The sequence below is a fragment of the Castanea sativa genome, chromosome 5, assembly GCF_040712315.1.
Source record: "Castanea sativa cultivar Marrone di Chiusa Pesio chromosome 5, ASM4071231v1".
NCBI lineage: Eukaryota > Viridiplantae > Streptophyta > Magnoliopsida > Fagales > Fagaceae > Castanea > Castanea sativa.
In genome coordinates this window covers 4,967,611-5,039,699 of record NC_134017.1, presented here as the reverse complement: position 1 = coordinate 5,039,699, position 72,089 = coordinate 4,967,611, and the positions used below count along the sequence as shown (strand labels likewise).

General features: G+C 34.4%; 1 protein-coding gene and 1 long non-coding RNA gene across 2 annotated transcripts; both read left to right on the top strand.

The window, feature by feature from the left end:
• Window positions 1-27,027: 27,027 nt before the first annotated feature.
• On the top strand, window positions 27,028-31,863 carry LOC142633484 (uncharacterized). Its single transcript, XR_012843922.1, has 3 exons — window positions 27,028-27,120; window positions 28,338-28,387; window positions 31,662-31,863. It is a non-coding gene; the product is annotated as an uncharacterized LOC142633484 (long non-coding RNA).
• Window positions 31,864-43,020: 11,157 nt separating this feature from the next.
• Window positions 43,021-57,941, top strand: LOC142634599 (uncharacterized). Its single transcript, XM_075808897.1, has 3 exons — window positions 43,021-43,119; window positions 43,237-43,394; window positions 55,836-57,941. Exons 2-3 carry the CDS (start codon window positions 43,260-43,262, stop codon window positions 57,939-57,941), a joined length of 2,241 nt encoding a protein of 746 aa, XP_075665012.1. The 5' UTR covers window positions 43,021-43,119; window positions 43,237-43,259.
• The last annotated feature ends 14,148 nt before the right edge of the window (window positions 57,942-72,089 follow it).

The following is a 72,089-nucleotide window of genomic DNA, read 5'->3' as shown; positions in this document are numbered from 1 at the left end:
TCAAAATTCGTATGGAATTAAGAAATATAGAGTTAGGTTCAAATTACACTTGATATAACTCTAAAAAATGTTACACCAACCAATAACTTATTATTTAATTCATATTTTGAAAATCCGACCGTTGGATTACATGTTTTATATGTTCTTAACATGCATGCTAAGTTTTATGCCAATCGGGTGTAATTTACTGTATGATCTTTAAATTAATCTTTTATGCGTTATTTTAAACTACAAAAACTTAAATTTAAACAATTGATTGATGACATGGCTATTAATCTTTGATCACCTTGAAATTTTGTAAGCATGAAAAATATATGAAGATAATGTAATCTAACGGTAAATTTGTCAAAATTCACATCGAATTAAGAAATATAGGGTTGAGTTCAACTTACACTTGATGTAACTCTAAAAAATATTACATTAACCAATAACTTATTATTGAATTCATATTTTGAAAATCCAACCGTTGGATTATATGTTCTATATGTTTTTAACGTGCATGCCAATTTTCATGCCAATCGAATGTAATTTAAATTTATCTTTTATGCGTTATTTTAAACTACAAAAACTTGAATTTAAACAATTGATTGATAACATGACTATTAATCTTTGATCACCTTGAAATTTTGTAAGCATAAAAAATATTGAAGATAATGTAATCTAACGGTAGATTTGTCAAAATTCACATTGAATTAAGAAATATAGGGTTGGGTTCAAGTTACACTTGATGTAACTCTAAAAACTGTTACACCAACTAATAACTTATTATTGAATTCATATGTTAAAATCCAACCATTGGATCACATTTTCTATATGTTCTTAACATTCCTGCCAATTTTCATGCCAATCAAATGTAATTTACCATTTGATCTTTAAACTCATCTTTTATGCGTTATTTTGAAATACAAAAACTTGAATTTAAACAATTGATTGATAACATGACTATTAATCTTTGATCACCTTGAAATTTTGTAAGCATGAAAAATATAGGAAGATAATGTAATCTAACAGTAGATTTGTCAAAATTCGCATTGAATTAAGAAATATAGGGTTGGGTTCAAGTTATATCTAATGTAACTCTAAACAATGTTATACTAACCACTAACTTATTATTGAATTCATATTTGGAAAATTCAACCGTTGGATAGCATGTTCTATATGTTTTTAACGTGCATGTCAATTTTCATGCCAATCGGATGTAATTTAAACACATCTTTTATGCGTTATTTTAAACTACAAAAACTTTAATTTAAACAATTGATTGATGACATGTCTATTAATCTTTGATCACCTTGAAATTTTGTAAGCATGAAAAATATATGAAGATAATGTAATCTAACAGTAGATTTGTCAAAATTCATATCGAATTAAAAAATATAGGGTTGGGTTCAAGTTACACTTGATATAACTCTAAAAAATGTTACACCAACCAATAACTTATTTTTGAATTCATATTTTGAAAATCCAACCGTTGGATCATATTTTCTATATTTTCTTAATATGCATGCCAATTTTCATGCCAATCGGATGTAATTTACTATTTTATCTTAAACTCATCTTTTATGCGTTATTTTAAACTACAAAAAATGAATTTAAACAATTGATTAATGACATGGCTATTAATCTTTGATCACCTTGAAATTTTGTAAGCATGAAAAATATATGAAGATAATGTAATCTAACGGTAGATTTGTCAAAATTCACATTGAATTAAGAAATATAGTGTCGGGTTCATGTTATACTTGATGTAACTCTAAAAAATGTTACACCAACCAATAACTTATTATTGAATTCATATTTTGAAAATCCAACCGTTGGATTACACGTTCTATATGTTCTTAACATGCATACTAAGTTTCATGCCAATCAAGCGTAACTTACCATATAATCTTTAAATTCATCTTTTATGCGTTATTTTAAACTACAAAAACTTGAATTTAAACAATTGATTGATGACATGGCTATTAATCTTTGATTACCATGAAATTTTGTAAGCATAAAAATATATGAAGATAATGTAATCTAACGGTAGATTTGTCAAAATTCACATCAAATTAAGAAATATAGGGTTAGGTTCACGTTACACTTGATGTAACTCTAAAAAATGTTACACCAACCAATAACTTATTATTGAATTTATATTTTGAAAATTCAATCGTTGGATTACATGTTCTATATGTTTCTAACATGTATGCCAATTTTCATGCCAATCGAATGTAATTTAAACTTATCTTTTATGCGTTATTTTAAACTACAAAAACTTGAATTTAAACAATTGATTGATGACATGGCTATTAATCTTTGATCACCTTGAAATTGTTTAAGCATGAAAAATATATGAAGATAATGTAATCAAACGGTAAATTTGTCAAATGGGGTGATGAAATCCCCGAAGAGATGTGACTACGCTAGTAGTGCGGAGCCTAGGTTCAGCTCAAGAATGGTGTATATGTCATGCAATCCTTAATGAAGGGGAAAGACTTTTTCAAAGCACAACAGATATATATATATATATATATATATATATGTGTGTGTGTGTGTGTGTGTGTGTGTGTGTGTGTGTGAAAGCAGATAAAGGTGTAATGGAAATTAAATTTGCTACCCTATGTTTGCTTGCGAAGGAAAGCGGTAAAGCATGTGAGGAAAGCTGTAAAGCCCCATGAAAATATCTCATATCTCTTTTTGGAAAACGTTTTTGCTCTTTTGAAGCCTTTTTCAAAAAGGAAAGCCCCAAAGACTAATGCCAATTTCCATGTTTTTGAAAGCCAATGTCCAAAGATTATGGTTTCATCAAAAGCTCTAAAGGCTAAACTCTCATCGATCCCCAGTGGAGTCGCCAGTCTGTTGACGCTCAAGCCTCGAACGGCTAGAAAACTGCCCTCGGGCCTTCATTCGACCACCCACCGTGGTGACTCTCTCGCGCACGCAGGGCCCATTGGAGGCCCCTCTCGATAATTGTGCTATTCATGCGGTGCTTTGGGTGCTCTCTCTCTCTCTCTCTCTCTCTCTCTCTCTCTCTCTCTCTCTCTCTCTCTCTCTCTCTCTCGATGGAGGAAGGTAGGTCTACCTTTGGAGGTGTGCTAGGAATCTTGGCCAAATTTTAGGTGATTACCAAAGGTAAGTGAAGTCGCCACCAATCGTTGGGTTTTTCTAAGGTGTGATTGGTCACCTATTTCTAATTGATTTTATTACCAATCTTAGGCTAAAAAAAAGGGCATATTTCCTAATCTAATGTGGATGGCAAAAAATCTTGATTCTTGAGTCCGGAAGTTTGGTTACGTGTTAGGAAGGTGGTAGGCACCCCACAACGCTTGTCCAAGGACAGTCCTTTGTTTTCATAAAACTTTAATTTTCGGAGATTGACAGTAAAAAACATGATTTTGGCATTGGCTTTTGGGGCTTTGCATGCACAGGGGGCTTTGAGGTTTGGCTTTTGAATGGGTGTGGTCCCAAGCAAGCATAGATATGCAAATAGGATGATCCAAATCCTTTGATATGGGCCTTGGTGTATGGACGATGGCAAAAACTATAGGGTCTAGATCGAGTCCTAACCATTAGGCCAAAACACAAGAAAATCCAATAAAAGGAACAAAAGGGATGCAATAGCACATGACATGACAAACAAGGTCTAGACCTAAGCACATACACATGGCGTAAAGCACGCAAGCACATAGATGATTGTATAAAGCATGTAGAGAACATCGATCTAAGCATGTAAACACACTGATCTACACATATAAGCATGGAAATGCACATGTAAGCAAGTGGATATACATCTAAGCATGCAGATATAAACATAAAGGCATGGGAGAACGCAAACCCAAGCATACAAGCATGTGACTAGCATGGACAAAGGCATAGGAGCATATAACATGTATACAAACATGTAGATCTAAGCAAGGCATAGCCGAAGACATAATATCAAGCATGTGGGCATGTAGACCCAAACATCAACACATAAGAAAGAAGGACCTAAACATGGCATAAAGCATGAAGAAAAGGCAACTAGCACATGAACAATCATGGAAGCATATGGAAATAAACCAAAAACATGCTAGAAGCAAAATAAATCAAAGAGCATACTAGATAAAGTAATAAATCATGTTATTAAGGCAAGAGAAAGCAAGATGAAGGTTTAAAGAAAAAGGGGTATGGATAGTAGCTAAAAAGCTACATCCATACCCCTATACCTCAAATCCAAGGTATAGAACCAAGGAGAGGAAGATGGAGGGTATGAACACTACCTTGTGTTTTTTGGAGAAGAGAGAAGAATCAAGAAGTTTTAATGTGTTTTTGTGTTTTTTAGGAAAGAAATATGGTGAGAAAAGAGAGAAAAAAATGCCTAGAAAGATGCCCAAACAGCTCCCAAAACGTCCCCCCTTCAATCTGAGCTGCCAGGAGCCTTTTATAGGTCTTGGCATGCTTTTCGAGGCCCTTGTTTGTGCGCTGGGTCGGGCCCGGTTGGCGTCAGCAATTTCATCCTCATGCACTTTTTCAGTTTTGACTTCGGACGCACATTTGGAGGATTTTGACTTGGTTTGACCTTTGGTTAACCAAGGGTTGACCAACGGCATTTTGGTCATTTTGGTTGAAAAAGGCACTTTGAGCACTCCAATGTCCGAATGAGTTGCGCCACGCCATTCTGGATGTTCTCGTGGCCCCATGGAGAGAAAATAACATTTTTGGATTTTTCGAGGTCCGGCACGCAAATCGAGGGCAGACATAATATGACATCAACAAGATCGACAAGCACAATCCCACACAGGGCACAAAGTATGGCAAAACCTAGATCTAGACAGGCAAACATGGATATGAAGCATAGAAGTAAGCAAACAAACATAGACATGCATAAAAGAAATGATCCAAACCTTTTTATATAGGCCTAGGTGTATGGATATAGGCCTAGACCACAAGATCTAGATCTACACCCTACCTAAAGGGCCAAAACACAAGAAAGAAGGCATAATAAGAGGCAAAAGGGTTTTAAAAGCACATGACATAGTAACCAACATGTAGATCTAGATACATGAACATGGCATAGAGCACACAAAGATATAGATTTGAGCAAAAACATAGCAAGTAGCACAAAAAAATGAAGATCTAGGCACAAAGATGACATGGAGCACATAAGGATGTAGATCTAGGCACAAGAAATGGTGTTTGGACATATCCTCAGGCTAGGATATGCCTAAATACCATGCTTATTCTAGATCTACATCGCCCAAGCAATGAAAACATGGCAAAAAGCAAGTAGACATGCTAGGAAAGTTATAAAACATGCTAGGAAACAAGGTAAAGCAAAGAACATGCTAGGAAAAGCAATAAAGCATATTATGAACAAAGATAAAGCAAATTGTAGCTAAAAAGCTACATCTACACCCTTTAAACCTCAAACCTAAGGTCCTAAGACCAAGGAAAGGAAAAAGAGTGCAGGAACATTACCTCTTGATTGTTGAGAGAAGAGAGAAATCAAAGGTCTTTGATGTGTTTGGGAGAAAATTTAGAAAGGAAAAGAGAGAAAATCTACCCAGAAAAATGTTCCAAAAATGCCCAAAACCTTTTTTTAAAAAAACAAAATCTGAGGGGGGGGGGGGGGATTTAGGGGTGTTTATAATGAATTTTTGACTCTTCACCTCCAACGCCCATTTAGTGGCCGCTGGCCAAACTAAGTGGCTGGCGACTTGGAATGGCCTAATGAAGGCCTTCCAGGGCTTGGATTGGGTTGATCTTGGTGTCCCTGAAAAGGTCTAGTTATGTAGTTTTTGAAAAACTAAAGAACTTGGAAAGCCAATGGTTGGATCAAATGTTATGGCCTCGAGAAGCGAGCCGATACACTTTGCACTGTTTTCAAGATATCTTAACCGTAATGACTTCGATTTTGATTCATGAATAGTCGTTGGAAAAGGAATTCAATAATCTTTACAATGATGCTATCCTTAACCCATTCCAATGGTTGGATAAAAATTAAGGTTTTTTATGCTCTTGAGGGTCAACCTTGGGTCAAACTTGGTCAAAGTTGACGAAAACTACCGAACAGATTGGGTTTGACGTAGAATCATGAAAAATGTAGTTTTGAGATGATTTTGACTAATTTTGACTTTCAATCAAACTAGGGTTGGCTAGGGGCATTTTGGTCAATTTGACCTAAAATGACATTTTGAGTGCTCTGCAACCCGAATGGGTTGCGCCATGTCAATCTAGATGTTTCCATGGCACTGTGGAAGAAAGTTAATATTTTTAGATTTTTTGGGTTTGGCACTCGAATGGAGGGCGGACAAAATACAGTATTTATACTTGCAAATTTCCCAAAAGATCAAAAATCAACAGCTATGCTGTCAATCAATTTTTTAAATTTTAAGTTTTTGTAATCTAAAATTATGAATAAAAAAAAAAGTTAATGGATCATGTTAGGGTTTTAGATCCCAGTTAAGTCCGATTTAAACAAATTTTAAGCCAATTAATTAAATTGATTAATTAAGCAATAAATCAGATTTAAACAAACATCAAACAAGTATAGATCACATGAACACTAAGAATGATGACCCAGGAAAACTTTTGAAACTGTGGTTTCAAAGTAAAAAACTTGAAGAAGATTTAACTTAAACAATCCTCAAGGCAACATTTCACCAATAGAATGGAAGTTTATACAATATACATAATCCTAAATCTACTACTACCTTATGTAGTACTTACTCACGTGATCACATGAAGCTTTGAACTCACAAACTCTTCTATTGTGAAACTGTTGCACACAAACTCTCCTGTTTGTGACTTTGAGACTCTACTCAGAGGTTTAGATCATTAACTGTGGTTGATTTGATTGTAGCAACTTTCCTATATAGTCTGCTTTGTTACTTGCACAAGGTCTTCAGTTGTAGCTTCAAAAGGGTTTGGAAAACTCTATATTTGTGTACAAAATACACCCTCTTGAAATTGTAAAAACGTGCTCTAGGGTTTATATTTAAATATCTTTAAGATCCATTAAAACCCTAGATCCAATGGCTAAGACAGAAAGTGAGAATTCAGAGTTACAATTTGTTAATGGTTGCCAACCTAAAAATATGGACTTTACAGATCGAATAGTAAATAACATCTTATTGACTTAAAATTTGATATGCATGTTAAGATCATAAATGACGTGAAATTACTAGTTAGATTTTCAAAATATTTAGTTATGTTAATTTTTTTTAGTGAAAGTTGTAGTCACTGGCTATAACAAAGTTTGTAACTAAACTTTATCCATATTCTTTATGTTTTTAACATATATGTCAAATTTCGTGTCAATCAAATGTTATTTAATTTTGAATCCATAAACTTATTTTTCATACATAAAATTAAACTACAAAAAATTAAAATTTAACATTTGATTGATGACATAACTATTGTTGTTTGATCTTTTGAAAATTTTGCAAGTATGGAGGATATAAGAAAAATTTAATCTAGTAATAGATTTATAAAAATTCACTTCCAATAGAAAATATTAAATAGAGTTGTAGCCAAACTTTATCCTACTAGACAATGTTATATCGGAATTTATTCAAATGATAAGGATGCTTTAGTGAAACTGAATATAACTAGTACACTGCTCAAAAGTGATCACTACTGACTCACTAGAATGAATTGTGTGAAAAAAAGTACTATACCAAAAAAATCTTTTTATAAGCAATACCTTCTATATTTTACCCATCTAAAAAAAAAAAAAAAAAACCTTCTATATTTTGATTCTTCCTCCATTTTTACAAGTCATTCAAAAAGGCTCTTTTTCCGGAATCAGAAAGAAGCCATCATTAGCAAGCAGAAAAGGTGATGAGTGTCTCTGCTCTATGCTCTCTCCAGTCTACACAGCTTTGTTTGTAATACTGTTATATTTTGGGGTTTAACTTAAAATTCTTTAAATTATAAGGTTTCATTTTAAGCTAACTCTAAAATATAGTGTTTAAAATTAAATTTATAAAAGAAGTGCCTCGCCAAAAAATTATAAACAAGAACATATCCAAGTTATATATGTACTTTAGGCTGCGTTTGTTTGGACTGAAAACCCTTTCAGGAAATCATTTTACGTGTTTACGTGTGTTTGGCATCCACGGAAAATTCGATCAACGAAAAATCATTTACAGTTTGACCGGAAAATAAGTCCATTTCGACGGAAAATCATTTACAGTTTTATTTTACCTTCAAACAATTTCTGGAAACCACACCAGAGAGCTCGAGCTCACTCCTCACACGGTCCAAAACCCATCTCCAAACTATTTCCAAAAAAACCCATCTCCAAACCATTTCCAAAAAAACCCATCTCCAAACCATTTCCCACGGTCCAAAACCCATCTCCAGAAAAACCCATCTCTAAACCATTTCCCACGGTCCAAAACCCATCTCTAGAAAAACCCATCTCCAAACCATTACCTTCAAACCATTTCCAGGAAAAAAAAAAGGAAAAAAAAGGAAAAAAGAACCGAACCAAGATCGACTCCAACGCCGTGCAATCTCATCGTTCAGGCTGTGCCTCTCACCGCTGATCAAGCAAAGATCGATCCAACGCCACACGATCTCGAACCCAGTCGCCCCTGATCGCGCGATCTCGCCTCTGCCCCACGTTCTCGCTTTCGCCGTCCATCGCGCGATCTCGCCTCCACCGCGTGTCTCGCCTCCACTGTCGATCGTGCGATCGAAGCCTCCGCCGCGCGATCGAAGCTTTCACCTTCGATCGCACGATCTCTCCTCTCTCTCTCTTCCTTCTTCTCTCCCGATTTGATGATTTTTTTTTTTGGGTTTTGTTTGTTCTATGTTTTTCTGAGAAATGATTTTTATATATTCGATTGGAAGTTGAGAAAATGTGAGAAAATGTGAGCAATAAGGAGAAAATGTGTTTTTTATAATATTTTCAAGAACACAACCAAACACATGAAAATATTTTTCAAAGTATTTTTTTAAATGCTACCAAACACCTAAAAATATTTTCTTTTTCCGAAAATATTTTCACGTGAAATTATTTTATACCAGAAAATATTTTACACCCAAACAAACGCAGTCTCAATAAAAAAAGATGGCCATAAGGCGAAAGTATCCTATAAGCCACTCTCTCTAGGGCAGCACTCTTGTTGGTGGGACTAACCAATGGATGAATGACACGTGCAAAAATAAGCCAACTCAACATTACACTACCAATACAAGCTAAAATACTATCTTACCCCTCAAAATTTCAATTGCCCGCCAACTACTCAACATTTTTCCTCTTCCTCTATAATCTGAAAACACAATATCACTTTTCATCTCTCTCTCTCTCCACTTTCACTCTTCCATTTCATATTTTCAACCATTGTCTTTAGGGTGTTGACAACAAGCTTGCCCAGATTCGCTGGTCTATGCCACAAATGCCCACATTGGATTTCTTGCAGTCGCTTTTGAGTCGCCGACCGTGCCATCAACGTCAGGTTTTGCCGTTAAGTCCACCTCCACCCTCACCATAAACTATAAACATGTAACTTCCTCCCATTTCTTATTTCGTTTTGCTTCCTTTCATGATTCTTGTTGATTAATTGTGGAACGTTTTGAGATTTTGATAATGGGTACAAAACCCGGTGGAGTGTGGGTGTGGGTGTGTCGATGGCAGAGGATCGGCGGTTGGGTCAACGGATGCTAATGGTGGTGGGTGATTGGCGTTATTAGGGTTAAGGTATTATTTTTGTGTCTTACTCTGTCACGGGTTTAAAGGGAAGGAAAAAAAGGTGTTATCTTGCTAATGAGTAGTTGGCTGTTCTGAAATCAGACTATGGATAGTCCCTTTGAAGATTTTTAGTGGACAAATTAAAATCTTAATTACAAAACCCAGCGTCTCAATTCTTGACATATTTGGGTTTGTGGTTCGAAGATCTGAGCTTATTCTTAATAGTTCTAGTATAGGAGTTATTATCTATCATGCTTTCTTAAGTTCAGCTGTGAGGAATGTTCTCTTAAGGAATTATTGCTATTATAATGCCTATATTGTGGTAGAACATGAAGTTTTAGTAGGTTGGATTGGGAGATAATTTTTATACTACTATTTTCATTTTATTAAATGTTGCTTATTTATGGCATAATGATATATGCCTTTGCTTGCTCTAGTTTACTTGAAAGAATTGAAGCAGAGGTGTTAATAAGTTCATAGCATGCTTTTGTTTCCTCCATGGGATTTTGTTTCTTCCATTCTTTTGAAGTCAATAGATTGGATTTTCTTGCTGCTATTTTGATTGCGTTTATGATACTTTTCCTTTGCAGGGCCCCATTCAACAACAAAGGTCATGTTTCTCATATGATTTTCTCTTTGAAGTTCCCTTTGTTACAATATATCTTAAATTTTTGACAGTTGATGAACATGGGAGTGTAATATATTTAACCATGGGCATGCTATTTGCATTTCAGTTTTAGGCCTTATGATCAGTGGTTGTGGGGTTGGACACTATGATGAGGAAGCTAGTAATGATAAGAGGTTTGGAGTTGATTCCGCTAATGTTGTTGAGTCAAAACATGGTGTTGTTGCTATTGATGATGGCCTATTCAAAAATTGGCGCATCTTTGGAGGGCATGTTGGGATGGCTTCATGATTGTCCAGTCCTCAACTTCACATACCCAAGCTTTTGACAAGGGAAAAACTGACCCATTATTTGCTTCAAAGGATCACAATTGTCTCTTTCAGCTAAAGTTTTTGATTTAAGATTTAATAGATTCCTACCTATAAAATTACATTGGCATGTGCGACACAATCAGATTACTCTCTTCTACTAAGTATTAACAATTTTTTTTTTTTTTTGGTTTTTGTACAAAATGTGACATTACCTTTTAAGTAAGAGTAAATCTTAGCCTATAGTTGTGTACATTGCAATAAAACTCTTGTTATTTAGTCTTATAATAAAAATGTACATTTCAATAGAATTTTGTTCATTCTTGGAGCAAACTCTTTTCTTTTTTACGTCTCCTTTCTTGCATCACATTGTTATCGTAATGCAATATCAGAATTGTTAAACTCGAAGCTTTACAATAAATTAAGAAAAAAAATCAAATGATACATCAAAGTATGACTTTAGTAAAAGAAATTTTTATTATGTTAAGAATATATCAATGTTTAACTTTTAGCTATTCAAAACATACACATAAAAACCAAGTTGGAGTAGGTTCATAAGTCATAAGCGAACTACAAAACTATAAGTGTTACAAGATGTACATAAAGCTATCTAAAAAATTGCTATAAGGGGTTCATAAAGCTATTAAAAAGTTTTCCAATATGCTCTGCAAACTATCCAAGATACTTCAAAGTCTTGTATTATCCTCTAATGTGGTAGAATCTTGAAAAAGAAGAAGTCATAATCTTAGAAAAAGCAATAAATAAGAGCATATGATAAAGTTTAAGTTTTAAAAAGTACTTGACTCAATTATGGAAACACTCAAGTGAGTTTCATACCCATTATCAAAATATTATAATCTCCACAACAACTCCATCAGTAACCAAACTATTATTATTATTATTTTTAAATTCAATCAGCAACAAAGTGTTTACAAAATTTTATGATGACCTCTAGTGATTTGTAATTAAGACCAATATTATTCCTGTGTTATGCATGATGCAATGTAATTTTTTATAATACTATGTCCATGATAAGTATAATTTCTAGTAATTTCCAGTGAAAGCACAAGTACCAACACAACTTCATACATTGGCTTGGAAATTATACGAGTTAATAATTTTAAAAATTATAATAGCCCAACCTGGATTTCGGATGGATTTTTGTTTGTGTGCAACAGATGGCACTTTTTTTGTCAACAATCTGTGCCATTGACATCCAGGGTCTCACTAATTCAAGCTACTTGCTCCAATTTTAAGTTGCAGGACTAAAGAATTCATGTACTCCTTTTCGCAACAAGCAGAGTTCTCTCAATCCAACCTACTGAAACTTCATGTTATACCACAACATAGGCATTATAACAGCAATATTTCCTTAAGAGAACAGGCCTTACAGCTGAACTTAAGAAATCATGATAGATAATAACTCCTATACTAGAACTATTAAGAATAAGCTCAGATTTCTATCTTTAATCTCCAAAATATATATTTTTTTTAAAAAGCTCAGATCTTCAAACCACAAACCCAAGGATGTCAAGCACGCTGAAATCAACCCCTTATACTACATCTTCGTTTCACATAATTAAGATTTTAAGTCGTCCACTAAAAAATCTCCAAAGGGACTATCCATAGTCTAATTTCAGAACAGCTATTTACTAATTAGCAAGACAACACCTTTTTTTCCTTCCCTTTAAACCCATGACAGAGCAAGACACAAAAATAATACCGTGACCCTAATAATGCCAAACACCCACCACCATTAGCATCCACCGGTCCAAACTCACAAATCTAGCGAACATAAAGGAAGTAAGGCCACCGATCACCGCCGATCCTCAGCCATCGACACACCCACACCCAGACTTCACTGGGTTTTGTACCCATTATCAAAATCTCAAAACGTTCCACAATAAATCAATAAGAATCATGAAAGGAAGCAAAACGAAATAAAAAAAAGAGAGGAAGTTACTTGTTTATAGTTTACGGTGAGCGGTGGTGGACTTAACGGAAAAACCTAACGTCGATGGCATGGTCGGTGACTCAAAAGCGACAACAAGAAATCCAATGTGGGCATTTGTGCTGGAGACCAACGAATCTGGGCAACCTTGTTGTCAACACCCTAAAGACAATGGTTGAAAATCTGAAATGGAAGAGTGAAAGTGGAGAAAGAGAGATGAAGTGATATTGTGTTTTAAGATTACAGGGGAAGAGAAAAAAATGTTTTAGTTGGCGGGCAATTGAAATTTTGAGGGGTAAAATAGTAATTTAGCTTGTATTGGTAGTGTAATGTTGAGCTGGCTTATTTTACACGTGTCATTCACCCATTGGTTAGTCCCACCAAACAAGAGTGCTGACCTGGAGAGAGTGGCTCATAAAATACTTTCTCGACCATTAGATAGTCAAAAGTGATCGTTACTAAAACAAGGAGAACAGAAACATGGGAGCTCTCTTTAATTTGTTGGTATGCCAAGAGAAGCTATGCGGAACTCATTGACTTTGCACAGTTTGTTTAACGAAAAGACACAAGAGCACTACATGGTTCAAAAGTCATCTTTGAAGCATGTAGCACTCAAAACCAAGGACGGAGAGTATGTGTGGCCCCCCTAGAATTTATATTTGGTTAAATGATGTAATATATATATATATATATATATATAGAAAGAAGTAAGAAAATTTTATTGAACTAAATCTAATTAGAATACACTATCCAAATCACTAGATATGGATTTTATCCTGTTGGAGTTTATGCCCTAAAATTCAATCTATTGGCATGTCATAAATAATTAAATTGTTTAATTATATGAGACTATTTATAAATGAACTAATAGAACATTATCATAGTCCATGAGATGCATTGTATGTGAAGTATGTGATTTAGTCACAGAAGATGTAAATCACAAGTTCTTTGTAAACTCAAAATGTAGTTCATAGTCGGTGATGAAAGATTAAACCAGGTATTTAAGGATAAAATAGTTGTTTACAAAGTGACAGTTTATTATGACTTTGTTCACTATGGATATTTCATGGAGGAGTAAATGATATCATTAGAGTCTTTGGCATATAATATATTAATAAGGCCTAGAGTGTAATTATATTTATATAGTGGTATTAAATATAATTAATGGTAACTTTGGATTTGTCAAGAGTTGACAGAAAAGCCCAAGGCCCATTGGAGATAGAGTCTTATTTGTTTCCTTTGGTCCTATCTGTTAGAACATATGTGGTTCACTTGATATGAACATATGTCATTCTTTTATGTAATTGATCAATCCTTTGACAAAATATACTTTACTTGTATTTTGGTAAATATAGGATGCTTTTAATACTTCAAGAAATAAGGTTTCAAGATCAAGTGTTAAAGCCATGCAAGTCTGTCCAAGAAACAAGTTGAGAAGTGCTTATCATTAAAGCTCGACAACTACATCTATCGAGCTTTAAGAAGCTGTTCAAGTCCCGTGGCTCAACAACTGCTCGACAGCACCTCGACACCTCTAGCTGTCGAGATTTGAGGAAAACAGATTTTCAGTGCTGTTTTGATTCCAATCGGTGGATATGTCTTTGGACCTTCTTTTCTCATAACCCTAGACATATAAAAGAATTATTTTAAGGGCCGTCAAAGTAAGCACAAGTTGCACAAGCATTGAGCAAAGTCTGTTTAAGCAATTTGTGACCGGAGAAAAAGTTTGCCCTAGTTCATCTCTTTGTGAAGAAGTTGCTGTGTCTTTGCACCATAGGGTTTTGTAACCAAGCATCTTCTTGTTCTTCATTGTGAGGATGAACTGAAGAACTTTGCAACCAACATCTTTCTCAAGTTGGTGATTGAAGTCGCGTACTGGGATCTGCGCAATTGGTTAGTCACGTACTGAGAGCCATGCATTGAAAAGAAGAGATTGTCATTACAGAACAAGTCTAATTGGGTATTAGGGTAAGGGTTCAACTGTAGGTTGGTATAAGGTACTGGGATTCCTTTACTTGTAACTGCTTGTTGTGATAATAGTGGATTCTCGAGAGTGGTGACCTTAAAATCACCCGGTGGGGTTTTTGCCTTAAATGTTTTCCCCATTCGTAAATAAATCACCGTGTCAATTTATTTTCCGCTGCACTTTAATTTATTGATGGTTTGTTTGTGCTACCACGTGTTTGCGTGTTAAATTGATTAATTAATTAAACTTGGCTAATTAATCAATTAATCTATCACAAGGGGTCAATACGTTTTTGGCCTATCACAATTTCAAGCCATAAATTAAAGCCCAATTGGGTAGGCCCAAAAGGTTAATGCAATTAGATAATCAGTTATGTATAAGGAGAGAAACATACAGAATTTTCAATATATAGATGATAAAATGGTGTGTATGTGAGTGTAAGTCACTCTCTTATTCTCCCTTATACACATACATGTAAACTGATTAAGAGACCACACTTCTTGGGCACCATGTGGAATTGAGATGAAGATTAAAGGTATTTTTAAGTCTTAGTTTTAAATTTCACTGCATCAAGGTTCGCTTTCTATTCTTTATTCTAAAATTCAAGGTTACATGTTATCTCTCGTAAATGAAGTAGATCCGTGTTTATTGCTTCCGCTGTGTGTTTTGTATGAGATGTAAAACTAGTTTTTCCAACAATTAATATCAGAGCGGTCTTCAATATCATGCTTGTATAATATGTGATTGAGTTTTAAAATTAAAGAAAAACCTTTTACTTAGTGTTTGAGAATTTTTACAGTAATTTTTCTGCATAATTTTGTTTTAGATTAATGGTACCATGTCATATATATTTTTTTAATATTCATGCTTTAATGGTGCCGTATTCCTGGAGTTTGTATGCATCAAGGATTCAAATAACTTATTTCATATTGAATTGGTATATATATATTGATAATGTGGAATCCGTATGCCATAAGGATTGAAGTACCTTATATCTATTGAATCCGTATATTATAAATAAAAGGTTGATATGATTTATATGTTGATATTTGTTTCCTTGGCCATCTTATAAACATGTTTTAACTTTGATCCGTTTGTGATCAAGCGTTGGAATTAATATGCCATGATTTATAGTGACGGTGTCGTGGTATATGTTAGCCTAATGATATATATTTTTTTGATCAAATAGTATGCTAATGCTAGAATTAAAGTATTTTGGTCATTGGTTAAAATCCTTTAATGAAATTTATTCCTAATGAGATTAGGATTATGTTTTCAAGGTTTCTAGCATTATTATGGTTCTTGATCTTGATATTGAAAACCCTTATGTTTGGTCTGTAAATCTTCGTTGATAAATCAAAAGGTGCTTTTGATAGAAGAAAGCAATGAAGATGTCAAAAACGGTTTTGATAGAAGAAAGCAATGAAGATGTCAAAAACGGTTGTTGGAAAATTGTAAAAAAATTATGTAATGCGTGTTTCGATCGATCAAGAATTCCTTTTGATCGTTCGAATGTACTTTTTGATTGATCGAAGAGGAATCGAGAACCGATTGAGTCAGTTAGAAACTCTATGATGAAATTCTTCATTGTCTCGATCGATCAAGAATTCCTTTCGACCGATCGAATGTTAATTTCGATCGATCCAATAGGAATCGAGAATCAATCGAACGAGGTAGAAGCTTTGTGATGAATTTCTTCATTTTTTCGTTCGATCGAGAAAAGGTTCGACCGATCGTAGACACTGAATTTTGAATTTTCACTTGTTTTTGACTAAGTGTTAAAACTTTGATAAAAGGCAAAACTATGTGATTAATTTTATATTCCTTAAAAGTCAAGGACATTTATTAATCATCTAACTAAAAGACCTAATGAGATCAAAGATGTTAGTTAAATAGAACTCTTAGTCCTAAATTGTTTTATGATTAAAAGTCCTTAATTTATTTTAATTATAGGTTTTTAATGAGATTAAAAAATTCTAATTAAAGTTATATAGTTTCTAATGAGATTAGAATAATTTATCTAGTAAATTAAGGATAGAGTTCTATATAACTAATTTTTGATTCACTAGTGTTTAAGGAATCCTAAATAATTTAGGACTTCTATTTTAGTTAGTGATTCTAATGAGATTAGAGTCTTTATCAAGTGCAAGGTTATTAGTTGTAATGGGATCACAATTATTTTAGAAAAACCAAAATAACGAGTGGGAATGCTGAAATAACCCTTTTGTTAAGTTTATTGTAATGTGAATAGATACCTTGTCTTGACTTTGAGTCTTGCATTCCAAGCGGAGGGTATTTACTTCATTGATTATATGATTAAACTTCTTTGTGATTGCGTGAATGTTCGTTATACTATTGTGACGTGACTTAGTAACATCACATTAAATTTAAACAATTAAACACATTTGATGTGTAGGGTTAAAATTGTGATGAGATCACAATGATTTCAAGACAATCCACTTGTTTTAAAATTTCAAGTGGGAGAGAGATACAAGGGTTGGATCTCATGGGTTCCATTATCGGTTCATAGTAGTGTGGGTAAGCACCTCATCTTGGTGTATATGCCTCGCGATCTCAAAGGAGGGTGTTTACTTCATAGTACTACAAGATTGAACTTACCTGTTTAAAGTAGTGTGAATAAGTATCTCATCTTGGCGTATATGCCTCGTGATTCCAAAGGAGGGTCTTTTGTTTCATGGTACTATAAGTTTAAACACTAAAAGGGAGATGAAATGTGGCTACACATGATTCTAGATAACAGTGTACACTAGACTAAGTGTAATGTTAACCTCCCAAAGGAGCTATGTCATTATTACTTAGAAGCTGAAGGAAAAGCGGCAAATTATTTTTGTTCGGTAAGAGTTACCATGATAGCATTAATAATAAGAATATTTCTCACCTGATCATAGTGATTAGTATAAACTCGCTACTGAGGAATACTAATTGCGGGATTGGGTTTTCGTTATACCTAATATAATATGGTTTTAGGATTCCATATTATATGGTTATGGTTGCAAAATATAATGTCCTTGTAATTAAGTTCGTAGTCTCAAATTGACGTTGCCATAATTTTTTGTTCTCTAACTACTATTTTAATTGAATCACATTAACTAAGAAATAATTTTAGACATGGTGCTTAAAGGAGCTAAAGTAGATAAATATGTTTCAATTCAGCATTGTCATAATTTCCTATACATAATGCATTTATGGAAGATAGCTTATGACGTGATCATAGTTTCCATTGAAATGCTAAAATGTTACATTGACTTTTATCTCAATTGTGCTACAACATGAGATGCAAGAGTTAGTACTAGACTTAGATTTTATATTAAGTCTAAATGAGATGTTTGATATAAATCATATTGAGTGCTAAGAAAGGCTTAAGGAGTTCCAATCTAAATCGTTTTATGAAAATATTTTATTTTTAAATGAATTGGAATTCTTGTATGAAGAGATTAAATGTTAATCTCATATGGATATGATCCACAAGTCCTTGTTAGAATCATTTGATCAATTTAGATTGTTTTGAAAATAAATTCTTTTTATATTATCTGAGTTGATAAGTGAGTTTAAAGCAACGGAAGACATCCTAAAAGCTAAGGCTAGAATCAACATGATTTAATTCAAATTCTTAGCCTAAACTGAAAGGTAAGGGTAGTAAGAAGAGGAATTATAATACCAAACAATTGGACAAGCTAGTTGCCCTAGTAGTTGCCTAAGGAAAATTAGACTTAAAAGTATGACCAAAAGGAAAGTGTTTCCATTTTGGTAAAGCTAAGCATTGTCCATGATTGTCTTCTAGATGGAAATTTACATGTTTTATTTTTAAAGAGAAACTTTTCATCCTTTGTAATTGCATGTTTTGGCACTTATGTCTAGATCTTATTAATCTAAATGATATTCAAGATTGGTGAAAGATGGGCTTTTAGAACCATTATTTTATTATATTCCTAGTCTATGAATTCTATTTAGAGGATAATAAGATCTAGGGTTCCTTTTCATAAAGGAATGAAGTTCCAGTAACTTTTAGTCACTGCATACATAAAGGAGGAATATGGCTCTTTTAAAGGTAGAATGTTCTAGAAGAAAAATGTCAGAATTTATTGTAAGACAACTATAAAATACAATTAGAAATGAGATGGTTGTATTAGATACACCACAAGACATTATTTTGTAGATAACTATTATACCAGTACAATATCGTAGTGGGAGGATTATTAATTACCAAATAAATTCATACTTTTGGGATAAACTTTTGAAGTCATTCTACAAGGATATAAATTTGATCCTCGGTCCTATGTAAAGAGAATAGATGATATAAATATGGATTACTGGATCAAAGTTATGTGAATAGAATTAGATTCTATTTAAAGTCTAGAACTTGTAGAGGCGCCTAGTAGCATTAAACCTATTTTTTTCAAATAGGTCTACAAAAAAATAAGATTGATAGATTAGAAGGTGCAAACCTTCAAAGTCAAGACTAGTGGCGAAAAGATTTATTCAGAAAGAAATAGTTCGACTATGAAAAGATTTTTTCACCAATAGTCAAGTTTGGCTCTATCTAGATTCTCTTATTCATTATATTTCATTTGGATGAAATATGACAATGGATATCAAGAAAGCTTCTTTTAGTAGCAATCTTGAGGAAGACATCTATATGATGTAACTAGACTTGTTCATAGCAAAGAACTAGTAGTGTTTAGTATGCAACTTGTTTAAAGTCCATTTATGAACTAAAGCAAGCATCTAAATCATAGAATATCATCTTTGATCAAGCAATCAAATTGTTTGATTTTGATCAAGTATTTAAAAGCCTTATGTGTGTAAAAGCTATATAGAAAATAAATTTCTTAATATATGTTGATGACATTCTAATAATTTAGAATGATGTAAAGCCATTGTCATCAATGAAATTTTTTGTTGTCTAGTCCAGTTTGATATAAAGTACTTGGGAAAGACTAGTCACATCCTAAAAATTAAACTTTGTTAAAATTTAGAAATTAGGATGTTGGGTTTATCTCATACTACTTAAATAGATTAGATTCTAGCCAAGTATAGCATGTAATACTTCAAGAAAGGATTCTTTCCTTTTAAGTTTGAAGTTCCTTTATATAGAACTATAGTCCTAAGAAATATAAAAGGAAGATCATATTAAGATTGATGATGCGAAAAAAATCAGTAGGCTGGATGCTTCGGGCTTGACAGGACTGCTTGCTCCTTCGATGGCCTGGAAAAGAAAGAAAAGCGATCAAAGGTGATTGGGATTGCCGGCCAAGAACCCTCCGATGGCAAAGTTAGTCTTCTCTCTATATTTTCGGAGTTCCAACTTTTTGGGAAATATAAAGCGTACATTTTTCTGGTCTGAATGGGTGTTTATATAGTGTCCTAGGAACAGTTATTGGGCTTGTAACCTCCCCTGGATTTGAGAAGGTGCGAGGTTTCAAGGATAACTTCCATAACCGTTTAGGAGTTATATTTTCTCATATAACGGTCATCAGAAGTTATGCGTATGTTACGGAGTGGTGACATGTACTCAGGAATTCCGAAGTGTAAAGGGCTCGTCTAGGGGTCCTCTTGTGGACAAACCCCTTCAAGAGGATGGGGTTGATAGCTTTCCTAGGACGAGTGCTGCGGGTGTGTTTTCGTCCATGGACAACCATGGACGTTATCCTCGTCCTGGTGCTTTCTTTTGGACGACTGCTGGGGTGAATGACCATGGACGGTCTGGAGTACTTTAATTTTTCTTCATTCCTCATCAAAGATGGTTCCTTATACCATATTAATAGGAAGTCTTTATGCTATGCTATATACTAGGCTAAATATCTATTTTGCGGTGGACATGATAAGAAAATATTAATTGAATCAAAGATCACTTAATTTAGTGGGAGTAAAGCATATACTCAAATATTTCAGGAGAATGAGGGATTATATGTTTGTTCACCAAAGTGAAGATTAGATGGTTACTGGTTGTACAAACACTGACTTGTAGTTTGATTGTGATTCATGAAGTTGAACTTCAAGATATGTGTTCATCCTAGGTGGTGAAGATACACATTAAGCGTAAGCATAGTCTCATTAGAGAAATATGAGTACGTGATTTGTAGTAGTAGAAAAGACAATTTATGCATTGAATCTAGCTGAAACTTGTTTCCAAACCTTGCCTTAGAGTGATTATGAATTACTCTAAAGGGAAATAAGTGTCAGATTTATGGTAAATTATCTTTGAGGGCAAGTGGGAGATTGTTGGGGTTTATGCCTTAAAATCGAATTTATTGGCATGTCATAAATAATTAAATTGTTTAATTATATGAGACTATTTATAAATGAACTAATAGAACATTATCATAGTCCATGAGATGCATTGTATGTCATTTATGTGATTTAGTCACAGAAGATATAAATCACAAGTTTCTTGTAAACTCAAAATATAGTTCGTAGTCGGTGATGAAATTGGTTGCTTCATCTGTGAAAACTATAACACATCAACTAAGATGATTTGTCTTGATCATGGAAGTGGAGACTTTTAGTTGGTGTGTTGATGTGTCTTTAGAGTTAAGACATATTGAACTGAACTGCTATAAGATTAATTATTTAATCAACAACTGTCACCTGAATAATTAATCTCACGACTTCTAATTTCATAGACTTTCAATCCTAAGAGGGCAGTGAACTTGATCATGAAATGTAGGTTACTTTGATATATCAGGAGTAAGATCTAATATTCACGGTCAAAACCTCAGTATGTTGGGTAACCAAACGTAGTGTTGAGGGAACACATATTCTCAAGATGAAATTCATAATTTCTTTTTATAGAGACATGAAATATCTCATTGAGATAAGTTTAATGGGAACTGGTTATTCAGATCGCCTACTTTAGTAAGAAGTTACTATAGTTTATATTTATTGAAATTTGATTTCAATAAATGTGAATAACTAAAAGATTAAACCGGGTACTCAAGGATAAAATAGTTGTTTACAAAGTGACAATTTATTATGACTTTGCTCACTATGGATATTTCATGAAGGGGTCAAATGATATCATTAAAGTCTTGAGATATATTTTATTAATAAGGCCTAGAGTGCAATTATATTTATATAGTGGTATTAAATATAATTAATGATAACCTGTAAGAATCGATAGATAAAACTTAAATTAATTAGCCCAATATTTGTACATTTTTCATAGGAATTGGTTCTTTTTGAGAACTACTGCTTTCAGCTTCGTCTTCTTGTTTAATGGCATTTTTTGGGATTAAGAAACTCATTCTTGCGAAATTTTCCCACTCATTTTCATGCTGAGGAAAATCTTTTATTCAGTTATGAAAATCTATTATCAATAAAATAAAGATTTTTTCCTGAAGCTTGAAGAGATATATGGCCTGGATCTTTGCTTTGATCTTCTGTTAGATCATTTAAAAGCAATTGTTTTGGAACTTCTAGATCCTTCCAATCAATTAATCTAGAACTTATTTTTATTTCAAAAGTCTAGGTCCAAAGATTTCTAAAAAAATATTTTATAGATATTTTGTACTTGTTTGAGGTAATTTGTTAATTCATGGATGGTTTTCCAATGAATTGATAGATCATGAGAATTTGATTACATGTCTATACCTTTTGTTTTTATTCTAATTCTAATGGTGTTTTCTAGATTAGGATCATTAATTGAAATAAAGTAATTTGGCTTGAAAACTAATCCAAAAATATTTAACATAAGAGAATCACTTGCTTATTTTTGTTTAGTGTTTTAGTATGCTTGTTTGATATTTGTGACACAAAGTTAAAAACTTGACTTTGGGCTTATTAAATTATTGATTGTTCCAAAAATTTAAGTTATTAGGAAATCATGTAACTATAATTCTAGCACACCCCTTCATGTGTGGGTTTAAACTCTTCTTTAACAAGTCAAGGATCAAACTTAGGATGTCATTCTCTGATAAAATGTTAAATTACCGAATCTCTCAAAAACATAATGATGTGTTACATTTCTACCTAAAATATTGTTAGTGCCTTTTTTTTTCTTTTTTTTTTGTGTGTCTTAATTTTTTACATAACAATCCCAATCGGATTTTTTTTCCCAGGAATATTCGTACGTATCACATGGTTAAAACTATTTCCTTTACATAATAATTTTACTTTTGTTTACTTTTTTAGTTTTTATTACAATTATGAAACAAACATTTTTCAGTCATGAATATTGTCAAAGTTAGGTTCATAAAAATTAAAATTAAAAAAAAAAGAGATGATTTTTAACAGATTTGTTTAATTTGTACATTGAAAGGGAATCACTACAACATTTAGTACAAAATCAATTACAGATGATTTTTGCACTTTAAAATAATTTTGATTTTGATATATTACAATGATTGAGGTGAAATGTAATAAGAAATAATCATCTCATATACTTATTTTGTTTACATATTTTTAATATTGAATATGTGCTAGTTTTAGCTTTCATATATTACTTTAGTTTTGAATTTTAGTATATTTCTTACTGAATGGCCAATTTTTATTTTCAAGCCTTTTAATTTTAGAGGTTCGGCCCTAGTGAGATGACAAGTGTCCACCATCTATATCAACTAATTTGTAACCCCATGCATATGCATGGATACATTTAAAGATATACAGTAAAATGCATAATATAATTCCTATAGATATAATTTAAATTATATTGATAGTCATTTTTATATTTTGTTATCTCTTTAAAAAATTTTGTAAGGATATTATTAGGTATAAAATGTAAATTGTCCATTTCTTTTTTAATTATTGTGAAGCACATTTTTTTTAACAATTCATTTATTTTAGATTCTTTAGTTTTTGCACTTAATAACTCACTTAGATGAATATTTATGATGTGGTCCCATATTTGATTCTAAAATTAAGAAATAAAACTCTTTAAGAATAAATGATTTAGGACACATGGTGCAAAATTGGAATTCTAATTTGGACACATGGTGCAAAATAAAATTCAAACTCATCATTTTTTTAAACAAAATTATTTTTATTTAATCCAAACTTAACAAGTAATAAAACTTTATCTCTCTAACAAGTCCAATTTAAACTGAAACGTTGATAATTTATCTCCAAATTTGTGAGATTAATCATGAACACTATAAAAGTAATGCAAACCCCTTTTCTTTTCTCCATTTTTTTCAAATTAAATTTTTTGGGTATTATAAATAATTTGGTCCGTTCACTCTTTTTTTTTTTACACTTCAAAATAAAGAAGTAATCCCTTTGTAAAAAATATAATTATTAATTCCTTTTCCTAAAAAAAAAAAAGGAAATCCATACTTTAGTCCTTAGATCCGACTGAACCAAACCGACCTAGGCCTAATATAAATAAACATGCCAATTAGAATTAGGGAGAATTAGGGGAGAAAGAAACGAAACTTTGGTCATAGTGTTTTTTGTTTTGGATTTTGATTTTAGGGGATGGGGTATGACTTGTGAGATTGTTTTGGAAGATCAAGGTGGCACAACTAGGAATAGAAATTATCATCTATATATATATAAAACTCAAATTTCTGAAACTCTCACAATTTTTTACATCAGCACAATATTCAAATAAATTATCATTTTTTTTAAATAAAATTATTTTGGTTTAGTCTAAACTTAAAAGAAGTGAAACTCTATCTCTCTAATAAGTCAAACTTAAACTCAAACTCATCATTTTTTTAAACAAAATTATTTTTGTTTAATCCAAACTTAACAAAGAGTAAAACTCTATCTCTCTAACAAGTCCAACTTAAACCCAAACTCAAATGTTGATAATTTATCTCCAAATTATTTTTCTTAATTCAAAGGTGATTGCATTTGAGCAACATAATCATGTCCTCTTGTTTTTCCATTAAAGCAACTTTGTAAATAGAATAAATTCTCGTGTAACTTTGTTTTGTATACCACTTCTTCCATATATTCTATTCTTCCTAATTCAGCAATGTAATTTGTAATGAAACCCAAGGTTCTAGAACAAAATTTGAAATTTATTTATTGTATTCATATTTAGACAAAATTACCTCAGGTCTCTTTCAGATTGATTTTTTTTTTTGAAATAAAAAAGCGCACACACACACACACACACACACATATATATATATATTGGATAAAAGTACAGTTGTATATATATAAAAAAAAAAAAAAAAATAATAATAATAATAACAACAACAACAACAACAACAACAACCAAGAAATCTATATATATTAGTGAAGGAACAAATTATTTGATGATCTTATCTTTAAGTCACAATTGTAACTTTCGAAACTATCAAAAGTGTTATTCTAGACAACACCTAGTTTTTTCCCATGACTATTTGTATCCTCCTTGCCTACTTCTGAAGAGGAAAAATTGTCCCATTACTAATGAATAAGGAAATTGTACATACAAGAACCCAGATTATGCATCATAACCTATGCAGCTATCAATCCTTGTGGTTTCATTTCCATGTCGAGGATATCTCCAAAAAAATTTGGATTTTTCTTCTCATACAAAAACTTGAAGGTTTTTTTTTTTTTTAAAAATTAATTTTTTAATGTAAAAAACTTGGAGAATGGTGGCTTTATATATACATAGCATACAGTTGAGTTTCTAAGTTCTAACAAGTATTGAAGAGTATTTGATTATCATTTTTAGGGATAAGTACCATTAACAATTTATTATTACTAGCCAATGACATGCACAATGACCGGTGTATTTTATAATTGTGGGGTATGAGAATTCCAGGAAGGTCATTGCACCACGTGTCATGCCGATTGTCGAGAAGGACTATTATCCTGCCGATGAGGACTATTATCCTGCCGAGGAGGCCACGCCCTCGGACTATAGGATCATGTCTGTAGCACATCACCAAAGAATGTCATAATGTACAGAAAGAGCTTTGGGGAGGGGGCTAACATTGACATGACCGAAAAGTTGATGGCTGCAACCACATTTAATGCATCCCACCAAACCTCCTAGCTGCATTTATATGGAGAAGACCCCTCAACAGTGCTACTTTGACTACCATAACTCACAAGGGGGTTGGGAAGGTGTCTTATGGGATAGACATTCAAGTCGTGGCCTGGATGGTCAACAAATGGAGGGCCAAGATCATTTAAGGGGAGCTATATAATTTAAGGAACCCTTGAGGGAGTAAGGGGTCGAGGGGAGATAGAAAAAGACTGTAGCATCAAGAACATGACTTATAACCAAAACAAAAGAAGCATATATATATATATATATATATATATATATATATATATATATAAGATTTAGTCTTCTCGGGCTATGTTGAGGACGATTGACTTCATGCAATATGATTGTATTCTTGTTTTCTTTTCATCTGAGCTTACTATAATTATATTCTGATTCATTAAAACCTAGTTTTCCAGTCCACTTTCTACAAATTCATTGTGTTGGGATCTTTGGGCCGCAATCTTTTTCCTTTTAGGTTGGTTCCAAAGCCAGTCCTTACAACAATATTTTGCAAGAAATTATAATATCATATATATATATATATATATATATGTATGTATGTATGTATGTATAAAGTGTTATAATATTTGAGAAATTGACTTCAATTATATTTCATATTTATTAAAAGGAGATCATAATCAAGTGTATAAACCAATCACTTGAGAGAATTCATAAATATTTATTTTCATTAATGTAAGTGTAGAATTAATTTTTAATTACTTTTATCTTTTGATGTACGTTGTTTCAATTTCTACCACAGCGACTAAATTTGATCAAGAATGTTATATTTCGAATTAATTGTTTGTTATGATCTTATAAAAATAATCACAAAATTTTATTTTAGATAAATAATTAGTGCATCACATAATTAATACGTGAAAATAAATTCATTTACCCTATTACTACTCTATCTAATTACATAGTTCAAATTAGACTACCATTGTATATGTCATTAAAATCTAGGAAATGTAACATCAAATATTAATATAATTAAAAATACAAAATTTATTTTATTGAATTAAAATCTATATATATATATATATATATATATATATATATATATATATATAATAGACGAAACTAAGAGAAAGTTGGTTCCTGCATTTAAGGACGTGTTGACAAAGAGGATAACTGTCTATTTAAAATTCAAACATGTATACAGGTTTTTAAAAATACAGCCGCACGTTACAACGCTTGGCTTTTTAAACTCTGCCACCTCTGCAACTAAAAAAAAGGTGTAAATTAAATAACCGATTTTGTTTTTATCGCACGGTGCATTGTTTGGAAATGCTTCCTATCACAGCTTTAAAATAGTCAGACGGTCTAAAAATCAAACACGTGGCAATTAAAAGCAATAAGATATATTCTTTCACAATTTTGACCCCGTTTGATAGTTTGTCAGTATATAAACAAAAGAATAACCGGTTAAAAAGAAAGGCTTGCGATATAGAGATAGAGAAGGGTAAAAAAGAAAAAGAAAAGAAGCTTGCGATACGGAGATGAGAAGGAGACAGAGTTCGTACGGCTGGCTGGCTATCACCATCATTTTCCCACCATCGTCGGTCCTTTGCCAGGCTTAGACCACCGGCACCGACATCGGTAACCTAAAGGTGCACAGAGGATTTGAGATACGGACATAGAGAGAACTACCATTGGTAAGTTTTTTCCTCCATTCTTTCTTAGATCTGGGTATGAAATATGAATTGGTTTTGAGAAATTTGGTTGGATTGATTTGTATTTAGGTATTTGGGTTACATAAGGTTTTGATTTGATTTAGTTTCTCAGTATACTAAAAAATTTTGGGACTATTTGGATTCAATTAATTTTGTGTTTGATTTTGGTTTAGTTTTAGAGGCCAAAAGTCCGAGAATGGTAGAGAGAGAGTCGGTTAGACGCAAAGTGCAGAGAGATCAGCCGATTGGAGTTTTTTTTTTTTTTTGAAGAAGAGGAAGAATAGTCATTAGACTATTAAGTCAATGCGCCATGGATTGAGAGAGGGGCACCATCACAAATTTTGTCATCACTGTAAGCCTCCACCCACTATCAGACTACCGAAATTGCTATCGGTAAAATTCTATTTTAAACTAAAAAATTAAGGGTTTTTGGTTTTTATTTGGAGAATCAATTGGGGGTTGATTATGATTTAGATTAGTATTTTAGGCAATGTTTGGTTTTGATTAAGGGCTTTTGGTTAGAAGAAGTTTTGTTTTTAGGGTATTTGGCTTGGCTCAATGTTTTGGGTATTTAGAATCGATTTTGAATATTTGGGTTGGTTTGATTTTGATTTCACATAAAATGAAGATTTGATTTTTTACTCAAAGCGCAAACCTTTGAGTAATCAAAACTACACTAAAGTTTTATTTTAAATTTTAAAGTTTTTGCATTTGTTGTTTTTGAATGGTCCCTTTTTTAAAGCATTGGAACTATGCAGATTAATCTTGAACCACTGTGAGTATTGTTAAGAATGTACCTTCATTTGAAATTGAAATTGAAAAGAGAGAAATAAATTAGAGAAGAAGATAACTATTTGAAGTTGTAATTCTGGAAACATTATCTAGGACATTAGGTGAACTGCCCTGTTTCTTAAATTCTTCTCCTACTGCTTTCTTTCTCTGCCACATATCTTTGCTTTGTTCATTATATGCATGTTTAAATTTATTTAGTTTTACTGATCTGTTAATGTTGATAATTGCTTTAGTATGAGTGTTGTTGTTTTCTAAATTCAATTTGGATTACGCGAGTCTAAACTGTTCCTAAGTGAGAATTTATAAATTTGATTGGGTTTGTTTCCACGTCATTATTTCTTTATGTAATTTATTAGCCCATCAAGGAGCTTAAATATAATTGCAATCTCATGATTTTTTTCCTAAAGGTGGTACAATAAAGATTGAGGAAGCAGAGAGCACATACTCCTAAGGAAATGTAAGTAAATTCTTTTTCTTTTCTTTTAGTGAGTTTTTTTTCTTGAATAATTTTAATATTATTTTTCTATGATTAATGTTTCATGTTTGTTTTCTGTTTGATACAAGATAGCATCTTTTTTTTTAAAAATCTTTTTTGGCTTGAGAACAAGTTAGTATCTTTATTCGAAATCTGATTTCGGGTTCTTTTTTTTCTCCATTTTTTGAGGGTTGCATGTGAAACGATTTCTGGGTTTGTGAGGATTTGTGAAATTAAAGGGTTTTAATTTTATTTTTTCCCTCAACAAAAGATATATAGTGGTACTTCATGTTGGTGCTTTTGCTCCTAAGATTAACCTTTTGATATAATTGAAAGGCACTCTTTAGGAACTTTGTTCTTCTCCTAATAATTTTTCTGTTGTGTGACCTTCGTGCTGAGAAAATGGTCCTATTATATTCCTTTCATACTTGGGATGTTTTTTGTGTTACCAATATGTTAATGTTCCTATTAAGAAGTTGGCTCAGTTTGCATTTCATCTGAGTTGAACTTCTCCTAAAGGAAAGTAAGTGTTGCTGTCTCCAAGTTTCCAATTGTAACTCACACCAAAGTCCTTTTTCTCTTTTTTTTTTTCCTTTTTTTTTTTCCGGGTTTTGTTTGCAAATGGGAATTGGGGGTTCCTTTTGGTGTTGGGATAATTTTAGAATTTAGAGATTTTAAAGATTGGTTCATTTAGGAAATTTTTGGGACTTCCTTTTTTTGTTTTGTTTTAATCACTATTAAATTTGTAGAAGTTTTTATGTCAAAATCAATTTCCAATCATTAGATTCGATCCGTATGTTGAACCCTAAGCATGTAATAATTCTAATAAATTTATTGTGAAAATAGGTAGGAGGGTGATTACTAATTTACTGTCAACACTTTGGTTCATTTACACTTCTAATACATGTTGCATTGAGTGATTTATTTTCTATAACCTCAGTGAGTTTTCCCCTAGGGGATATTAAAAATAAGCAAATATGGGGTTTTCGGATGTCACCCTTGAAGTACTCATAAAACATGATACTGATTAATAAGTTCTTTTTTATAGAGTTTTGATCAAAGTAAATTCTTAAATTACCTATCTGTGTCTTTCTTTTTGGTGTTTTGTCAAAGTTACATTGACACTTATGGTTTTTGTAAACTCAACAGAATGATTGGGATTCAAAGTTTTGAAGTATGACTTTTTCTGACATGCATGTCAATATTTGATAGGCATAAGAGCATTGATAGGCTTAATCAATGAAGCAGGAACCTATGTTGCAATAATGTAGAAATTAAAAAAACTATTAATGTTGCAATCAATATTAAATAAATAAAAAAACTATGAAATTAATGTAGAAATAATAGTCTATCTGAAGTGAAGGAAATGTCTATACTTAGTGAAAAGAAGGAATTTTAGCATCAATTCTGTTCTCTAATGTATAACTCTAACTAATTGATGTGGTCAAATTTGTTCAAAACGAGATTTTAGATGCAATTCCTCTAGCATGTATGCGCTTCAACTTTGGACATCAATTTAGTAAAAATTTCCAAAAAACTATTTGATTTACAACTAATCAAATAATAAAATTGCTTGAATTGCAAGAATTATGTGCTTTTAATTATTAATAAAAATTTTCTTGACACTATAGTGCTTATGACCATTACACATTTGAAACTTCCATAGTGGAAATTTGGTGGCTGGGATTGTAAGATGCATTCTTAGAATTCGAACTACAAAACTGGGATTATTAATAAAACTGCTTGAATTGCAAGAATTATGTGCTTTTAATTATTAATAAAAATTTTCTTGACACTATAGCGCTTATGACCATTACACATTTGAAACTTCCATAGTGGAAATTTGGTGGTTGGGATTGTAAGATGCATTCTTAGAATTTGGTGGCTGGGATTGTAAGATACATTCTTAGAAGTGGGATTGTAATATGTATTTATTTTTCTTTTCCAATTTTGTTTAGGTTCTTTTGTTCTTTTATGGCTTTTAGGTATTTAATTTAGATGCTGTTTGTGTATTAAAAATTGCAATTGTTAACTATGCTCGATGCATTTTTTTTATCTATTTAAGAATAAAACATCAATCTTGGGCATCTACATTACAATTTGGATTTCCCTAGCAGAGGTGTAAGTGATTCTCTTGGTTAGTGCTAAGTGTTAGCTATAAAAGATCTTATAATACTTTTAAGTACATCCGAATTCCTTTAAGCTATCAGCTATGCTTTCTCTTATCAATTAGTTACTCTATCAGAGTCGTTTAGATTAAAACCACCAAATTTAGAGAATTTAAGGTGGTGTTTTGCCATAAAGGTTTGGTTTTGGTTTTTCCACATTTAAATTTTGCTTCTTAAAGTGTTTCTACTGACAAAAATTAAAAGATTGATTGGCATTTTTGTTTTTTGAAGTGATTGGCATTAACAAGCCTTTATTGAAAATATTAATTGTTGTACATCATGCTGAGTGCCTTAAATATTACTAGAAGCTCAAAAACAATTTTGTTCTTCAAAAAACACATAGAATTCCATGAAAAGCGTTAATCATGATGTATGTATGTATACTTTCTTAAATTTATGAGTTCTTACGTTCTCTTCTTATCTATTACTAACAAATCATAAAAAGCTGGTGTTTAGGGGCTCTCTAATTTGGAGATCAGATAGGTAGCCCTTGCATTGGGATTTTGCTGAGTGTTGAGTGGGTTCATTATGGATATGCATACAAGTATTGATCGATCCCTGTAGAGCTGAGTTGTGTTGTAAGCCAGTAAGGTTGGCCATTGAGTTTTGTTTTCAAGAACATTCTTTGCATTGCTTGAAATATGAGGATCTAGGGTGATCCCTTGAGAACATATCTCAAAATTAGTTTGATGTGTGACATTGTATTAGAAAGAAAAAACAAGCTCAGACACTAAGATTGTTTCTATTGGAGTGATCATTTCAAAAGTTGAAGTGAACATTAAAATAGAGGGCAGAAACTTGAAGAAATAAAATACAAATTCCTGATAATTAATGTTACCCTTTGAATTTGTCATAATATTATGTAGTCTGATGCATATTAGTTACTATGCACATCTGCTTGGTACATAAAAAATTCTCTTGAAATTAAAAAATAATATATTAGACCTTCTTATGATACCTTGAAAGCCAATGTAATACAAAAAAGCAATATTAACTTCGTTTATAAGAGAACTGTAACATATTGTTTAAGGATTTATTAGATGTTTGTGAATTTTTGAAGCACATTTTACTTAAGTGAATTATTACAGGACACAAAAGACGAATTTGTAAGAAAAACAAAAGAGGACAACAATTCTCTATTTGCAGCTTCCATTCCTGCTGAACATGGAAAATGAAATGATGATAGCATGCCTATTCAAATGCTTCACAAACGAAACAATGCTACTAAACAAAATGCATCAAAGAAGAAGAAAAATTGAAGAAGGAAAAATAGCAACTACAGAATTCAATTTAATTTTCAGTTTTTTTTTCCCTCCTACCTGTTCTACTCTTTTTAAAGATGGATTGAAATTGTAGAACACTACAAGAAATCTGGGTTTAGGCGGCGTTTTTTTTAGTGACGTTTTTAAATCCGCCACTATAAGTGGCATACTGTGATGTTTTCTAAAAATGCCACTAAAGAGTGAGATTTTAGCGATGTTTTTTAAAAAACGTCGCTGTAACTCAAAACAATACCAACATTTCTTAAAACGTCGCAAGAAGTATAGTTTTAGCAGCGCATATCTTGTTTATAGCGACGTTTTAATAAAACGCCGCTATAGTGATTAAAGAAAATGTACTGAGCATGTGTCTAAAAAAGAAATACTCTATAGCGATGTTTTCTAAAACGTCGCTATAGTGATGACAGCAAATGATCTTCGCCTGTTGGTTGAAAAAAAAAATACTCGCTATGTTGATTAAAGCAAACACTTTCAAATACTCTATAGTGACGTTTCGAAAACGTCGCTATATGTTCTAAACTTTTAACTTTCAGGCTCCCAAAAAAATACGTGCTATCTTGATTAAAGCAAACACTTTCAAATACTCTATAGCGACGTTTCGAAAACGTCGCTATATGTTCTAAACATTTTGACTTTCAGGTTCCCACACTTTTTTTCCCTCTATATTTTTTTTTTGCCCTACACTTTTTTTTTTCTTTCTTTTCATTAACTCACTCCGTGTCCCACTCTTTTCTTTCTTAGGCTCACTATTCATTGTCCCCTTCCTTTCTTTTCTTTTCTTTGTTCTTTGTTCCTAGTGTTTTCTTTGTGACCCATTTTCTCTAGGACCACCACACATCTTTTCCCTTCCACCCACTGCCACCGCAGCCGTCATCAACCTCCACTAAGACCCACTGCCACCACCATACTTTTTTCCCTCTTTTTTATTGTTCAAGTTTCTTTAGAGTGTAAGTATTTATTCTTGGCTTATGGGTTTGCTTTGATATGGTATTTTTTTAATGGGTCATGGAGCTTTTTTGCTATTTTTCAGTTTTGGTTGGAAAGTTTTTGTTGTTCAATTTTCTTTAGAGTGTAAGTATTTGTTCTTGGCTTATGGGTTTGCTTTGATATGGTATTTCTTTAATGGGGCATGGAGCTTTTGTGCTAATTTTTGCTATTTTTCAGTTTTGGTTTAAAGTTTTTGTTGTTCAAGTTTCTTTAGAGTGTAATTATTTTTTTTTGGCTTATGGGTTTGCTTTGATTTGGTTTTTCTTTAATGGGTCATGGAGTTTTGTACTAATTTTTGCTTTATTCTATTTTGCTTGGAAATTGATAGAAAATTCTCTTATTCAGATTTGGCTTCTTGGGCAAAAGGACTTGAGGATCAAGGGCTGAATCATTGTAAGTATTTCTTTAGAGTGTTAGTATTTGTTTTTCAATATTATACCTTCTAGCAGTGGCAGGGGATGAACAATAGGATTGCAAAATAGACTATGTTCCAAACATATATATTAATGGGTTTTTAACTAACTAAGAAACTTAATTTAATAGCTACACTTAATCTTAGGCAACCAACCCACTTAGTTAAAGTGATACATGTATTGGTATTATACAAATATATATATATATATATATATATATATCTATATATCTATGGTTAATGTGTTATTGTGGAATATTGATGATTAGTAGGTACATTTGATATATTACAAGCTTGTGTTAGTTATTGTTGAATTTTAAATAGGTTTATATAGCATTTTTAATTTTTTTAAAAATAATGAACAGCTTTTGCGACGTTTTTGAAACGTCGCTATAGGTGTGGATATTTGCAGCGTTTTAAAAATGTCGCTAAATGTATTTTCCTACATTACATACGAAAATGTTATATTACTTAGTGACGTTTTAGAAAACATCACTAAAAGTTTTTGAACGCCACTAAAGAGTAACATATGGCGACGTTTTTTGAAACGTCGCAATAAACCTATAGTGACCGCTCTATTGCGACGTTTTTGAACGTCGCAAAAACAAACGTCGCTATAGACCATTTGTGTCTATAGTGACGTTTTTTGGGTTTTTAGTGACGTTTTACATACGTCGCCTAAACCCAGATTTCTTGTAGTGGAACTATGAAATTTGAAAGTGTAATGTTCTTTATACAAAGTTGATTATTTCATAGATTTTAGTCAATATTTCACCCTATCTGCATAATTACTAGGATTAGCTACTTTGAAATTTTATTTTAATGGTAGACAATTGCAAAAAATGTATTTTGTTATTGTAACTTTATGGTTGCTGGTGTGTGAATTTTCATTAATAAAACAATTAATGCGATTGCTATCAAGTTGACAGGAATTGCATGTAATTCATTTAGTAGGTAATGTTTGGTTGGAGGACACCTCTTATTCTTTGAGTTTCACACTATAGAATATATTCAAAGATTGTATGTGCAGCAGCCAATGTGGCATGACCATAAAGTTGAAGCTGCAAAGGAGTATCAAACATTTGCAGTGCGAATTACTCTTTAATTAGCATTTGGCTGCTATAACATTCACATGAAAATAAATCATTGTAAAATACTGAATTCCAAAAGAAAATAAACAATTTTAAATACATTAAGTTATGATTAAGCCTTAAATGAAATCTAATTAATAAGGAACATAAATGTCATGCCAATTGAAACCAAATGGACCCCAAAGCACTATTCACAGTAATTTGACAAAAACACAAAAACATTAAAATTGAATATTGTAGTAGCTCTATTACTAAAGTTCTACAGTGTTTCTAAGTCCTACAATATGTCAAACGGACAAATAATGCTGTCATAAAATAAATAAATAAATAATTCAAGTTTTTATCAAGACTTATATTAGTTGGCAAGACAAATTTTTATCTAGCTTGATAACCATTTGGATTAACTTTTAGCTTTTAACTTTAAGCTTTTTAACTTATTTGCTTACGTACCTTCTCATAAAGTCCCAAGATTTTCTAGATACAAATATATTACTGTCTTTTTTCAAAAAAATAAAATAAATAAATAATAATAATAGTAAATTAAAAAAAAATGCAAAGATGCTCGATTCATGTACTTCTTCTCTACTAAAAAGGTAAAATATTATTCTAATAATTTGTCAGGCTCCTCTGTAAATACCACCAAAGTTAGGGTTGTGATGACTGAGAATGAAGCTGTTGGAAAATATTGGACCAGTTCTAGGAATAATGAATGCTAGCTAACTTAAGAATTTTTAATCCTATGTGATAGAGATATCAAGGGAAGAGATTAAGTTTCAAATAAATGTTGTTAGGACAACTTTTAATACAAGAGGAAAATATTTATTGATCATGCAAATCTTTGTGTTTGTAACCAAATTTCAACATGCATGGTTCAAAATGTACAGTAATTGTAAGTGCACAATTGTACCCGGACCCAAAAACGAATGTTGGGCTCAGGCCCAATGAGTCTTATACAATAAAATTTGTAGAGTGCGGGTTAGAAATCTAGGTTCGGAATGTTGGAAGTTCGATTAACAGGTTAGAATGTTACAATTTGTGCAAATGATGAACAAATATGACAAATAGATCTCCTCGGACGTAAGCCGAGGACGATTCGTATAAATATTCTCTCTCTAGGCCAAAGATTACAATCCTTAGTTCCTATATTTTTCTTAGCAGAAAGTGCCGATCCCCCTCTCTTTCCTCTCTTCTCTCCTTATATACTTCTTCTTCTTTGGTTCCTTCACGTGTCATACAAATCTTCCCCTTAGATACTTGTTCCATCCGCCACCTTCTTGAAGTCTTCAAACAATAGCAGGAAGGTTGAATTCTACTGTTCAGAGGTCATTTCCCCATTAATGCGGCCAGGGAAGTAGATGCAAGGTCTTTAATGTGGAGGTAGTAGCCTTTTTCTTAGATATTTCTCTCACATCCTTGCGTCTAGAGGGTGCTGGGATTGCCCTCTTACCCAACAGTTATTTCCAGAATCTTGCCTTTAACCCGTTTAGCAAATCCCAGGATCTTTGCCGAACCCGTCCGAGGAGACATTCATCCTCGGACAACTCCTCGGACCTCTGTAGTGTAAGCTGACTCGTGGGCTTAGAGGCCCCCTGACAAAAACAAACTGGTAATGGCCAATCAGGCCCAAAACCCAAACGTTTATTCGATAGCTTTTACCCCCCACAGTAATAATAATTTTTTTGTAAATAGAATTATGGAATTTTTTGGGTTAATTATTGCATTTTAAAATAATAAACAAACAGATTGATAACTAACATATCTTATACACTTTGCAACAAATTTTTTCTTTAGAGATTGATTTTATTAGCCAAATTTCTCTTCTACTTATTTCATACTTCAATAACTATATTCTCTCGAACCCACAACCTTTAAAAAAACCTTGAACCAATTAGTTATAACTTATGAAATTTCAATTAACATTTTTTCTAGATTATGTGTTGATGCCAGGTTATGTTTGTCTTTTAGAAGAACACCTGCACATTAACATCATTATCTGAACAACTAACCATCCATCCCCTTACATATTTTACCATCACATTAACTATAATATATTAAGTTGATTTTTTTCTAACTCATAAAATGATCCCGCGCATTGCGCGGGTTAAACGCTAGTAATAACTAATAGTCGAAACGTTTGACATTTTGTTGACCATTTTTCATTGCGCCACGTGGTTACATAAATTACTGACACGTCTACATTATAGAAAATCTGAAACATTGTATCTTCTCATTTGACCACTTAAGCAAACCGGTTCAGTGAAATTTTTACCACCTGTTGGTGTTGGTGTTGCCTGTAGTAAATTAAATTCCCAACGTTTTCTCTTGGGTAGCAGTTACAGAAGATCAAATAACGTTAACACTTCTTTTCTTATATCTATACTCCTCTCTCCTTCTCTCTGACTTTTATTTCCAGTGGGTAACTGTGAAAGAATTTCTCCAAATCCTCTAAAGCGAAAGTTTCCATATCTATTCATTGTATGTCATCGAGAAGAAAATTGCATAGGGAGAGAAAGAAAGAGAGAAATCTGTGGCCGCATCCCACCACCCTCATATTGTCGGAACCAAACCACAACTGGTAAAGGTATTTAAAATAGACAAAAACTTAGGTGTTAAAATAAGATTTATATTTGGTTATTTAGGTTTGAGACTGCCCTACAGTTTGATTAATCATGGGTGAGATGGCTCCTAAGGTTTGATTAAGAGGCAGTTGAACGGTATGAGGATATAGGCGTCAAGCCTCCTAAGGTATGCGTTTCCTTCTTTTTATCTTTAATTTACAATATAAAAGGCTTTAAAAACAGTTACGCTTTTGGAATCTGGACATTAGTAATGGATTTATGTGTTTATGCTTTTGAGATATTGAGATTTTTATGATTTTTTACGTAGTTGGCCTTTTTACACTTCTTTCATGTCCCGTTTAAAGTTAATCACATTGAAGAATTGTCTTTGTTGTTGTCTAGGCTCTTTAAAAGCATACTCTTTTTTAAGTAGTTGTCCTTTTTTGTTGGTATCTGCATTAGTTTATTGGCTTTGGTTGTTTTGAACAACATATAATGATTTGTTCACTATATGTTCCATGTTTTGTTACAGATGGACACCATCACAGAAAAATGTACCTATTCATTCTGCCACTTAAGCAAACTGTCTCGGTACTATTTTTACCAGTATTGTTGTACAGTTTCATCATTCCAATGAGTAGTTATGAATTTTACACCGTTACATATAAATTTCACTTTACATTTCTTTAGACAAAAAACCTAAAAATTTAGTTCATTCTTCATACTCTCTCTCTTTATAGTGAGCTTTTTGTTTCTACAATTTTTTTTTTTAGTTTTTTGATTCAAGTTATTGAGTCATATTTAAATATTGTTAAGTTGATAATAATAATGATTATATATATAGTTTAATAAATGTCTGAAAAATATAGCTATTAACTAATGTTTTAGCTATATGGTTTTATATTACAAATTCAATTTCATTGTTGTAGTAAAATAAACCAAGATTAAATTATATATTGTACTCAATACCTTTCCCGTGCATCGCACGGGTTAGCGACTAGTATATTTAATTACTTAAACTCGTTCAAGCATGCAATCTTATATATATACATATTAAATTTTCTTTTGCCTTTTGATGATTTTTGTTTCAGTTGTTGACAAAACAACTAAATACAAGGAAGAATTTTATATTCAAAATCAAATGTTTTTTTTTTTTTTTGATAATGAATATTTTTATATGAGTTTATAAAAATAACAATATAATTTATTTTATATAAATAATTGGTGCCTCATCTATAGACAATTTATACACAAGTTAGCTTCTTGAAATCATAGGTTCCCAATCTGTAAACGACCCCTTCTCTACAGGTTAGTTTGAATGTCATGTTTACATTCTGATGTGGGATATGAACAATGGTTTAATTGTTGCAAGGATTTGGTGCAAATCCATTAGTTTACTCCCTCTAATAAGGGCATGCCACATCATCATATTATTAAAACTTAAATATTCTTGGTTACACCTGATAACATCTAATAAACATCATAACTATTGCACACCCTTAGTGCGATGGTCACTCCACAAGTATAGTGCTTGTGAGGTGTGGGGACAAAGGCCAAGGTTCAAGTATCTAAGAGGAAGTTTCATACACATATACACTTAGATTAGGTTAGAGTAGAATGTCTATCTTGTATAAAAAAAGAAAACACCATATTTTAGGTTTAAGTAAAAGAAAAAAAAAAAAGTGGTACTATTAGGTGCGGTAAGATGTATTAAGTTTTAAGTAAAAAGCTGATGATATAATTTCTTATTAAATAGTGTAAAACATCGCACGGTTTACACCCTATCCTTACCAAATTTGAACTAAGAAAAAGGTGGATGCTCAAAATTTCTTATTTAAATTTAAATACTAAGAAAATAAATTTATTTGCTTAGGTGGAAGGCTGGATACTTCAAGGGCACTTGAAGGTTTGCGATATAGAGTCAATGATATCTAACACCAAGCACTTAATCCAAAACTCATGAGGTAATCTAGGGTGATTGGTTGGAATCTCCTCTCAATGGGTATGACAATTTGGAGAGGGTGAAGCTTTGCTACTGTCGTTTTTTTTCTCTGTTTTTCCTTCGTTTTGTAAATTCTGCAGTTAACAATTTCTGCAATATGTGGTGGTTGCTCTTCTTGCTTTTGTTCAATCACTAATTGATCTGCTTGCTTTACGACTGATCTCTGATTATCGTGATGTTGATACACTATCAATGGAAAAACAAAATAAGATGTAAATAATATCACTAATGAACTCAAGATTGTACAGGTTATTTGATTAAAAAAATCATAGGCTATAATTACTTCTTTAATTATATATTTTTTTAATTGGCTTGAAGCTTTCCACATCCCCTCTCCCACCTCATAGCCAAAAACAAATACAATCACACCTTATCGCATCACTAGTTTTTCGTCAGTAAACTCTATTCTAGTCAATCTCATGGAATTAGAACCTTCAATTTTGCTTCTTGAATCAGGTGAGCCTTGGTCTCGACTTGACAGCTACCCTACTTAATTAGTTCACTCCCAAAGCAAGACATTGTCATTATATTGTCGGAATCCCATAGAAAACCGCCGATTTCACCAAAATTGGCCCACTTTATATTTATTATTTTTTAAATAAATGAATCATGACGACTATGTCGAGTAATTCTAGAACCACATTTTTTACTACAACTATTCTATGTGATAAACTGCGATTAGCTGTCATTTTCATCTAAATGCACTGTTTTTTCTTTACTATTCATAATTTGCCACATTAGAATTGTGGCATAAAAGGGTGTGGCTTATATTTTTTTATTATTAAAATTTTAGTTTAGCTCTATCTTTATTTTTCACTGATATGGATTGAAGGAATTTTGGAGTTATTAGAGTTATTTTATTTCAGTGCGCTGACATAAAACTAATGCTTTGAATGAGGTGTATTGAACTATAATTTGGTCAATTATAATCAAACCTTGAAGAGCTGAATAAATTAAGCTTATTAGGGTTTGTTTTATTTGGGTGGAAAAATGTAGGGGGCTTCATGAACCAGGCAGCTATTATCTGAAATAGGTTATTCTAACCAATCATTAAGGCCCTATTTTATAACTCTTAACTTCAATGGGTTTAGTATACAATCAATTTTGGAATAATTCAATTAGTAAGTCTCTCATCGTTGAATAAGATATATAAGGTTTAAATCATGTCTACGTCAAGAATCAATTAATGTCTTAATTGTTAGGTCTAAAAAAATATTATCACCAAAAGTATCAATTCAAAATAGCAATTACACGCAAAAACACAAATATTAATGTGGGAAACCTTTTCTCCTTAAAGAGAAAAATTATTTGACAAACTCCAAATAATTTTATTATTATTAAATCAATGACAACAATTAAGTTTAGGACAAACTTAAGATTTATACCAAATACAATAATCAATCTAGATCCACCTAATAATAAGTAAAGTTGAGAACAAACAAATATCTGTGAATCAAATCTATATATATAATAATAAGTAAAGCTGAGAGAAAATCTAATTAGGTTAGAAATTTGAATTCAATTAGAGTCTAATTTTGCACCACGTGTTCCATTTAATTTAAGTTTTAAAATTTTTGTGTCAAGTGAGTTAATTCAATGTAAAAATTTGATTTCAATTAGAGTTTAATTTTGCGATATGTGTCCCATCTAATCTAAATTTTTTAATTTTTGTACCAAATGAGTTAATTTAGTTTAAAAAACGACGAGTCCAAAGTAAGTAAACTATAAAAAAAAAACATAATTTTGAATGATTTTATATTTATGAGTCTTTTTTTTTTTTGTAGAACTAAAAACAATTCAAGTTTATAAGTCATTCATTATATTCCTAAAAAAGAAGTTGTCATTTATTACATGTAGCCCAATAAGACACCACGCGATGCGGAAATCCAAATATATAAGAGCATTAGTATTGGGTGTAAAATCTCTCAAGTTGCTATTTTAACTACTCATATGTCCAAAACTACCAACATCTAAGTTGGTATATCCAAAACTTTTTCCCACCCAGCTACAGTAAGGTTGTAAATTTGCAACCTACTGTAGCTGAGATGTAAACATAAATATACTTTTTTAATTTTGTGTCTTCCTAGCTGGCAGTGAAGATTTGATGGAGAGAGAAGAAGAGAGGAAAAAATGGAAGAAAAATATGGGAAAGAAGAGAGAGAAATGAGTTATTTATATTATTGGATGTGATAGTTTATATTATTCTAATGAGTTGTATGTAAAAATAAAAACTAGGATATATTGTGAGTTGTAAAGTGAGTTGGTAAAATAGATAAAATAAGTTTTGAAGATGTAAAATAGACACTTTTTTGCATCCTCGAATGCTAGTGCTCTAAGAAAGGATTTTCGTAATGTATATCCTAAGGACCAAGGACATACATTAGTAAATCAGTTTAAATCATTTTTATGACGAAATGTTAATGGGTACTAGCTCTTTAAGGCCGATTTATTATAGGATCTATTTAATAAAAAAAAATAGTATAAATTAGTGACTGGACTAAAAGTATTATTGAACTGACAAGTAAAATTCAAAAAGTGAACTCTATTAGCTCCACATCCTAAAAAGCTCCATTGGTTTTACATCCTAAAAAGCTTGTAAAAAATCTAACATAAAGCAAAATAATTTGACATAAAACTATTTCTAAATAAGTGTTCGTCAACATTATCCAAACTAAATAAATAAATAAATAGATAAGTACTTATTTTATTATTTTCTCTACTTACTTCTTTTTTCTATTTTCTTTGTAAAAAAAAAAAAAATCAAAATTTAAGAGGTTAAGGATGAAAATGAGACGTAATAAAAGGGTCGCAATGATAATTTTATAGTATTCAAAGATGTAAATGGAAAGATTTCATAGGAGATGTAGCAATTAAAAGACGTCCCATGTTTACCTTTATGTATAGAGAAATGATATGTCCACAACATTTTTACAACATTTTTACAACAAATCCTAAGTGGCAGGATGTTACTGGTTGTTATTGTTGGGGCAAAAAAGTAATCTTAGTGTTAGGTTCAAATTTGAACCAATAACAATTAACCACCTATGATTTGTTGTAAAAATGTTGTAAAAATGTTGTGGACGTAGCACCTCTCGTATGTATATATAGTTTCCACTTACCACCATCTGCACTAGAGCAGCATTTTGTGTACAGAATAAGGGCAATAATTAATGCACACGACTTTAGCACAACATTATAAATGTATATACTTTATGTGTAATAATGTTTATGAAATAATATTATCCTAAATATTGGGTTTTCTATTAAGAGTTTTCACATTGGTTCGTGCAATTTTTTTTTCTATTTTAGTAAAAGAACTTAGTTTTTCTATTTTAAATATTTATTCTTCAAAACACCTTACATCAGATTATTTATTTTACACCATATTTCATTAAAATATAAAATTTTCTTGATTTTTTAAAATTGCTTCTCTTTCTTCACACACAATAACCATTATCTATTCTCTTTTTCATCTTTAAGATACGTGAAAGAAAAAACAATTAAATGTACAATGAATAGTGTTAGTGTAAATTTACATGGTGACTATAAAAAACTTGTAAATTTACACAATTATAAACAAACTAATGTGATTTACTTTTAAGCAATATTATTTAAATTACACATTTTAACACTGACTATGTCAATGTCCTTATGCTCTATGCTTTTCTTTTTCCATTCTTTAGAACAAATATTATAAAATAAAAGGACAGTAAACATTAAACTAAATCATGGAATAATTACTTCTAGCAAAAAAAAGAAAAAAAATATTTATCATCGAATAATTACTTAATTAAAAAAAAAAAAAACTAAACTCAATATTGTGAAGTACACCCCTGCAAAAGTTTTTTTTTTTTTTTGGGCTGAATACAGCAAAAGTGATTACTTTACGTGTCACTGACTCCAGAATCACATATATTTATCATCGAATAATTACTTAATTAAAAAAAAAAAAAACTAAACTCAATCTTGTGAAGTACACCCCTGCAAAAATTTTTTTTTTGGGTGAATACAGCAAAAGTTTTTACTTTACGTGTCACTTACTCCAGAATCACTGTAATTGCTTATATAATATAAATAAGCTAGCTATAGACTGGCTTTATTAAAAGCTCTATATGACAATCACCACGAGTTGTGGCAATCCAAATAAGCACATAACTTTACACAATAGCAACAACAAGCGACCCTTGTCAGTTTCGAAGATTGAAAACCAAATCTGGTAAGTGAGCTTACTCGAGTAATCAATAACTCGTGTGTTTTATTTTGTTTTTTCCTTTTTTTTTAAAAATTTTATTTTCTCATTGTTTGTTTGCTTATTTTTTGGTACACCCTTCAGTGGCTAGCAGTTTCATTTTGACAATGAAGTTGAACAAGGGCTTAGTGCTTTTCTTACCAAAATTGAGAAAAGTTATTAGTGAACGGGAGATACAAACTATGGTTGTATTTAGCCTTGCCATACAAATCATCCTCATCGTGATGGGCTACAAGAGAAAGGTTTGTTAAAAATCAATCATTTTCTCTCTTTCTATAAATTCTTTTCTAGAATTTTGTCTCTCCACAAACTTGATTCTCTATGTTAAATTCTCATAGTTGTCAAAATGTAATTTGATTTGTGAATCGATTTTTTCCTTTTCTAATAGTATCGTTTTGTATCATATTGTATATCGTAAAATACACAAACACCTAATAAAAGTATAAAAAATTATAGATATACATATATAAAATGTATATTTGTTATAAATTTAGAAAATATTCAACTAATGACCAATTTACTTATGTAATAATTTTTAACAAAGCTAACTAAAAAAAAAATTAATATATATTTATAACATACATATTCAGATTGATTAAACTCAGAAGTGATAATATGTGTTTAATGGCATCTAAGTTAATGTTACCATCATATTCATAATCTTGCAAAATTATTTTTCCATTGATATTTTTTTTCATCATTATCAACATTGACAGACATTAACATCATGTTCATTGACATAAACATCAATAATAATACATAGGCAGATAGACTAATGTGGGTGTATTTTAGAGTTGATTGGAAAAATTTGAGACCTTGCACTATTTTACAACTGATATAAATGCTATTATGATGAAATCAATGTAAAATTGTCAAAAAAGAGGTCCAAATTTTTTGAAAGAGGAGGTCAAATATAAAATTGTATAAAATATACCTCTCTCTCTCTCTCTCTCTCTCTCTCTCTCTCTCTCTCTCTCTCTCTCTATATATATATATATATATATATATATATATATATATATATATATATATATATAAAAGAGGTCCAAATTTTTTGAAAGAGGAGGTCAAATATAAAATTGTATAAAATATACCTCTCTCTCTCTCTCTCTCTCTCTCTCTCTATATATATATATATACCTATTTCTTAAGACTAGAAGGGCCTGCCCCTTTTGGCCCCACCTAGTTCTGTCCTTAATTTTAGTATCTATAGCGGCCGGGATCCTTTTTCTTGTAATTCGATAATACTAACACTAATTTTTACATCTCTCCTCATTTAGCTAAAAATCTTTGCATAGTACACATAAAGCTTATAAACTCTAATTTTTACAATATTTGGCCAAAAAGACTTGGAGTAGTGGAAGATTTTTTATTTTTGAGGAATAGTGAAGCCAAAGTATCAAATTAGCATAAATTATGAATTCTTAGACTTATTTTTTAACAATTTATGTTCAAAATAAACGGCTTTTCAAAATAAATTATGATATTTTCTAGAGTGTGTGTTGCTTAACAATGATATGATATTCATAAAAGAGACCATGTATAAATAAGTAAGCAATCAAATTTTAATGTATATCTCAAATTGAAATAGAGTGCCAACCACAATTGATAATAGATTATAAAATCAATTTTCAAGATTGTAAATTTCTTATATGTTTTTATTCTTTATCAAATGAGTTATCCAATAAGTCATTTGCAATTTTGTTTTATATTTTGGAATGTTGATATTGTGTAGAAATAAAACATGTGTATTTGTTTTACTTATGTTTGTGTTATTTTGTTTTAGATAGCAATGTTAGGATTTGTATAATTTTAAAATTATTGAATAAGTATTAATAAGTTTAATTGAATTCATTCTTGATATAAGTGGTGAAGTCAAAATAATGCATTTTACATCAAATAATTTGTTGCATAACTTTTCAAATGACAAATACATGTTGTTTTATTTTTTATTTTTTAAAAATCATGTGAAAAATACAGGTTAACCCGACCCAACCCAAACTGACCCGCAACCCAATTGACTCGAACCCGTTTTTAACCCGCTTAAGATGACCCGTGACCCGTTTGACCTGCAACCTAATTGACCCGACCTGAACCCGACCCCACCCGCTTGTTTTGCCATGTCTACAAATGACCAACAACTATAGTCTTTTGGGAGTTTCTTTGACCTAGGGCAAAGCCTGCCAACCCCAACAGTTAGGAGAATGGCGTAGTGCCTACTTTTGAGTGAAGCTTTCAGAGTCCTCTTTCTCGCGCCTTTGCTGAACCGAGGGAGAGAGCTGTTTGGGTTTTTTAGTTATGGAGAAGATGATGGGATCATGAAAGAGATTCTCTCTTTTAGAATCCGAAGGCAATAAGTTTGCATTCCAGGATGAGGTCTTGGTGGAGGAGCATTTGTTGGCAGCCAAGTTCCACACCAAAAGGGCTTTGAACATGGAGGCTATAGCCAAGACTTTCAAGCTCTTGTGGAAGACTATTAAAGGATTTGAGATAAGGGATATGGGTGATCACAGGGTTCTCTTTGCGTTCCCTGAGGCATCGGATATTGATAGCATTTTGCAAGGTGAACCCTGGACTTTCGATAGACATCTCGTGGCATTACAAAGAATGGATAGAAGTGACATAATCCGATCCTTGGATTTTAACTTGACCAGTTTTTGGGTTCAAGTCCATGATCTACTAGTTAGGAGCTTTTCCTTAGATGTGGCAAAGGGGATTGGATCGATAGTGGGCAATGTGGATGAAAGAGCATTAGAAGAGGGGGATTAACTTCATAAGGATTAGGGTTGCTGTGGATATTTTAAAACCCTTATGCCAAGGATGTACAATTACTATGGCGAGGGGAAAAGGGGGATGGGTGAGTTTCAAGTATGAACTACTACCCAATATTTGTTATTAGTGTGGTAGACTTACACATAGTGACAGTGAATGTCCACTGTAGGTTAAAAGTAGAGGCACTCTTAAGGTAGGTGACCAATAGTTTGGTGCTTGGTTATGTGCAACCACACCAAATCCATCTCTAAAAATAGTGATCTGTGTGTCAAGTTTAGACGATGAAGATGGTTGGGAAGAATTTAGAATGCATGAGAACAAGGTTAGGGAGGAGTATGAATTGGGGTTAGGTGGAGGAAACGCCCCAGTGGGTTGACAGGAGGCAGATCAGAACCGAGAGGTCATCGGAGATCAATCAGACCTGGTGGTTGACCGAGATATGTGATTGGTAAGTCCAAGAAATCAGGGTACCATTATCGAAAGTCCAAATAACATGGAAATTAAGCCATCCAGCCGGTGCACGTTGAATTTGGCCAAAGATACTCAGAATGCTTCATTTCAGGATCAGTTAAAGGAGATTGACAATGAGCTTACCAAATTTGATAACATGGAGGTCATAGGGGGCGAAAATGGTGCTAGTGAGTTCAACATCCATCCAGGGCCGTCAGAGGAGAGGAAGCTTACTAGGCCAGATACTTTGGGCCTAACCTCCAGCCTGGTTGTAGTAAAAGAAAAAGGAAAAAAAAAAAAAAAAGGAAAAGGGTTGGGTACGCAGAGAACAGAACAGAGGTGAGCCCATTGGACAACATTTATTAGTCCTATAAAAAAGGGCTTCTAGAGATGAAGACGTAGAAGATGGGGAAACAAAGGGGATAAAGAAGAAAGTAGCTAAGTCTAGATTAATGTCATCGATGAAGGCTGGGTCTCAGCCTCGCCGAAACAAATGAATCTTTTAGCACGGAATTGCTAGGAGCTTGAGAACCGCCGTGTAGTTCAGAAGCTTGTAGAGATCGTACAAGCGCAAGGTCTAGTGATCGTGTTTTTGTCAGAAACATGGTCAGATAGAGATTGGATGGAATGGGTTTGCTGTCAGTTGAGGTTTGATGGTTGTTTCACTGTCCCTAACAATGATAGGGACGGTGGATTGGCCCTCTTATGGAAAGATGAAGATGCTGTTTGGGTGGATAGCTTTTCAAACTACCAAATTGATGCTACAATGCAGGGAGGATCGGAGAATGCATGACGCTTAACCAGGTTCTATGGTGAACTAGAGACGAGTAGAAGAACTGACGGGTGGAACATTTTACGTATGTTGAATTTAAAACCGAAGCTTTCGTGGTGCTGTTTTGGAGATTTCAACGAGCTATTAGAGGTGGTGGACAAAAGTGGAAGAGCACCACGTTCTCACAACCTCATGTAATCTTTCTGAGATGTTCTTGATGAATTCGCCTTTTTTGATTTGGGCTATTCAGGACCAGAGTTCACTTGGCATGGACGTCGGCGAGGTGAATGGATTTGGGAGCGACTTGATAGAGGGGTTGCCAATTATGGTTGGCTAGCCCGATACCTCACTAGAAGAGTAAAACACCTGAACTGTTTTACTTCGGATCATAGGCCCATCTTGCTAGTTCTTGATCCAAACAAGGAAAGTCAAAGATGGAAGCGAAAACCATTCTGGTTTGAAGCGATGTGGGTAACGGACCCGAAATGTGGCAATACGATCTCTAGAGCTTGGTCACATCAAGAAGAGGACGACACCCCTATGTTCATCGCAGAAAAAAAGTTAAAAAGATACAAGAAACAATTAAAGAAGTGGAGTATGGCTCATTTTGGTAATATCAAAAAGTAGGTTCAGCAGACCAAGGAGTTTCTATGGAAGGCAGAAGAGAAATTGGTCAAATGGGACAATTATCAACAATTGTTGAGACTGAAGTTAGAGTTGAATATATTGTATGAGAAAGAAGAGAAAATATGCAACCAAAGATCTTGGGTTCAATGGATTAGAAGTGGGGACAAGAATACAAAGTTATTTCATGGGACAGCCACTCAAAGGAAGCGCAGGAACTTCGTTAAGGGGCTTCATGATGTTGATAATGTTTGGCAATCAGAGGAAGCTATTTTTTCAAAAATGCTAGTTGACTTTTATGCAGGACTCTTTACATCATCCAGCCCGCACAACCTGGATAGTGTTTTGGATGGGGTATAGGAAGCTGTTATAGGGGAGATGAACACAACACTCATGGCACCTTATAAGGCTAAAGAGGTAGAGATAGAAATAAACGATATGGCTCCCTTAAAAGCTCTTGGACCGAATGGTATGCCTCTCTTCTTTTATCAGACGTATTGGTCTGAAGTTGGTATAAATATTACTTAAGCTGTTCTCTCTTGTCTTAATTCTGGCTCTATTCTAAAATCCATAAACCGTACTTTTATTACTTTAATTCCAAAAGCAAAAAATCCAGAAAGAGTCTTTGAGTTTAGACTAATAAGTTTGTGTAATGTGATCTATAAGTTTGCCAGTAAAATCATTGCTAATAGGCTAAAACCTTTTCTCAAAAGTATCATCTCAAAAACAAAAAGTGCCTTTATTGCTGATAGGTTGATTACTGACAATGTTTTGATTGCTTTCAATTCCTTGCATCATATGAAAACTAGCAGTTCAAGGAAGACAGGTTTCATGGCTCTAAAGTTAGACATGAACAAAGCCTATGACCAAGTGGAGTAGATTTTTTTGGAGAAAATTTTATTGAAGATGGGTTTTTAGGCCTCATGGGTATTTTTGATCATGGAGTGTATTACCACGGTATCTTATTCTATCCTGGTGAATGGTGAGCCATAGGGAATGATTGTTCCGACTAGAGGTTTAAGACAAGGGGATCCACTATTTCCTTATCTTTTTCTCTTTTGTGCAGAAGGCCTAAGACTGCTGATGATGGTCATATTCATGGTTTCTCCATTTCTAGGCAAGGCACGAAGCTTACCCACCTCTTTTTCGCAGATGGTTGCTTATTATTTTGTAGGTCTACATTGGCCGAGTGTGACAAAATAAAAGACTTATTAGCTACCTACGAAGCTGCTTTAGGCCAAATCGTGAACAAGGATAAGACCACCCTCTTCTTTAGTAGGAATACAGATGATGCCACCCAAGAAGCAATCAAAGTGTCTCTTGGTCTTCCGGCAATCCAAAATTATGAGAAGTATTTGGGTTTACCCTCCTTTATAGGTCGGGCGAAGAAAGCAAGCTTTACTCACATCAAAGAACAAGTATGGTAAAAATGCAAGGTTGGAAGGAGAAGCTGCTTTCTCAAGTGGGAAAGGAGGTCATGATAAAGGTAGTGCTCCAATCAATTCCGGCATATTCTATGAGTGTTTTTAAATTACCGATCAGTCTTTGCAAAGACATTGAGATGATGATCTAGAAATTTCGGTGGGGGCAAGGTGAGGCAAAGAAGATCCATTGGGTGAAGTGGAGTACTTTATATTCCTCAAAATCTATTGGGGGTATGAGTTTTCGAGATATCCAAAATTTTAACAAGGCGATGCTTGTGAAGCGGGTTTGGAGACTGTTACATCGAAAGGAAACATTGCTGTATAAAGTGTTCAGTGCTAAATATTTCCCAACGGGAAGTATCTTGGATGCCTTGAACTCTCTGAATGACCACCAAGTTTGTAGTAGCTGTGTGGAATTCTATCTCCTCCAAAATTTGTTGAAAGTTGGGGCTCTCCTCCTTTAGGAACACGGGCAGGGGAATGTTTGACAAATCCCGCCATGAGGAAGACTTAGAGAGAGGAATGGCATTTGCAAAAGCGATCCACCCCTCCGTGAATCCAGCAACCTAAGCTTCTTTTATAACTAGAGCTACGGAGTGCTTGACATCATCAAACCTTATGTCATAGAAGTTTTGCTTTGCCTCATACAACCTCTGTTTTAGGTCCCTGATCTCTATGTTCCAAGTCATGATGACACTCAAGGCCTGAGCAAGCTTGGTGTCAGACTCTTGCAGCTTCCCTTTCAACACCTTTAATTTATGCTCGGCATAGTCCGAGTCCCTTTCAATAGCAGCCACTCTTTTCTCGGCTTCAACAACCTCTTGTTCTTTTTCTTGAAGGGTGGACTTAGTGACCTATTTCAAGGCCTTCTCACGCTCAGCTAACTCCACAGCTTCTTCAGTCGACCATCCAGCAGTTATACCAATTGCATGGTCTGGAACCAAATAGAAGACATTAAAAAAGGGGAGGGAGGAAGGGGGGAAGAAGGGGAAATGAGTATACATGGGTGCACGCAACAATGCTGGGACATATTTAAAATGTTATATATAAAATAATTGAGTGAAATACTTACAGTGATGGAATGCCACTTTAGATTGAGGGAGAGCTCCTCATCAATGGCGTCTTCCCAAAAGCAAATGTCATCAGTAAGCAGCAGGGATTTCCCGAAATTTCTTGCCATGTGGCCTCCCTCTCCCTTGTTGTATGTCCTAAGGAGTACCGTGGAAGGGAGTGGCCTTTCACTAGAGTGAAGGAATGTTGATACTCGGAAGAGGAAGGTTGGATGGCGAGACTCATTTAGTCCCAATAACGGGTGAAAGGATGGCTGGCTCTTTAACAACGATATTCTGCTGGGGTGCTGCAGGGACCGATGTGATTGGAGTGATGACTCTGGGCTGAGTTTCAACCTGCTCTACTTGGATGTTAGCTCCCCTTTGCCTTTTGGGTGTACAAGGTGAGGTCCTAATTGGGATTCGAGATACAGGTAAGATAGGCGGTGTGGGCAGAGAAGATGTTTGCCCCCTGGAAGCCCAGGTTGCAAGGGTGTACCAAGCCGACTAAACAGTCCTTCTTTGAAACATGTTGTTGTCTGGTTCCACTTCTTCAACATCACCCATAGGTCGGTGTTGAAGTTCTGCCTAGAAGACCGTGTCTCCTAAAATATCGTTATAGGGCTCTAGGAAATTTGCCTTTCTTTTGCAAGGACCTTCTTGCTGAGCTTCGTTCTTCGAGATATTTAGCAGAAATCTCTTCAGTTGTACGTCAATATATGTCAGCAGGGGATGCTTGGCCAAGAAGGCTACCCTGAGTCCTAAAAGCTAGTGTAGGAGGGGATGCGACCAATGATAAGGTGTGAGGCTCGAAGCTGCCCATTAGTATGGATAAACACCTTTGAGCGTAGAATCCAGTTCAAGTCTTGAACTTCAACTAACCTTAAGTTTAGCTTTGAGCACTGAGAACTTGCTTAAGCAACAGAGTCAAATAGGTCAGCGTGAAAATTCAAATATAAGCAAAAAGAAAAATAATATAAAAATACACACGCAAATAAATATGACAAATAGTAAAAAAAAAGCATAGTAGACTTTTTGGGGGTACCAACTTGCATTATTAGGTGATGTTGGGCATGTAAGTTGATCGCCAAGCCAATTTCCCCACACCCTTATGTACTCCCCTATTAGAGCCTGGCAAGTATGATATTAACCTTATTCGAGGGTCCCGAACTTGAAGATAATACCTATTGAAAACACTACCACAATAGCTATATAGGAAATTGATGTCATGGTAAGTTTTAGGTTGAAAAGCCTATTTAGTCTGCTGAGGCAACCAACTACCCTATTGAAGTTTGGCAGACATTGGTCGGGGAAAATACCATAAAACCTAACGGTGCTTAATAGTAACAGATCAAGAGGGAATCTCACTCCACCTTTTAGGACTGCCATTAGGGGGATAAATATCACCGTGGGCACTTTCTTATCCTCTATGTCTCCCTCTACACAGTACTCAATATGTACTTCCTTGGGGATGACATATCTAGCCTTGAAGGCCGTCACGGCTTCCTTAGTATCAACTAAGTGGGCAAAACTCATAACTAGAGAAAGCAAAAGGAATAAATGAGGCAACGAGAAAAAGAAGACTTACAGATGGATGGGCTTTCTCGGTAAGAAGAGAGTTCTCGGAGAAGAGAGAGAGCTGGGGACTGGAAAGGCTCTAGATTGAAGCTCGAGGAGAAAAAATGAAGTAGAGAAAGTGAATCTAAAGGAACTAGGTGATATTTATAGGGGTAAGGGCATTAAATGCTTTGCGTGGGAAAATTGATAACCGCTCCAATCCAATATTTCACGCACGCCTCGATATCTATACAGATAGATATTCCTGGCTTTTGATCTTGACCGATGGCCTAGCACGTGCTTAAAGCACAGGCTGTCAAATCCAGCACATTTATTGCCTGAAGATTAGAACCCCTGAGAAGCAACAGTCATATCATGCATGATCCCCTATTATACTGAGAGCATACCCACGATCTCATTCCTATGTTATGAAAATGGTATTGTGAGGGGTTGTTGTACGGTCCACAGATATCGGCACACACTAAGCTTAGGACATGTTCTTAAAATATGCCCTTCCTGCCCTGCTTACTTGCCGAGCACCTAGCACATTTCCTAGACAGGCTCGGCCCAAGCTTATGGCTTGACCAAGCATTACTTATTAGGCGATCAAAAGATAATGTCTTGGGGGAATCTGCTCACCGAGCATCGATTGGCGCTTAGTGCAAGTTCCATGAAAGTCACATTAGTCATGAGTTGTGAGTCCCATTTGGTCAGGAATATGGCTTAGAGGGACCCACTAACATGGGAAACACTCTTCTCATCATTACAATCTCACTAAGGGAAGTCCATAAATAGAGACCGATGGGGGAGAGAATGGGGGTTGGAAAAATTAGGGGAGAGAAACATGAGTGTAGTGAGGATAAATACATCTCAGAGAGAAAGAAGTCCAACTCGGATTTCCTAAAAGAGGGTAAGTTATGCTGTTAAGTTCTACTGAAAGGATAGATATCATTTGTCTCTTATAGAAGCTGTGTCGCCATCTTTTAGGCCTTTCATTGTTGGATATTCTTGACCCACAATACAAATAAATTGGGGAAATAAGCCCAAAACCTTTATTCAACTAGGCTTCACCACCACAATATATATATATATATATAGAGAGAGAGAGAGAGAGAGAGAGAGAGGTGTAGATTTTGTCTTGTTTGGTAGCTAAGAATTTGCTTGAGAAAATGAGGGAGAAAATTCTCATTTAGATATAACTGGTGGCTAGCAAAACAAATGATGTCTGTGGTTGGTCCAAATATGAAATAAACATTTGTCAACATAATTGTTGTGAAAAATATTAGTCGCACACTAAATGAATTCTCTAAAGTTTAAATCTTCTCAAGATTTATCTCTCTTACAAAAATCAAACATCTTATCTTGTAAATCTCACATTAATATACTTTAACCTAGGATGATACACCTGATGTTGTGCCAAATAAATGAAACTACGGTGGCCACAATGCAACTGAACTCCACCTTGGGTTAAATTAAGCTCTCTAATTATTCCTTCAACCATAGTGCATATTTTATGTAAAGTTGTGATTTTCAACTATGTTTTGTTGGCTTTAATTTAGTGTCAAATTTGATTGTATTCTGTCAATATTTTCTTTGTATGTTTGTGGGATTTAATTTAAGGGTTGAGTGTGAGAGTTTGGTGAACATTTGTGATGAAAAGTGAAGTTCGAGACTAGCTCACGACTAGCTCGTGAGTGGATAATTCGAGAAATTTCATGTGAGAAGCACATGTTGGAAGCTAAATAGTTAAGTGCTAGGAGGCATTTCGCAAGTCAGTTCACAACTGGACCAAGTCACGAGTGACTCGCGAAACTCTCTGTTTGGCTGTTTTTAAATGTGCCTTCCTCATGTCTTTACCCACAATATAGAAGCTCTCATACCCACGAAATTGTAAGGAGACTTTTAGAGAGAAAACCCTAGTAATACACTTGAGAGTTAGAGATTGTAAATCTACATTCATCTACACAATTTCTTTTAGTTTTCCTCTACTCCTACCTCTCCAATTACAAATGCTTGAGAGGTTCTTAGCCCAACACTTACCTCACCCAATCTGAGTATTGAGAGAAGTTTTGGTGCATGTGGGAGGCATTGGAAGAAGCCATTGATTGGCGGATGCAATTTGGAGCTAATTGCGGGATCCTGGTAACTAGTGAAGACAAGACTCGGTGAAGTCCGTTGGTAGTTGGAACTTCAAAGGTTCAAGTACAGTGGGTAGATTAGGCTTGGAGGGTCTTTTTGATATCCTTATTCTCCAACTTTATTCACGAGTGGATCAGTTTGGCTTGGAGGGCGGTGGAGAGATTTTTTGCCGGGTACTTCGGTTTCCTCTTCGATAACACATTTCGGTGTTATCTTGTATTTGCATCTCTTTTTTCTTACTTTTTGTGTTTTACATATATTGTTTATTGTTTATGTTTATGCACTAGAGAGTTGTTCTGGTTTATTGCGTTTCATTTACTCTTATTCTACACTTAGTTAAGTAAAATAAAAGCAATTTAGCCGTAAGTTTAAAATTGAAGGTCTAAACAAGCAATAGTGTTTTGCACCATTTGAGTTTCCAATTTACGACTTTAGCTGCTACCATGTATTTGAGCTTCAATAGTAGTCATGGCTACTAAGAATTGTTTTTGTGAATCTCCAACAAATTTGCCCTCCTAACATTGTAAACATATAACCTATAGTAGAACTCTAGTCATCCACTGGATTAGTCTTATAGTCTCGCAAACAAGATTCCATGTTCTTGGGTTTGCCATGTTTGCGGGTTAATACTCCACAGCACTAAAATATGGGATATTTAGTAATGATCCAAGAAATATATTTGCGCTTATACTCGAAATGTACTAATCTAGTTATAATTAAGGCTCTTTTTAGTTGTTAATAATGTTCAGATCAACCCAGTACTCAAGACACACCCACGAAACACCCACTTAATTAAATAAAAAAATATGGGGCATCACAACTTTGACATGCCTTCAATTTTTTTTGTCATTCTTCAGCCACCGATTAAAAGATAATCTAAGGTGATTCGGCAGTGGTTCAACCTTGCATGTTAATATTTTTAAGCACCTTTTTGATGTAATTCTTGTGATACAACAATTGCTTTCTTGCTTCTCTACCCTACGAATGTGTCCATACCTAAAAAATGTTTTAGCAGTACGCAAGTCTTTCTTGACAAACTTCTCGCACATCAAAGACTTTAGCTTGTCAGCCTCAAACTTGCTATTAACAATAGTTAATATATCATCCATATACATTATCAGGAAAATATAGAAATCAATCCTCTTATACCACTTTCTCGGAGACTGCTTAAGCCCATAAACTGACTTCTTTAATTTGCATACAAGATTCCCTATAATTGGTTGCGTGAACTTGTTTGGTGGCTCCATGAAGATCTCTTCTTTCAAATTCCCATGAAGGAATGTTGGTTTCACATCCATGTTAATTTGTCAACTTATATGTTGGGCATACATGTTTAAGTGAAATCTCATATTAAGTTATAATAAAAAGAGTAACTTATTAATATAAATAGTTGAACAAAAACTTATAGATTTAAAGCTTTTGGGTTAATTGGAGGTCAAATATGTTATATTAATTATACAACCGGATTACCACACACTTTTAGTGTGATGGTCATTCTACAAGTATAAGTGTTTGTAAGGTGTATGGGGTAAGAGCCGGAGTTCAAGTCTTTAGAAATGAGTTTTTACACACACATATACTTAAATTAGACTAAAGTAAAATTTCTACTTTGTAAAAAAAAAAAAAAAAAAAAAAAAAACTATACAACCGGAACCTGACCCATGTGTTCTCTTTCCAATAGTATTAAAAAAAAAAAAAAAAAAGCATTACTCTTTACTTTTAAAGATTGTTTTGTTCTTTAAATAAAAGTATCTTTGCTCTTAAAAAAATAAAAAAAATAAAAAATAAAATAAAAAAAGATGAAGAAAAAGAAAGCATTACTCTTTACTTTAGACGTTTGTTTTGTTCTTTCAATAAAAGTATCTTTGCTCTTATCAAGTTTTTCTGTTCAACAAGGTTTCCAACAGCAACAAAATTGTCCTCCTTCTGTGGGTTGCCTACCAATTAGCAGGATGGTTCGCAACTGTATCGCTGAGTATAATCTCCAATCACTTTGCACCTGACACCAAAGACCCGAAGTTTTCCATAGCAGCATTCTGGGCTCCATTTTTTCTCTTGCACCTTGCTGGTCCAGACACCATTACAGCGTACTCCTTGGAAGACAATGCATTGTGGCGGAGGCAGGCTCTAATTCTAGTTGGCCAAGTAGGAGTGACTATCTTTATCATCTTTAGAGCCTGGGAAAATGAGTTGCTGAATTTTCTGGCAGTTGTGATGTTGATTCCTGGGTTAATCAAGATTGGGGAGAGAATCTGGGTTCTGAGGTCTGGAAGCAGTGAAAACTTTAAAGCAACCACACTTCGTCGTCCTGATCCGGGTCCCAATTATGCTAGATTCATGGAAGAATACCAATTAAAGAAAGACGAGGGGTTAGACGTCACATTAGATACGTTGATTGAAACTCGTTTTGTATCAGATATTTCCCTTCCTGTGCTAAAAAATTGTAACATCCCAGATGCAGCCATTCTTCAACGGGCATATGTAATGTTCCAGACTTTCAAGCAGATATTTTCCGATCTCATACTGAGCATCCAAGATATAAAGAATAGCCAATCCTACTTTCAGAAAGTCTCGTTTGAAGAAGCCTTTAATGTGATTGAGGTTGAGCTAGGATTCATGTACGATGTGTTTTATACAAAGGCTTTCTTAGTTTATTCTCTAAAGCCCGGTTGTTTTCTACGTCTTACTAGTTTCTGTTCTACCTTGGTTGTACTTTTGGTTTTCTCGACTGTAGGTGACAACAAGCACCTTTACACACTAGGCGACAGAGTCATCACTTATGTATTGCTGTGTGGAGCCATCTCGCTAGAGATATATTCAGTGTTGATAATTCTTACCTCAGACTGGTCAATGCATTGGCTTAGTAAGCATGAGAATGCAACGGTGGATCTCTTGTATAGAGCAATTTCAGTAATTTCATCAATTCCATTTTTGGCTCAGAAAAAGAGGTGGCGAAATAAAATGGGACAATACAATCTAATAAAATATTGCACGGAATGCAAGCCAGCCAGGTGTGGTCTTATCCAGAGGTTCTTATTCTATCATGAAATGTTAGAGAAGAATCGGTACCAAGAGCTTAAGGAGGTTTCTCAGGATTTGAAGAAATTGATATTTCAGCATCTTCTAGAGAAATCAAGGAGTGCCAAAGATCTCAAGCCTTGCACGGAATTATGTGCTTGTAGGGGGGACCGGGTTCTTAAAAAGTCGAAATGCTCTGATTGCATCAGAAAAGAAGAAAGTAAAACACAACATGAGAAGGTTCTAAAATATTCGAAATGCTCTGATTGCATCAGAAAAGAAGAAAGTAGAATATTCCATGAGACAGTGGAGGAAGAATCTGATCATGTTGATAAAGATGCAAAATGTTTGAATGAAATAAACAGAGAATATCGTAATATACTCCAAGAGAGCGTCGAGGTAGAATTTGACCAAAGCATTCTTCAGTGGCATATTGCAACAAGCCTATGTTATAATGTTGATCAAAACACACACCAAAACACTAGTTGTCAAAATCATCGTGAGGCCAGCAAGTTGTTATCAGACTATATGTTATATCTTCAAGTCATGCGTCCTATCATGCTGCCTAATGGGATTGAACAAATCAGGTTCCAAGATACATTGGCCGAGGCTAAAATATTTTTTGAAGAAAGATCTGTATCTGATGAAATCCAAGCATCGAAAAAGTTACTTGTAGTGAATACTGATATTCCTCCATCTGTTGTGAAAGGAGACAGAAGCAAGTCAGTGCTATTTGATGGATGTCGACTTGCTAAATCTTTGCAATGCCTGGAGATTGATAAGAAGTGGGAATTGGTAAGTAATGTATGGATTGAAATGATGTGTTATGCTGCGACAAAGTGTCGATGGAACCATCATGCTCAGCAGCTCTGTCGAGGCGGAGAGTTTTTCACTCATGTGTGGCTTCTTATGGCACATCTTGGTATAACTGAGCAGTTTCAAATTTCAAAAGGTCATGCAAGGGCTATGCTGGTAATACAGTGAAAAAGCTTTTATGGTATGCGAAAGTGCTCTTATTTCCAAAATAATGCATTAACAGTATTTTTATTTTATTTTATAATATATTGTTTATGTTGAATACGATGTCTCTTTAAGCGTATATTATCCTCTAATTCCATTCCTAGAGAATTTATTATACTTTCTCTATCAATAAAAATTTACTGTTCCAAGGATTTTTCTATGTATTTTCTTTACGGATTGAATTATGAACCCTACTAATTATAAGGTTTTTGTCCAGCTAAAAAAAAGCTCTATTTATAACATGTTTCTTATCATGTCTCATCTAAACATTAAGTAATGTTAAAGAATGAATGTCTATTGCATTGAACTATGTGAAACACTATATAAGTAACTGCCTCTATATAGTTATAGCAATTGCATCAGTCTAACTAAATTTTTCTGTTTATTTTACACTAAGAAGAACTTACTTTTTTCTATATTACACTATTACTTTTCTAAAAAAGTAGCATCAGATTTCCAATTCTAAAAATTTATTTCAATATAATATTTTTTTTATCATTTTTTATTACATTTTCAACCTTCTCTCTCCACCTCCCTCACAACTACCACCACTGGCCACTGCCACGGTACCACCACTATCTAGACATACAATGGCCATTGCCACGGCCACCACCACAAGGCGTATAACACCATATTAGACATGTAGAAGCAAACCCCAAACCATGCCTTACACCCATAGCAACACAAAACACAAATCCAAGGAAATCTCAAACCAAATCCACCATACCCATTCAAATTTCCTATTCACAGAAACCAAATACATTTGAAATCAAAATCTAAAACAAGCACATGCAAGGAACATCACATCTTAACGATAAAATCTAAATCTCCAAACCCACAAGTTAAACAAAGAGAATTTATCTCCCCAAACCCACTGATCAAATAAAGAGTAAATAGAAGAAAAACGTCAATAACCATTGTCGTAAATCATTGTGGTTGTGGTTATTCGCTTTAGCTATCACTAAGCCAATGCAAAGCAAATAAAGGGAGCAAGATTGAACGAAAGTGGGTGAGAGTGGAGAGGCTTTGCGGAGAGGAATAAGAAAATCACGATGGTAGTGGCAAGTGGCGTGCGACGGTGAGAGAGGACCAGCCATGGAAGCTTTGAGAGAGGGAAATTGAGAGAAAAGTGAGAGTGAGTTTCAAAGATAGAAAGAGAAAGAGAAAGAGACAGTAGTGAGGCTGTGAGGGTTCCAACGCAGGGAGAGAGAAAAAATGAATAAAATATTATTTACAAGGCTACAATAACTGTGTATATTAATTTACACGGCTACTTTAGCAAATGTATATATTTACACATTTACACATTGGTGTGATTGCTATTAGAGTCATAGAGTTTGTGTGTTGTATGGTAGAATGTTGTAAAATTAAATAATTTTTTTTTCTCTTTTTCTCTCGTCTCCTCCCCCTTTTTTTTTTTTTTTTTTTTTTTTCTTTTCTCTCTTCTCTCACATAGGCAACAGAATTGATGTGCATTAAATAACAATTGCTACAGTACAATTTTTTAAGGATAAAGTTTGGTTGCAAAATTAGTTGTAGCCTTAGACTATAACCTTATTCTATATTTTTTTTATTGGAGGTGAATTTTGACAAATCAACTATTGGATTACATTTTCTTTTTCTATATTTCATACTTGTAAAATTTCTAGAAAATTAAAGATTAATAGTTATGTAAGTGCACAATTTGTACCCGGTCCAATCCCTAGATGGACCCAGGCCCAAAGAGTCTTATACAATGAAATTTGTAGAGTATGGGTTTGAAACCTAGGTTAGGGATATTGGAGAGTTAATAAACAGGCTAGAATGCTGCGATCTATGCGAATAATAGATAAATATGACAAAAAACTCTCCTCAGACGTAAGCCGAGGACCACTCTTATTGCCTTTCTTTCTTTAAGCAAAAGATTACAATTTTTAGTTCCAAAAAAGGTCCCCCTTCTTCTTACCTCTCTCATCTTCTTATATCCTTCTTATTCTTCCTTGCTTCTTCCACGTGTAACACAGATTTTCCCCATAGATACTTGTCCCATCAACCACCTTCTTGAAGTCTTCAAACAATAGCTGGAAAGCTAAATATTACTATTCAGAGGTCATTCCTCCATTAATGCGGCCAGAGAGGTAGGTGCAGGGCCTTTAATGTGGTGGTAGCAGCTTTTTTCTCTTCTGGTATTTCTCACACGTTCCTCCTTCTAACGAGTGCTTGAATCTCGCCTTTACCCAACAGATCTTCTAGAATTTTGTCTCTAAATCCTTTAGCACGTCCCATGGCCTTTACTGGGCTCGTCCGAGGATATACTCCTCCTCGGACAACTCCTCTGCTTCTTGTAGCGCAAACTGGCCTGTGAGTCTTGAAGACTCTGATTGAACAGACTTATACCGACAAACCAGGCCCAAGGCCCAAATGTGCATTTAAGCATTTTTACCCCCCACAAGTTATATCACCAATAAATTGTTTAAATTGCAAGTTTTTGTAGTTTAAAATTATGCATAAAGTATACACTTACAGATCATATAGTAAATAATATCCGATTAATACAAAATTTAACATGTGTTAAGCGCATAAAGGACAAGCAATTCAGTGGTTAAATTTTCAAAATATATAATAATGATTATTTTATTGAGTATGGTTGTTACCTTAGGCTACAACCAATTTTGTAGCTAAACTTTGTCATTTTTTTTTAATATATCTAGGTTATTATTATTATTTTAATGTGGTGTAATGTTCAAATAGAATATCTGATGTATAGTGTATTGTAAAATAATGGGCTAAAATTGATAAAGTAGGTTTTGGTATAGTTAAATAGCATTTGACATAACACGCCTAATGCTAGTGCTCTAATGCATCCTGTAGTGAAAAAAGATGCTACAACTGCTCACTGAAATGAACCCTACTCATAATGTTTTGAAATCCACTACTCCAATGTCTCGTCTAGTCATCAAAATATTTTTAAATGACAACAATTTCCCCTATGTTTCAACAATCACCACAGAACACAATGAACATGCCTAAAAAACAACTTTAGGGGAAATGGGTATTTGCCCATAATTTAAAAAATATGCAGTAAAATGCTCCTGTTTTAGAACTATTTAGCAAAATACCCTATTTTTTAAACTCAATTTTAACAAAATCGAGTTCTATGTAAAACTCGATATCCTCAAAATCGATTTCAATGTATATTTTTAAGTGAAACTCGACATTAGCAATGTCAAGTTCCACTTAAATTTTCAAAAAAAATATAAGTGGCAAAATATGCATAGAACTCGACATTGCTAATTGTCAAGTTCCATTTGTATCTCGATTTTGTTAAAATCAAGTTTAAAGAATAGGGACATTTTGCTAAATGGCTTCAAAACATAAGCATTTCCCCAATAACTTTATACATAAGTTCAAGCCACACACATAAAGAACAGCTTGTACCAAAATGAAATAAGTATTTACAAATGTAATCGTTTATCCCCCCCCCCCCCCCCCCAAAAAAACACCAAAAATGATAAGTGATAGGACCAACGAACCTTCTTGCCCAGATGATCTTATCAGACACCTTCGCCCATCCGGCCATGTCATGGAGGAAGGAAGGCAAGCCATTAATAAGAGGAGTCAATACTTCGGACAGTTACAAACTGGCTGTCAGACTGTTGTAAGCTCATCAAAACCCACATTAATGAGCCCAAAGGCGTTACAAAGAAGCTCTAAAACCACAATTAAGGCTACAACGGCTAGGAGCCATAGAGCTATATATACACGCCCCTCAGAACTAGACAAGGTATATACACACATCCTAAATATACTAATACCCTGTAGCTTTGATACTCTAAACTCTCATACTTTCTTAAAAGTTTTTATGCGCTAACTTTATCATCGGAGACTCTGTGGCAGGCACCACACTGATGACCATCTAAGAAGGGCTTTTCATGACCATTGTGAGCGTAGGGATGAGATTGTTGCTTCATCAAGATGAATATACTCTACTGACGATTTTCACATCATCAGTTTGGTGCCGTCTATGGGAACGACATTTTCGTACTTAGGTTTGAGAGCGTAGTTCCATCCAACTCACAAGTCTAGATGGAGTCCAACCAATATTCTACAGCATTAGCTCTGCAAATTTAGACACTCACAGCCAGTGTGGAGGAGCTTACCAGATAGAATCACGAAATGAGGCTGCGACTGTAAAAAGAGGAGAACCGGTTTGGGACCAACCAAGATGACGATGGAGATAGTCAAAGAAGGAATGACCGTTGAAGACTTGCCACTCTAGAGGGACCAAGCTTGGATCTTCTCCAGGAAATGAGAAAGGAGATGGACGAGCTGAGGAGCACAATTAAGGAAAAAACGGACCGGAGCCTAGATAGGATGGTCAAGAGGACGGATTCACCCTTCACGACGGCGGTCCTAGAATGGCCAATGCTAATAAAGTTTCATCTACCTCAGCTCAAGCCGTTTGACTTGCATAAAGACCCTCTGGATCACCTCAACATGTTCAAGACAACCCTAGGTCTTCAACAGCCTCCTGACGCAATTCTATGTTGTTCTTTCCCCACCACCCTTAAAGGAGCTGCGAAGGAATGGTTCACGAAGTTGCCAACATCGTCCATCGACAACTTTGAGCAGTTGGACAATTTCTTCTTACGCCACTTTGTTGGGGGACAACGCCTAAGAAGGCCAGCAGACCATTTGCTTACCATCAAGCAAGGAGAAAAGGAGATCCTGAGGTCGTATGCGAAGCGTTTCACTCGAGAAACTTTAAAGGTCGACGGAGTTGATGACAAGGTACAGCTAACAACCTTTAAGGTTGGTTTGAAGTCTGGGGAGTTTGTGATCTCGCTCGCGAAGAATCCCCCTAAAACGATGGCAAGGATGCCCTTGAAGGCGCAGAAGTACATGAACGCCGAAGATGCCCTAGTAGTAATAGAAGATGTAGAGAAGTCCAATGAGAGGGAAAGAATGGAAGACAATTGAAGAGGACGAAAAAGGGAGTGGACAGATTGTCAGAGTATTGACGGGAACAAAAGGAAAGATGATAAAACCCCTTGGACGGTAAAATTCACAACTTTAGTTATGTTAGTTGATAAAATTTTGGCACTGATCAAAAGATGAGCATTATCTCAAATGGCCAAGGCCATTGCACTCATCACCCAATGTGCGTGACAAGAAGAAATATTGTCGTTTCCACAAGGATCACAACCACTATACAGAAGATTACTGAAACCTGAAGGAGCAAATCAAGGAACTCATCCGGAAAGGGAAGTTGCAAAAATACATCAAAAAGAAGACTTCAGCAGATCCAAAGATAATAACAAGGACAAACACGAAGCCTCAGCAAGGGACGAGGACCATACATCCCATCATCCACAAAGTGCGATCGGGGAGATAAAGATGATCATAGGTGGGCCATCCACAAGAGGATCGTTCAGATCCCTTAAGAAATCACACTAGAGGCAGGTGAACAGCATCTATAGGATACCACCATTAAAGCAGAGACGAACGGACAGGGACATGTTTTTCTTGGAAGAAGATGCCAGAGGTGTGAAGTAGCCGCATAATGACCCCCTAGTTATAATGCTTATGATAGAGGGGTTCAACACTAGGAGAATCCTTGTGGACAACGGTAGCTCCGCAAACATCATATACATCTTTGCTTTCCAACAGTTGAAGTTGGATCCAAGTAGACTATGTCCCTTCGAGTCCCTATATATGGATGATAGAGGAGAAAGAGGAAGACAAGGTGGAAGCCCTGGAAACTGTGGAGTTGGTAGACTAAGAGCCAACGAAGAATACAAGGGTAGGGATGGCCATGAGTACAGAGACGAAGAAGAAACTAGTCCAATTCCTCAAGGAGAACCTAGACGTCTTTGCATAGAGTCACGAGGATATGCCGGACATATCCCAAGAGATCATCCAACACTAGCTAAACGTAGATCTCGAGAGAAAGCCTGTCCAACAAAAACGACGATTCTTTGTTCCAGAATGAAACCAGGCAGTCACTGATGAGGTCAATAAACTACTAGCAATGGACTTTATCCGTGAGGTTTATTACCCGGACTAGCTAGCCAACATCGTCCTAGTAAAGAAGGCAAATGGAAAATGGATGATGTGCGTGGACTTCACGGACTTGAACAAGGCCTGCCCAAAGGAGAGCTTCCCTCAATCGAGGATAGATCAGCTAGTGGATTCCACAGCAGGACACAAGCTCCTTACATTCATGGACACATTCTTGGGATATAATCAGATAAAAATGGCAAAAGAGGACCAGGAAAGACTGCCTTCATCACAAGCCAAAGGCTCAACTACTACAAGATAATGCCTTTCAGACTGAAAAATGCAAGAGCAACCTACCAGAGGTTAGTAAATAAGATGTTTAGCAAATAGATAGGAAGGAACATGGAAGTGTACGTGGATGACATGCTCGTTAAGAGCAAGGAGGAGTCTGCTCACCTGGATGATCTCCAAGAGACATTCGCTACTCTCAGGTAGTATCAAATGAAGTTGAACCCCAGCAAGTGTGTCTTTGAGGTAGCATCAGGGAAGTTCTTAGGGTTTATGGTATCCCAAAGAGGGATAGAAGCAAACCCAGAGAAGGTGCGAGCCAAACTAGAGATGACGACGCCCAAGATTGTGAAGGAAGTTCAGAAGCTCACAGGAATAATAGTAGCACTCAACAGGCTCGTCTCTAAAGCAATGGACAAATGCTTGTCCTTCTTCAAGACGCTGAAGCAAGCTTTCACCTGGACGGAAGAGTGTGAAAAAGCCTTCCAGGAGCTCAAAAGCTATTTGAGAAATCCACCCCTCTTAAGCCCGTCTAAAGAAGGAGAAGACTTATATTTGTACTTGGCTGTGTCAACTACAGCCGTGAGTGCAGCCTTGATTCGGGAGGAGGGTGGAACGCAACTCCTAGTCTATTATGTCAGTCAAGCCTTCCAAGAAGCTTAAGAAAAGTACCCACGAATTGAGAAAATTGCATTTGCCTTGTCGCCTCACGAAAATTGCGACCATACTTCTAGGCGAATCCTATCCTAGTGATAACGGACCAACCCATAACGAAGTTAATGAACAAACCCAAGGTTGCAGGAAGGATGATTCAATGGGCAATCGAGCTTAGCCAGTTTGACATTGAGTACCACCCTAGAACAGCTATCAAGGTGCAGGCACTAGCAGACTTCATCGCCAAGTTTACAGTCCCGGACGAGGACGGAGAAGTGGACAAAGTAGAAAGATGGACGATCTAGACTGATGGGTCGTTAGCCCGAAAGAGGGGGCGGGGAGTAGGGGTTATTATCATCACCTCAGAAGGAGAGACGCCCAAGTACGAAATTCAGCTGATGTTCCTTGCCACCAACAACGAAGCTGAATATAAGGTAATACTAACGGGACTAAGGGTTGGAAAGGCGTTGGGCACCAAAAACCTACTTCTCTAGAGCAATTCAAAGTTGATTGTGGGGCAAATAAAGGAGGAATATGAAGCAAAGGAGGAAAGGATGCATAAGTACCTGAGCCTGATAAGGCAATTGGCCCAAGAATTTGATCAGGTAGAAGTCATACAAGTCCCTAGAAACAGAATATGGGGGCAGACGAGATAGGAAAAATGCATCGTTAGGAGCAGAGCCAACGAGCACAGATTTAAAGATGGAAGTTAATGATAGAAAAATTCAAGTTTGTATCACATACAAAATATACACAGTGGAAAATTAACGGATCTACTTCATTCGCAATTGATAACATATACTATGTAAATTTCAGAATTCAAGAACAAGAGAGTGTACTTTAGTGCAGTGAAATTCAAACCAAAAGATCAGAAGTACTTAGGAACACTTTAAGAGATTATGAATTCCATCTTGAGTATATATGTTCCATCAACACTAAATGTGGCTGCCCAACATACAGAGGTTTTGATCGTGACTTTTAGATCTCACTCCTAATATATCAAAGCAACCTACACGTCATGATCAGATCTATTATTCTCTCAAGATTAAAAGTTCATGTGAATAGAAGTTGTGAGATTTATTATTCAGATAACAGCGGTTAAGAGAATTATAAATTTTATAGCGGTCAAGTTTAATATGTCTTAACTTTTAAAACATATCAATATATCAACTAGAAGTCTCCACTTGCATGATTAAGACAATTCATCTTAGTTGAGATATTATAGTCTTCGTAGATGAAATGCCCAGTTTCATCACCGACTATGAACTAAAATTCTGAGTTTACAAAGAACTTGTGATTTATATCTTCGATGACTTTTCACATAAATCACATACTATGCATTTCATGGACTATATGATAATGTCCAAATATTCATGTTACCATTATTTTTAGATAATAATAAAATAACTTTATTAATCACAACATTAAGTCATACATAATGTCATACATAGCATCATACAATAGGATTTAAGGGCACTAATCCTAACAATTCAGCAACGACCCAACATTGAAGAAATCCTCACCTTCGTCATCCAAAGTGAAAATAGCTGGATGACCCTAATTCTAATCCTTCCTCCAAGACGAATGACTTCCATAGGATGTCAAGGAAGCTAGGAAAGTCAAGAAGAGGGCAACTAGATTAACTATCATAAATGACTCCCTGTACAAAAGAGGCTTCTCCATGCCCTACCTGAAGTGCGTCGATGAAAGTGAGGCCAAATACATCTTAGAAGAGGTCCATGAAGGAATTTGTTGAGATCATGCAGGCCCGAGGTCCCTAGTAAGTAAGATAATCAAAACAAGTTACTTATGGCCTACTATGTAGAAGGATTCAAGAAAGTTCCTCGAGAGATGTGACAAATGTGAAAGATTTAGGAACATTCAACGCATCCCAGCAGAGAGACTGATACCAATAGCCTCCTCGTGGCCATTTGCCCAGTGAAAAATTGACATTGTGGGCCCATTACCTAGAGGTAAGAGACAAGTAAAGTTTTTACTGGTCGCTATTGACTATTTTACAAAGTGGGTTGAAATAGAAGCACTTGCAACCATCACGGAGGCAAAGATCTAGAACTTCGTGTGGAAGAATATAGTTTGCAGATTTGGAATACCACGAACGATCATATTGAACAACGGGTGGCAATTTGACAGTCAAAGCTTCAAAGAATTTTGCTCGGTATTGGAGATCAAGAACCAGTTTTTGTCTCTAGGCCACCCCCAGGCCAATGGACAGACAGAAGTGACAAATTGGACACTGCTCAAGATCATCAAAGCTCAGGTGGATGAAGTAAAACTATAGTGAGAACCCAGACGAGAGAAACTCCCTTCAGGCTTACCTATGGCATTGAGGCTAAAATTCCAGTTGAAGTGGGAATCAACAGCATGAGAAGACAAGTCTTTAGTGAAAGTAGCAACGACGATCAGCTGAGAGTCAACTTGGATTTCTTGGATGAAGTAAGGGATGGAGCATCCCAAAAAATGACAAAGTACCAACAGAAGATGGCCGAATACTGCAACAAGAGAGTGAAACTCAGGCGACTAAACATAGGAGACCTCATTTTACGTAAAGTCACACCCGCTACTAAGGATCCAACCCAGAGGAAGCTTGGTCTAACCTTGGAAGGACCCTACAAGGTTATCCATTACTCTAGACGAGGTAGCTATCATCTAGAAATGATAGACGGGAAGAAACTACCACGACCGTGGAATATTGAGCATTTGAAGTAGTACCACTAAAAAATGTAACAGACGATTGTATTCATATTTGAAAGAAATCAATAAAAGTACTATTCAGCCAATATCCCAATGTACTGTATGCAAGCCCAAAAGTAATTAAAATTGGCTAAGTAATAAGATTCTTCCTAGACGGATGTAAATTACTGAGAAAGCCAAATGACAAGATCTCTTAAATGGGTGTAAGTTACCTAAAAATTGGTTAAGTAATAAGATTCCGCTTAGACGGATGTAAATTACTGACAAAGCCAAATGACAAGATCTCTTAAATGGGTTTAAGTCACCTAAAAATTGGCTAAGTAATAAGATTCCGCCTAGACGGATGTAAATTACTAATGAAGCCAAATGACAAGATCCCTTAAATGGGTGTAAGTCACCTAAAAATTGGCTAAATGATAAGATTCCGCATAGATGGATGTAAATTACTGACGAAGCCAAATGACAAGATCTCTTAAATAGGTGTAAGTCACCTTAAAACTAGCTAAATAATAAGATTTCACCTAGAAGGATGTAAATTACTATCAGGGCCAAATGAAAAAATCCCTCGAATGGGTGTAAGTCATCTAAAGAGATTGGCTAAGTGATAGGAGTCAGCCTAGAATAATGCAAATCATTGACGAAGCCTAATCAGCCAGACTCCTAATCTGAAATTGACCAAGCACCCACAAACGAGGGTAAACGGAAGAGGATTCTGGCAAGTCACATGCAGGCAAAATGAAGGACTAATCAACGAAAGCATAAAAATAAACAGTAAGCATAAGTACACTCTGCCTGAAACAAAAGCCCAAAAACACTGGGCAAGAAATATTGTTCTTAAATTAGACTAAAAATATTGTTCTGGATATAGAAACATGTACATAAGTAGGTTCAAACAGTAGCCTCGTCACCACCGATAGGGGGAGGCATTGGAGCATTCTCTAGAGTATCACCCTCAGGAGTAGTAGTAGTAGACTGAGAGGCCTCGTCCGCCGCCATCTCCTTATCCACCACCTCCAGATCTAAGTTTTCTGGGTCCACACCGGTGGGATGCTTGACGAGGTATTGCTAGAGGAGCTTGAAACCCTTGTAGTACCAACTAAAGAGCACAGTGTTGTACTCCTTAGTCTGCTGAAAGGCCTTGATAGACTTGGAAACGACGGTCTTGATCAGCTCCTTCGCAAAATACAAGGATCAAAATTAATGCAATTACAACACTTTTTGTCATGGAATAAAGACAACATAAAATATAGTTGTTGTTTGTTTGTGTAGACTCCTTAAACTAGATTGTTTAACCTAATATATTAACCATTTGATTACTTAGATTAATTATTCAGATCTAAGTAAACACAAATAAATCATATCATGCAAAGCAGCGAAAAATATATAGCACCACGATATGATGACCCAAGAAAATCGATGAAACGAACTCTTGCAAGGTAAAAATCTAGGGAGGATTTGACCTAGCTATCCTTAAGGTAAAGTAAATCCACTATAAGGGAATTGAAGTTTTTACAATCAGATTTAACTCTAAATCTATTACTACCTCATGTAGTAACTTACTCACACGACTACGTGCAAGCTCAGAATCCACAAACTCCTTCTCTTCTTGGATTTACACTAACACAAGCCACCTTGCTTGTAACTTTGAGATCCCACCCTTGAAGGTTTAGATCATCAGTAAATGTTGATCTTGTTGCAGTAACTTCAGATCTACCGTATCTAATGATATGAAAATAATTTTCGTTAGTGACTTTGAAAGAGGAATGAACAATACCTTTTAGATCTCACAAAAGCACCTCAGAAGTCTCTCAAAAAGCTCTGAAAAATGTAGTTAGGGTTTTCCTTTATATACTATAAGTGTTTCACTTGAAACCCAAAACTTTGAGCAGAGTTTGGGAAGAAATAGAATTTTGCAGAAATTTCATGTCTGCGATTTTTCGATTTGGTCGAATCTAATTTTTGATCGGTCAGATTTCACTGAAATTTCATGTCTTTGATTTTCGATTGGTGGGATCTAATTTTTGATCGTTCGGATTTCACTGAATTTAAACTCTTCTCTCTGCAGCTTGTATTTTCTTCTATTCTGACTTGTAACACCTTGAGCATTGTCTAATAAACTCTATAGATTCTAAGATTTATACTTAGACAAGTTTGTGCTCATGGTTTACCAATTGTTCTAAAGTTTTAGAACCTAATAGTTGTAAATCATAGCTTTACAATAATCATGTATTTATAGGAGACTAGTTCTAATCTCATTGACCCACATGACCTCATTCTACTGGTTCCGTTATCCCTCATGTGCATTAATAATTCTAACATGTGCAAAATGTGGTTAACATGCTTAGAATTGTAACTAACTAATTAACTAAATCTCAGTACAACAATTATTATCCATATGCTTATAGCATTCCTAGCATTTCCCTCCCCTTGAAAACACCTTGCCCATTAGGTGTTAGTGAAATAGCATCTTCATCAAAGGAGATCTTCCAATGGACAAATACCTTAGTGACATTTTGATCACCATATTCATGCATTTCTCTTTGACAAGCGGTCCTGCGCATATGAAGGTTTCTTCTTCGTAGATCTTTAAACTTTGCTCAAATTCTTGAGCCTTCAATGGTTCTTCAATTTTCAAGGTCTCATTGGTCCTTTGAACCTTGGAATGTTCTTGTATCCTCAAGACCTCAATTGATTCTAGAACCATTAAAATTTTTGGCGCTTGCATCTTGGATTCTTGGATCAACGATACTTGGATTGCCAATTCTTGAATCATAGACTCTTGAATGGAAGCCTCCATTGGTACATCAAGAATTGGTTCTTGGAATATCATCATCACCTTCTTTGTTGGTTCTTTGAATTGAATTTCAAGGGTAGTGTGCACATGTATATCATCATCCACTTTGACACAAAAATCAACATCTCAATTTGCAACAACAACAGCAAATTCTTGGAACTTGATTTGTTCTTTGAGTTCCATTGAATCAAGAGATTGTAACTCCTCTTCTGTCATATTCTCAAGACCCTCTTGCAATCTTGAGAACTCTTCATTCATGGCCTTGTTAGATTTAGCCAAGGCCTTGAGCTTTTCTAAAATGGCATTGTGAGATTCGTACAAAACCTCGACATTCTTTGAAACTTTGTTCACCATTTGCTATAATTCTTTCCAAATTTCTCTTCGGTCACATTCGTTTGTATCAAGATCGACGACTCTAATACCAAGTGTTAGGAACCAAGTGGTTCTTAATGAAGATGGATATAAATTGTAGGGGAATTGACTTAATTCGAGGTAGTCACCCTCTATAGAGAAATATTGAGAGAGATTATGAAAGAGAGAGATTAAGAGAGAGAGATGAACTAATGCACTAAGCAATTGGTTTATTCTTCCATGATCCAATGTTAAATAACAATCATGTATTTATATGAGATTAGCTCTAATCTCATTGGCCCACATGGCCTCATCCTACTAGTTCTATTATTTCTCATGTGCATTAACAATTCCAACGTGCTAAATGTGATTAATATGCTTGGAATTGTAACTAAGTAACTATCTAAATCTCAATACAACAACTATTATTCATATTCTTATAGCATTCCTAACATAAATAAACTAATCGACAATTGAGCATCATAAGGAAGAAATATTGAAGAGAAATTGAAGAGAGAGCACTCGGTAATGGTGATAAGTAGACTCTTTTGGGTGGCTATAAAGTGCAAGGTGATATTGCAATAGTTTTGGGAAATTGCAAAACTTTAAGTACAATATCTAAATTGTAATACATTAGGTTTCTCAATTAAATTCAAACACATGTTTACCATGACAAATAAGATACAAATAATATTATCATTTTTAAAGACAGTTAAATTCAATATAGAGTTTAATTGAGAAATATAATGTACTACACCTCAGTTTTATGACTTTATCCTATTAAGAAAATTGAATGACTAAAAATTTGTAAAAGTGAGGGGTAAAATTGTAGTAAAGGACATGGACATGAACATCAGAACATAGGATATGGTCTTAGGCTTTTAGCAAAAAAATAATTGAATAAATAATGATGGGATCTACCAGTGGCTTTTAATGGAGAATGGAAAAAACAAAATGAATGAATCTTTATGGCTGAAAAGTAGGGATTTGAGGTGAGGAAAGGGAATTCCTATGGCTGACGTGTAGAGGGAGGGGGGGGGGGGGAGTTTTTTATCATGTGGGGCCAGCTCTTAAATCAAAGGGATTGAGAACTAGTTTTACCTACAATTAGAGAGGATTTAAAAATTTTTGGAAGGGCCATGACCCCCCTAATGCATTACTTAGCTCCGCCCTTGAGAGGTGGAACCTAAGAAATTGCTAGCACCTAAAATATTGTATATAAGTTTTGTCTTTTGTGGAAGCATAATGCTCTTTTTGCCTTTGAAATTTTTTAATGCTCTTTTACGTTGAATGTTATTTTTTTCCATGTAGGAATCCTTCTAAGTTTAGCAAAG

Coding starts and splice junctions, on each gene's coding strand:
- LOC142634599 (XM_075808897.1), top strand. CDS start 43,260: ATGAAGTTGAACAAGGGCTTAGTGCTTTTCTTACCAAAATTGAGAAAA. Junction 43,395..55,835: donor TGATGGGCTACAAGAGAAAG/GTTTGTTAAAAA, acceptor CTGTTCAACAAG/GTTTCCAACAGCAACAAAAT.